This window comes from Tetrao urogallus, assembly GCF_951394365.1.
Source record: "Tetrao urogallus genome assembly, chromosome: 1".
Taxonomy (NCBI): Eukaryota; Metazoa; Chordata; class Aves; order Galliformes; family Phasianidae; genus Tetrao; species Tetrao urogallus.
This window is the reverse complement of record NC_136813.1, coordinates 88,114,723-88,186,811: the sequence shown is the minus strand read 5'-3', so window position 1 is coordinate 88,186,811 and position 72,089 is coordinate 88,114,723. Positions and strand designations below refer to the sequence as shown.

Sequence of the window (72,089 nt, the reverse complement as noted above, 5' to 3'; positions counted from 1 at the left end):
CTAGACTCGATGATCTGATTGAGTAGTTTGCTAAAATTCTCTGTTATTAGCAAAAATTTTTTATATTTGCTTAGGTTCTACATGATGATGATTTTGTATTTCAAAATGTGAAAAGCAAATAATTCAGAACTGCTTTGACTAGGGGTTGTTTATATGGTGGTTTTATTGTTCTCTTTTTCCATTACATAATCTCCATGATTCTTTTGATGGGGTTATAAAAACCTTTTATATCTCCTTGTTCTGTAGAAAGTTATAATTTTATTGTTCTGAGCATTGTTAATGGCATTTAAGGTGAACCTAAATGAATGCCATATGAGATCTGAGGAGAAAATAGTTCTATGTGTAGATTTGTGTGCATTTACATTTTGTTAGCCTGTTGGTTTGGTAAAATCCCACTGAATTTGTATAAACCTTGTTCTGAGTTTTAGTTTGGGAGATTTGAGAACTTTTCTGATGACCTTGATTTTCAGAAATGTTGAATGACAAGTTGAAAGTTTAAGTCAATCCTTGAAGTTCTGTCAGAAGGACTTGATAACGTTCACCTCTGCTTTTAATGTTGGAGAACTTCATTTTCTGTTGGAACTTCCTAGGCTTACATCTGTGGCTCTGCCTGAGACTTAGGGCTGAACTAAACATGCAAATCCAGTGGAATAGGGACATTTATTGAGATATCTTGGTTTTATTTACATTTTTTTTTCCCCTAATTTTTGCAGTGTTGTTTCCTGCTGGACTCCCCATGTCCCCACAACCCCACAGGATGATATGAGACTTGAAAGAAGACGATGCATACAGGTGAGCTTATTTTCAAGAGCTTTCATAAGGGAAAATCTTGGATGTTCTTGATCAATTTTTTTGTTTCCATTCCTTTCTCTACAACTCCAAAATTGTCATTCCAAACTTAGTAGAATATTTAAGAACCTGCAGAATTTTTAAAATATGTTTCTTTGCCCTATTAGACTTCTTGCAACTGGCCAAGAAAGAAAGTGGTTTCTGTGAATGGAAATATTGTGTTCAAAGTTTTATGAAACAAGGGTTTGCTCTTAAGAATATTGACTACTTGTACTGGTTTTAGTCTTTTCTTGCTTGCTATTACCCCATTTTAATGATTCCTGGTTACCAACAGATACATGTCACCTGATTAGTGATGTACTATTTCAATCTTCTGTTAGCTTTATTGTACAGAAATGTTATGGATCCATCTGAAAAAAGATCATACCAAACAAAAAACTTGGAGTTCATTGTGCCTAATCACATCCTCATGTTCAGCTACTATAAAATTTCTTAAGAAACAAGGATAAAATCTTTAAACATCTTCAACTCATTAGACATTCTTAGAATTTACGTTTTAGGAAGTTCTTGCATTTTTTTTCCAAACAAAATACCTTAAGTCCCCAGTGTACTTGTTGAGTAAATGGCTTATTTTTAGTGGTAGTATTTTGTTTGCTGTTTTGATGTGAAAAATCATGATAAGCAGAAGTAGAATGAAAGTTAGGTTTCACAAGAGAATTGGTGCAGTTTATACCCACGTACCCTTATTTAAGTCACAGAACTATGCATTGCTTATATTTGGGGGCCTGTGACAAATCTTTCATTTGCTGGCTCTGCTTTAAAACCTATGAATCCTTGAGGCTGGGAAAGGAGCTGGATACATTTACGTATGCGTGCAGATCATCTCTTGATTGACAGTTTTCAGTCGCATCAGCTGTTCATGCTTAAACAGCTTTACGGGGTATATTTACATGGAGTATGTTGGATTAAGGCCAAGATGCTGTAAGTGGATATTTCATTATGTGAAAACTAAGCATTTGTTCATTTCAGTTGAACGTGTGTAAGTTGTATGTTGATGGCTCAAGTAAAACTGGGCCTGAAGAATTACAAAGTGCAGTATGGCAAAGAAGAAAAGGAAGGAAAAATATTCTAAAGAGTTGATATTTCAGTTATTCTAAATACGTGTATGTATATAAAGAGGAATAGTATTTAAAATCTTAAAATTGAATCTTCATGTCCTTTAAAATTTGTGGAGCACTGTCAAGTAGACAGTCATAGCAACTGATTTGTTTCTAGGTCATTTGCTTATTGCTGTGTAGATAAAAATGTAGCCCAACTTAAAATTGAGACATTGCTTTGAAAGCTTAAAAGCATTCATGTCACAACAGAATGGAAATATGACAGCACAAAATAGTAACTTAAGTACCTGGTACTGTTTCAGAGAATTAAGTTAGGTATTTTTATATGTGCACTTTCAGTGTTGGCCATGATTTCTGATGATAGTGAGCTTGTAGAATTACAGTCTTGAAGAATGGGAATATATACGGGATTTTTAAATACAATGTTTTAATTAGTAACCCTATCTTTTAAAGCTCATACTCTTTGTTTAGAAGTCTCATGATAAATGCAGAATAAAAAACGGTAGTATCTTACCAAAACTTTTGGACTTCTGGTAAGTCACTGAAATTGGATGAGTAAGATTTGTTTGCAATTTTCTGTCTATTGGGAGAGCCAATATTTGTATGCTGAGGTTCTGAGAATAAACGTGATTTGCATGCCTTAAAATGAGAAAAATGTGCTGTAATTATTCTTCAATACAGTAACAGCAGGAGTCATATGACTCTGCTGATACCAGTCTCAAGTTCAAAGTAGCTGGTGAGAGCTCAGGCCAGAAATTGAAAGGTTTTGTGGTTACTGAGGATGATTCCTTTTACTTTCTTAATGCAACTTGGCTTCCGAGAGTGACTGATCTGGGGTTTCATAGATGCTTGATAATTTCTAAGCTACCTTTGGCTAAAGAATGGGAGCCTGTATAGGGTGAAAAACGAAAACAAATCTTTGGTTCATTGAGTATCACTTTATCTTTCTGTGAAGTGATGTGAAATTTGGGATTGTGTTTGTGTAGTTACAAGAGGGATTGATCTTGTTTGGAAGTGTGTGTTTTGCAATTGATTGCTACATCTTGTCCTGCACCTGCTAAGCAGAGTAGGACACTGTGGTTGTTTTTACTGTTGTTGCTGTTGTTGCTCCCCTCTCTTTTTGGGGGTGGGTTGAGGTGGAGGATGATTGGATTTAAAACAAGTAACATTCTGGCTTGGGCTTTGTTTTTTTCTTGTTGGTTGTGATGTGGTAGTATGTAAGTAGGAATAATTAACTGTCTGATCCTTAAGTTTCTGAAGAGCCTTTTTCTTGACCTTTGCAAGAAGACTCACATTTCAGTTGAGTGCGTACGGGACCAGTGTAGATCTGCTGAACTAGAAGTAAGTGTTCAGAAGGATCCTGCCCTTTGTCCTTCATGTCACGTGCTGAGTAACTGGTAGCAGTTAGTGTTGGGGAAATATTGTTCTTGAAAGTAGAAGGGAAAGAAAAATAGTTCTGAGAACCAAGCAAGTGATCAAAAACGTGAAAATGCTATATTTGAGTTTGAAAAAAACATTGGGAATGATCACGTTGTTCTTCACAAAAATATTGTTCATGTTTGGAAAAGGAAAAAAGCCCATTGGTGTGTACTACTCAATAACAGTAGTACTGGAACAGTGTGAATAGTAAATACGTATATTGTTGCTTTTTTTTCCCCCTGGTTGCATTGCTTATTAAGCTGTAAGAAATGCAGAGTAAGGACTTTTGGGAAGTTCTTAGGTTGGGTTGAGTCTTGCAAGTAATTGGGTGTTAGTTTTATGTAAGAGTGGAATGAAAAGAGTTGGGCGTTGTCTCATATTCATAATGTTCTTACTACAGATTTTGTTGAATTTATAGCTGTTTTAAAGAATACTTTGTGTGACTGGAAAGACAAATGAGTAAAACAAAAAACAAAATGGCAAAAAGAACCCCCAAACCCTGTTGCTGTACAGTGAAAAGAAAGCCAGGTCCGCTGTCACTGCTCTGCATTTTGAAGTTCACCTGTTTTACATTACCTCAGAGACACTTTGGTAGATCTACTATAGTTTGTTCAGAGCTATTTGAACATTTACCAGGAAATTCCAGAAACTTATTAGGGCATCACCTTTTTATCACGTACTTGTATTTTGCTAAATTTTGTAGAAATAATGGATGCATTATCTGTGCTTCCACATAGGTAACTGCATACCTGGAATCTTTTTTGTGAGATGTGGTATTGGCATAAAACCAGAACTGGATTAAAAAGGGGCAAATGCTTGGCCCATGATATAATTCTGTACTGAAGTGCAGTATGAGCTGGTTCTGTGCTTCCATTCCAGTTGGACTGATTCTGTCAGTAGTTTTGTCACATGTTTAACTGTATCCTTACAGGGATTTTTTCTTGGCTGTTCAGGTCTTGACTGTGCAGATTTTCTTTTCATCCTTCAAAAGGAAGATGCCAAGAAAATAATGTAAGAGACAGGGATGCTTATTAGCAGTATTAATTTTAAATACAGATAGTGCTTTGCATGAATTGGAATGCTTTTAGGGTTAACCACTATTTTTACATAGGTAACTCCCCCAGCAGGAGTTGTCTGTGCTGTCTTTCTGGCTGTGTTTTCTGCCAGCAATTGTGAGAAAGCAGTCAGAGGTGAGCTGAACAGTACTGCTTACTGAAAAGCAACCAGCTATCATACGGAAAGTGGAAGTTCTGCTTTTCACAGGTGGAGTCATTGACCTCAATGAATGATAACCTTGAAGTCAAGAGACTAGATTAATGCTCCACTTTCTCTACCTGAGATGAGAAATGTGAAAACATAGACAGCTAAAGTTAGACTCCTGCATCCATATTTAAAAAGAAGTTGCCTATTTAAAAAATAAGTAAGTTTTTCCCCTCCTCCAAAAGTACTTAGTACCTGTGATATTAAAGATTTAGTTTTTCAGCTTCACTCCCTGCTGGAGAGGAAAGAAATTATAAAAAAAAAAAAGTCTGTTTACCTGTTTCTGGGTTTTGTCATGGAAGTTTGGCCTCCTAGAAAATGCTACTTGACTTGTTGAGGAGTAGACCAAAGCATCTAAAATAGGAAATCATTAGAGGCCTCAGTTTTTATTTAATTTGCTTCTTCCTAAGAGAGAACAGCTTTGATAAGTTTAAATTCCTCCAGAAAGTTGTGTTAGTAGTTGCACGGTTTTCCATCTCTGGAACTTGAATGTGCATTTTGTAGCAGAATTAATTGAAATGCTTTGTTGGGCAGAAGGTTAGGTGTGGTGTTGATGTGAATGTGTCGTAGGGCCGTGGAGGTCTTGGATGGCAGCAGCCAGCAGCAGCTGACTTCCTTAGGGCTGCAGGGAGAGGGAGGCTTGCAGAATTCCAGCTGCTGTGGCTGACCCTCCCTGTCCTGTCTTGGTGGAGCTGAGATGGCAGCTTGGTGGGCCATCAGGAGATAGGAGAGTCAGGGCAAGTCTGCACTTCCAAAAGCATTACACTTTTGTGCATAATGCTTCAAATAAAAGTCTGTTGTTTCAATATATTAGAAAATAATTAATGCTCATTTTGTATCCTGATTTGTGGTGAACTTTTTGAAGAAAAAAAAAAACAAAAAAACAGCTAAACAACAAAGCACATTTTTTTTGAGATAATGTTCAAGAAAAAAAATTAAGTACTGTTTTTCTAATGAGTAGTTGAGCTTCTGCAGCAATATTGTGAGGCTGAAGCTTGTTTCTGTTAGCTATTTCTAATAGCAAGACTCATTTAGACTTGAGCAAATATTTGATTTTGAACAAATGTTCAGATTAAGAAACATGATCTTAACCATTATAAAAATTGTTACACATTTAAGAAGTGTTAACCTTTTTCTGGAATTTTTGATTAGCCCACTGGGAATGTCCAAGTGAATACTATGAATTTAAAGTCTTTCTAGGGCCCTTAAAGTCATCAAATGGGCAGCTGGAGTGAAAAGGCACCTGCGGTGTTGGAGTGTTCAGTGTGTGAATGAAAAGCAGAAGTTCTCATGGGTAACACAGTAATGGGATGGCTAGGACTGCATTTAGTGCTGTAAATATTCACTGAGCATTGCGTATCATATTGGCTTTCTTGCTCAGGTGTGAGCATTTGTGTCCTGCACTTGGTGCTGTATAACAGACAGAGCTTTTCTGTCATGTTTTATATGCTTGGAGTAGCAAGCTTCTGTCATGGAGGGATGCTGTGCATGGCTTGGGTGACTTGTGAGTGACATCAGGAGTGGTGCACAGGCTCTGAGGTGATGTGTAGCCTTTTGCAGAAATAGCAGCAGTTTCTTTACAGAGGAAGCTTCTTTCCTTGAACGCTGCACAGGACAATACTTGTTCAGGAGCTTGCCCTTTACAGCTTTCTAGGAATCATGACTGAAGTCTTGTGTTCTTAACTACATCCTTGGGTTGAAACCTTTCATTGGTGCCTGGACGCAGCAGTGGGTTTATTTGGGTTTGCAGTTTGTGGAGACAGAATACCCTCAGTTCATCAGTTTCAACTGGCTGTAGCACTAGACAAGCCTGAATAGTAACTTAAATGTGCACTTCTTCTGCATCCTATTTTATAAATTATGCACTTGGTTGTCCTCTTTCTCTATCTCAGAATAGTTATGTTCTTTTGGGGGGTTAGGTTTGAAGGCAGAGTGAAAGAGGCCCTATGGTGGCCCTCTTAAGAGCCCATCCTTAGTAGTACTTGATAGTTATTTAATAGGGATTCTGTTGATGCTACTTCATCAAGTAGGATAAAAGAACTATGTAAACACTGGTCACAAGTATTCCTGAAATTGGACATTGTGATGTCTTAAAAAAACCTATTATTTCTCTGTTACTACTCAGTCTTCTGCTTCCTATTCAGTTCATCTTTTGATATATGGTTATTTGTACATTTATATTCACTGTTATTTCAGGGAGTGGTGACCACACGCATTCTGACAGCGTGATGCATAACTGTTATGTCAAGCTGGTATAATTTCAGCTTGGGAACCAAAATAGGGTACTCTAAGTCTTGATTATGGAAGTTTTTGTCTAGGTGTGCGTAGGGGAATAGGTATTCCTTTCACCAAATTTTAGGATGATGTCTACGTCTTAACATGAAATTAACTATCTAAGCTTGTCAACATGGATGATTCTGTAAGACAACTTAAGGACATACTTACTAGATATTTTATGTCACTAGATGCAATTCAAATGTAAGCGAAGTGGTCTAGTTAAAAACTTTCTGTACTAGGGAAAATAATAAAACTTGGAAAATAGCTTGAATCTGAGAATGTTTTTATTCTCACATTTTCATCTTGACGCTCTTATTTTTTTTATGTATTTGTTGATAAACTGTTACAAACAATGATTAAATAAGAAAGCAAGAAACAACCATTTGTTTTTATGAATGGTGGTGAGATATGAAATGTGTTGGTTTGACCTTTGCCAGTTATCGTGGCAATGGAGTTAGTGGATAATATGCAGCACAGTATATTGATCAGCTGTAGTGAAATTCTGTGGCCTTGTTTCTGATGTCCAGCACTCATTGATACTTGCATTTAATTTCCATTGACATTTTTGTGAGTTAAGTACTTAAATATCTCTGAAGATCCAGATTTCTTTTTGTAGTGCAGTCAGGGACAGTTCTCTACCATATTTGTTATAAAGATAGAATAGGTGACAGCAGCTCTTTTTCAGACATGGAAGACAGACTTGCTCTTGATTTCTACCTTGCCTGTCCCTAGCCATGACAGTTTATCAGTGCCTGTGTTAGTTCTTCCATTTTCTTTCTTTTTTTTTTTTTTTCCCCCCATCTTCCTGTCTTTAAAACTTTGCTTGTAGTACGAATAGCTACTAAGGGATCTCTGCAGGTTGTTAAAACATTTTTCTATATTCTTATGTTAGAAATATAGCAAATCTTAAAGCAGAAAAAAAAATTAGAAATTGAATTATATTTCATTGGCTTCTGAATCTGTCGTAGTTTGGTACGCAATCCAGTGCTATCACCTTGTCTTACAGAATACTTTCTAACATCTTAAAACTTCTGTACTTGTGTGTCTTGCCTATATGAGGTCAATACCTTGCACTTGTTTACACTGCCTCCTGAGTATAAGGAGGATCAAGGTATGTGCCTTCTAGGAATTACTGTAGAAGGGTCAGGTTTACAAAGATGGATGAAGTTGATTTAATTCTTACCTGGTTTGTGGACGAAAACAATGTTTTATTTGGTTATGCATGTAGTAAAGCATTTGTGTAGAGAAGAAGCATTATAACACTGTTATTATCGTCCTCAGTTCATTGCTTTTTCACCATTCCAGTGGAATAAATAACCATTTCTGATGATACTTTTAGATCTCCCTACAGGCAGCAGCAATTACAGAAGTACAATAAGTGGGCTGAATACAAACGTATTTTGATGGATTATGCTCTTCTGAATGCTAGCTCAGTGTAGGTAGATCCATTCATCTTTGCAAGGGACACTGACCATATCTAGATGGTGTGAATTGACACTGCAAGTTTTCATGTATTACTAAAAGTATAAATGCTTTAATCTGTCTTATATTAGCACAAGTTTTGACTATCTACTAATGTTTTAGAAATGATCAGATTTCTTTAAATGGATGAAATGTGAGAATGGTAAGAGAAGATCTTTACAAATCTATGGAATATTTGCTTACATATATTACATCAGTGCTCTTAATAAGCTAAACTAGGTAAGCATACTTGCTATCCTCTAGCAAAGAGGGTTGTGCTACCTTGGAATGCAAAGCTAAGTTTGCCATTTGAAATATTTCACTTAGTAAAGTTTATCACAACACCTGTGGAAAAGCAACTGATCTCCATCATACTTTCATTTATAATTTTATTTTAGGTGATGTTTCTTATTTTTATCTTAAGTTGCTTTTTTAAAGTGAGCAATATGATAACTCCTTCAAGGTTATAAAAAAAAAAAAAAAAAGCATTACTTCTGTAATTTATTTACTCTTGTTTCTTGAAAGTAAGTTATACATTTCTAAACTTTTCTGTTGTAAACTTAAGTAATTGTTATACAGTGCTGAGTAATTCTTGGAGTCTTATCTGAGTAAAATGATATTTCTGTACCATATAGAGTGTTTACTCTCAGAAAATGTTGTACAAAATCTAGTCTTTCTTTTAAGCTGAATGTTCACATCTCTGAAGTTTTCTCTAAGATGTAGTTGTTAAAAATTGCCACGTTTAGATGTCAACAGAGAACTCTGATTCTGCTGTTAAGATAATTCTGGCAAATAACTGAAAAGGTACAAGGTAGTCTTAGGTAGTCGAGTTGACTAGTTTGTGAAGTATGCACGTAGTGTGAACGTATATATTCTGTGGTTGGCGATCCTCATTATCTACTAATTGTTCTTGCCCTTTGATCTCACTATGCAGTTGTTTGATAAGAGCATTAGCTTCCTTTGAAGCAAGAGCCCTGCAAAGAATCAGATTGATTTGGCCAAAGTCTTCAAGCAAACAGGGTAGTTTTAAATGATAGCTTCTGACATGTCTTCCTTCCTCCATTGCACCCTGATGTGTTTTTTTTTTTAACTTAAAGAAAAAAAAAGTATAAAAAACATTCACACTTGAACCTTTTCTGAATTTTCTTTTTTTTTTCTCCCCCCCTGCCATTTTCACTATTTGGAACAAGATTTTCTCAGAACAGCAAGTCACAGTATCTGTAAAGTACGCCAAAAGAGGTGCAAGAGCAGATGTAGTCAGAAGAGATTTGAGAATAACATTTTACAGACAAAAATGCCCACTTCTGTGTTAGTAAATTGAATGTTCCCCGTCACTGAAGCTGATCACATGGAACAGCACACATCTGTGTGAGTTAACCATCCCAGCCTGTAAAACTGGGTGGCTGCCTGAAAGCTGCATATTGGGATTAGTTCCTGGAACACGGTGACTACTGCATGTTCCCAAGAGCTTCTGGGCAAGAGTGCTTATTGGAATGGATTCTACGTGTGCAGAGCTCAGTCCTGTTCTTGGGCACCTTCCTTGACCCAGCTGAATGGACTAGTATAGATGTACACAGCTGTTAGTTCTGTATGAAACTATGAACTCCACTATTATCTTCTAGTTCTTAAAGAAGGATGGTAGAATGCCCTTTCCCTTTGGACTTCCTGTCTTGGAAGGATATTTCTTCGTCAAAACAAAAAAATGTTGTTGTTCTACATTTTGCTATGTATATATAGAATGTATATAAACATATATATATATGAATATAACCTGTTTTTTGTTTTGTTTCTTTTTTGACCTGGTGGTGCAGAAATACTCCTTTGCTTCATTCTCAGTTACAAAGCCCAAGAGAATTTTGTGTTGCTTTCCTGCAGGGTTTCTATTTTTTAATTTAATTTTATTTTTTATTATTGTGCTGTATTTGTTTTTGTTTTCCTCCATCTTCTGATAACTTTTATCTGCAAAGTTATTCTGTGGCTTAGGCTGAGTTTATGAACTTTATGGGTCTTCATGACTTTTCTTCTGAAAAAAAAAAAGAGGTTTCCCTCAGGAAAAGAAGCTATTTCACACTCAAATCAATTGGTGGATTCTGCAACTTTAGTTCAGAATGCTGTGTTCAGCTTTGTACTGCAACAAATATATTGGTAGCAAAAGGCTCCAGGCAGCAACTGTTTGTATCTTGAGAAAGGCAAAAATTAGTTGTTGTGTTTTGTTGTTTTTTTTTTGTTGTTTTTTTTCCTTCTTTATGTCTGGAGGCATGTGGAGCTCCAGGGGAAGGCAAGTAGTGAAACTTCATTCTTTTTTGGGAGAAATCCAGACGCTATCGGCTGCCATCCAACTGCAAAATCCTGACACTGTTCAGAAAAAATGCCACCAAAATGTAGCTAGCTGAATATTCCACTTTTTCAATAGAAGGCAGTTTCCTTAAATAGAATTTGGGAGCTAACTTTGTCTACAGCAAAGATTTGGGTTAAAAATTCTGCCAGATCTACAGTGACGTCTATATACTTGAAGTCTTTCACTCCAGCACCAGGTAATTGAGCTCAAGTCCATATTAAGAAAGCTCAGGAGTAATTGGTTTCCTGTAACTGTGTAATCGATAGCCTGTATAGCTTTAATAAAAACAAACAAACAAACTTATTTCTTCAGAAAGGATAGAGGACAGAATACAATTTTTGCTTTGCTTGTGATTTACATTCTGGTTATGTTTTAAGAGTTTTTAAATACAGTTTTGTTTTACTTTGAATCACGTTTTTTCCCCCCCCCCAAAGATTTACTGGCAATATATTTTAGCCATCAAAAATCCACCTTATCCTTGATAACAGATTACCAATAGCTTTGTCTTTCCAAGAAGCTGCAGTAAGCCATTAGGAAGATGGTTAATCTCCCTCTTATCTAAAGCTTTTGATCAATTTAGAGAAAAGTGAATCGGTGTCTTATAATCAAGTCTGTGTAGCAGGCTACTTAGACAAAGGGATTGGGTTTCCATTCAAGATTAGATTCATGATCACTTATCTAATGAATCAGCTGCATTTTCATCGAATGTCGGGTAATTAGACAGGTATTGCACCCTTTGAATTAATGGGACCTCTCATAGACCTTTCTTTCCTTATCAAAGTCCATTCAGAATTATAAACTATCTGCAAGAGTTGATCAGTTCTTCAAGAAGAAGAAACGCCATGGAGAATCATTGGAAGCATGGACATATATGCATATATTTGTATTCCTATTTAAGAACTTTTCAAAAGCTTTGTACAACTATGCATCTTTGATAACCAAATGATAAAGCTCCATACTATTTGAGTGGGAATTTTGGTCAGTGTTGAGAATGTCTAAAATTCTATTGCATCTGTGAAAATACGTTTGCTTGGTTTCTTAAAAATGACAGTAGCTCTTTTGTCCTTGATAAAGAAAGATAAAAGAATGTCCAGTGAGAGCTAAGTGAATAGGTGGGGGTGACTTTATTTGGTCTAAGATTTATTGCTGTATTTATCTATTTGTTATGTTTCTCCACAGTAGCATTTAATATAAAAGTTTCCTTGCTTTCTTAATTGGCATCCAGTAGCCCAGACACATTGGCTTATTTTATTATTATTTATACATGTCAAAGTTAGATATTTGAGCATTTTTCCTTTATGCCATCACTATAAGCTCATTTACATTTTTTGACTGTGGATTTCGGTAAATAAAAGAATTTTAGCTTCTTTTAGGAGCTAGAACTCTTTCAGAGTTCTTTTCTGTTCTCTCTTCAAAGACGATATTGGAAACTTTGTAATCTGAAGATAAAAATTGCTACACAGAGTAGAAAAAGCTGCAGGAGCCTATGGGGTCACATTCTTGTGTGGAGTGGTTCATCCCGTGACAGGAACATGTGCTGACTCCTTTTGGACGATGAGCACGGGCTAGGTCAATCTTTCATCAATCTTTCGTTCAAGAGGATGACTTTGGGATGTGCTTATGTAGGTAGCCAGTTTAGGTTGTATTGTTCTTTGTCTTTTCTGCAGTTGTGCAGCCCACAGTGAAATAATTACATCTAAGGAATGTTGTCTCTGTTCTAAGTCCTTCTAATACCGTCCACCCATCATCAGTCTCTGCCAAGCTCTACTTTTGTAGCATAAAGTTTAACTGTTGCTGACATCTTGAAACACAGGATTATTGGCTGTTCAGTTCAACCAGTACAGTCCCAGTCTGAAGAGTACAATGTTCCTTCTCTCAAATGATGGCAGAGGAAGTTTTGCCAGTTCTGTCCACTCTCTTTAGTTCCTAGACATTTTGTATAAGCAATCTCTGCTTATTCTTTTGTGGTGGAGAGGAAGAGAGAAAAAGGGCAACTTCTCTGTGATGTCTTCTGTTTGTACAAAATAGGAGTTCGTGCAGTTGTTAATAACTGTAGTGTTTCTGCAAAGTTTTATAGAAGTTTTCAAAAGCCTGACTGAGACTCACTGACATTTTGAAACAGTTTTGTCTGGCTATTATAGCGTGAACAACACCGTACTGCTTTCAACCCAGATGCTTTGGCAAATACCAGCTTCATGTATTGCTGCTGCTTGGCATAATGGTTGATGCTACAAAGCAGTAGCAGGTGGTTTGGATTTTTTTCTGCTCATTTTGCACCAACTTCTTCTTTTTTTTTTTTTTTTTTTTTTTTTTTTTTTTTTTTTTGCAGTGGCAATATTGCTGTGTTGTTTTTCTTTCTTTTTTCTGCTCAGGATTTTAAACTTTACATGCACTTGGCAAAAGTTTTGCTCAGTGGCAGTGTGCTGGTTGGGAATACTAAGTTACCTAGCTCACATTTTCCTTTGAAGATGTCTTATAGATGACAGATACTAGGTTTTAATTATATTTTCCCCGCAAAAATTAATCATTGTAGTAACAGAAACATATTACTTTGAAGATTGTTTTATAACTTGATTTCTGCTCCTGCTGTCAGTAACATTCCTTCTGCACCCCTTTTCAAGTATCTCGGCTCTTGTGAGGCCCCATCTGGAATACTGTGTCCAGGCCTGGGGCTCCCAGCATAAGAAGGATGTGGAGCTCTTGAAACAGGTCCAGAAGAGAGGCCACTAAGATGATCAGAAAGCTGGAGCACCTCTTCTATGAAGAAAGGGTGAGGGAACTTGTTTAGCTCAGAGAGGAGAAGGCTCCAGGGAGACCTCTTTGTGGCCTGCCAGTACTTGAAGGGAGCGTATAAACAGGAGGGGTACATCTGTTTATGCGCGTGGATAGTGATAGGACAAGGGGGAATGGTTTTGAACCAAGACAGAGGAGGTTTAGGTTAGATATCAGGAGGAAGTTTTTCACTCAGTGGGTGGTGACACACTAGAGCAGGCTGCCCAAGGAGGCTGTGGATGCCCCATCCCTGGAAGCATTCAAGGCCAGACTGGATGTGGCTCTGGGCAGCCTGGTCTGCTGGTTGGCGACCCTGCACACAGCAGGGGGGTTGAAACTACATGATCTTTTCAACCCAGGCTATTCTATGATCTTTCCCACAAAAGATTAATGTAACCATCAGTCTGAGCCTGCTTTTTCAGTTATGAGAAGATGGACACTTCAAACTGCTTCCCTCTTACCTGAACATCTACTTGCTGAAGGAGCTGTTCAGACGCACATCTCCAAGAGCATGTTTGCCAAGGTCCTCACGTATGGTAGCTGCCTGCCATCCAAGGAGCTGAATGTTTTGTCAGCAAACGGTTATATATGCCGGTTCATTCCGTAAAGCATGGTATGCATAGCTGAAGAGATAATGTGCCTTACTGCAGTACTTCTTGGATTAGAAAGTTTCCTGTTAGAAAGGAATTAGGAAGATAGTGGTTTATTTTGTTTTGCTTGGTTTTGTTTTTATTTTTTTAAGTAACAGATCTTGTTGTTTCTAAATCAGTTATAATTGTTTCATTCTCTTTTAGAGAATGACATTGAAACTTCAATTGATTTTTTTTTTCTTTTACCTGCAATGCCTAGACTCCAGGTGAAATGATACGTTAGGAGATCATGGCTTTCTGCATTACAGTACAGTTATCTGCTGCCTGTAAATGTAATGTGCAGTATGTACTCATGAAATGGAAGAGTACTATGACCAGACCACTGACACAGTTGTGTTTGAAACTCTGTGAGGATTAAAGCCTGCCGGGGTCAGAGCTCTGTTAGCATTTATGCTACAAATTGAACTTCTGATGATTTTTCCACAGAACATAGCCATTAACTGAACCCTGAAGAACTGCTTGTCTGTTTAGAGTTTAGTGTTTACGTACCGTTAACAATTTTACATAATCCCCTTCCTTAAAACACTCAAGACTCATTCCTTAGGTGAAATGTTTTTCTTCCTCTGCAACTCTGTGGAAGCAAAAAAAACCAAAACAAAACAACCACAAAAACACACCATAAAAACCAAACGCAAAATATTGTCTAACCTCTCAGTCAGATTTTCTTAGGTGTAGCTTAGATGTCCTTCAGGGAATGGTGGAATGACTTTTTAAATTTATTTTTATTTGCAACCATTTTTGCGCTCCCTTAAGGAAGAGGTCTTTTCTGGTGGCCAAAGTTTGCTTGTACTTTGCTATATTTTTGTTTCTTCCCATATTGATGCTGCCAGTGCATCTGGTGGGCTGTTCTCTTCCCTTGTTCTGAGAACTGGCATGTAAAACCATTCAGAGAGCAACAGAAAGAAAAGCTGAAGTGCTACGGCTTAAGCGGGGCAACAGGAGCAGAATGTCTTTGGTTTATGCATCTTCCATAATATCCCTAGAGGAGAAAGGTAGGGGAAGGAGGAGCCATGTCAGAGTAAGCATGATCTCTGTCCTCTGGTTAGAGATTTTGAAGTAAGATTTATAGATATATTTAGATGAAAATGTAGACAAAATTTAAAGTTTTATCAGTTTGCACAGCTTTGGTGTTTGGGTAGTGTTGTTGTCATTGGTGTGAAAAAGGGAAACATTTAACTTTTTTTTTTTTTTTTAATAACTGTGCACTGCTTAGTTTATACTAGATCATAGAATCATAGAACGGCTTGGGTTGGAAGGGACCTCGAGGATCATGAATCTCCAACTCCCCTGCCACAGGCAGGGCCACCAACCTCCCTATTTAACACTAGACCAGGCTGCCCAGGGCCCCATCCAACCTGGCCTTGAGCACCTCCTGGGACGGGGCATCCAGAACCTCTCTGGGCAGCCTGTGCCAGCACCTCACCACTCTCATAGTGAAGAACTTCCCCCGATATACAACTTAAATCTTCCCTCCCTCAACTTAAAACCATTTCCCCTTGTCCTGCAGATATCTACGCTTTCAAAGAGTTGGCTCTCCTCCTGTTTATAGGATCAGTAAAGTCTCTAAAGAAAAAGCGAGTTATGCTTGAATAATATTTTTCTTAGACTATAGTATTATCCTAAAGGAAGAGGAATAGAGGTTTGATAATTCTTTTTTTTTTCCTTTTTTTTTTTTTTTTTTCTTTTCAAACTTACGCTGGTTGGGAACAATGAATTTTCAGCAAGCCCCAAACACTTCAGGGTTGTGTTCTTGTTTGGATTAATGAAACTTGGCATCATTGTCTTTTGGTGGTTGCTAGCTGCAAGCATGTATTCAACCATGCTATTTTTTTTTCCCTCTTTGAAAGCTACTACTTCAAAATGAGGCAAATCAAAAGAAGTAATTACTTAAAAGTGTGTATACCAAATACAGAAGTTACAAAGGCAGGAAATTAGTCTTTAAAATAAGCATTTTGGAATTGTGAGGTCCCACTGCACTTATGAAAACTGAAGTTTTATTTCTGATTTTAGTTGTATTTTAGTTGTATTTTTCTGTAACCAGCTAGAAACGGAAGCATTAGATCTTTTTACTGGGAAATGATTTAAAATCTGAATCTAGCTTGTCAAGAAGTATGGACAGACTTGAGACATCTATTGTAAAATGCCATTCTCAGAATATCATTTATCAAGTTATTGAAAACACAGCAGAAAAATGATTTCATTACAATTCTAAAGCTTGTAAATATTTTATAAAAGAAAGTAGCGCTGGTGCTTCCAGTCTACTCTAGAGTAAGTTTAAAACAAAACAAAACCAAAACATTTTGAATTTTATTATTTTTATAAACTGTGGATTAATATGGACTGCATGCTTATGAATTTTTAAGTATTCATTTTTTAGAAAAAATACCAGAATTTCTGTTACTATGACATGATGTGAAAATAGTATGCCATCTCCAAAAGCAAAATAACTGCTTTGTTAGTGGCCAGAACTGGACGTAAACTTCTGTTTGGGTGAAATGAACTATTTTAAAATGATAGAGGAAATCAGCCATGACCTAGGGTACTTACAACAGTAGATTCCCCTTAATCAAACTGTGTTTATTTATTTTTTTCTTCGAATTGTCACTTAGTTTTCTATTGTTGTATATTAAGTCTGCAGAGTACTTTTGTTTGGCATAATTAATTATGTCAGTGCATTGACCAAATCCTGCAAGTGGGAGAAGGGGTCATAGCATAAATTCTGAAAATAGATGCTTGCCTATGTGCAAAATCATTTAAAGTAAAACTGACTGTAAAAATTAAATGTTTTTGCCTGTATCAAATGAAACCTACTCATTAAATATGATTATTTAACTGTGCTGTAGGGGTAGGAAGATTTTTCTTTTTTTTTTTTTTTTTTTTTTGTAAAAGATTATTTTGCATCATTTGGTGGTACTGTATTTATTCAAACTACAAAAGTATTTTCAGATCCTCCCCCTCTCTCCTGAAAGCTGTTTTCTTTGGTCAGGTATTGAATAATTTATATCATGTGAGCCTATTGCACATGATGTATTCATCTCTTGTTTAGCTCTTACATTAATGGTTTGGCATGCTAGCTGTACATTGATATGGTAGATGCTTTCCATTTTTTCTGTACCAACTGTTTAAATATATCTTGTGTCTCACTAACTACAAATGGGAAATGACTTGAATTATTCTATTTCCCTTGATGGTTTTTGTGAGTAGGAAAAGATTCTTTTTTTTTTAATATATATGTGTTTGTACTGTAGATTTAATGAGGGGTTTAAAAATTATTCACATAGTTACGCTAACTTTCCATTGTGCTCAGCTGGAAAAGCGCTCTGAATCTAAAATGTGAAGTTTAGACATTGGGCTTCATGTTAGCTATAGGCACTGTTTAGGTACAGCATTTTTGTGTTTTCTACCTCATGCACAGTTCTACAGCTTGCTGTGTTGCCACGCAGCAGGTAATTTACGTTCGGTCTTCAGTTTTGGACTCTCAACTGAAGATTGTAAGTAATGTTATTTGTCATCTTTTTGGAGGTGGGAAAAAAAGACACGGCACAAATACAGGGAACTCTTACTTAACTGCTGATAAAAGTATTACTTGGAGAGGGCAGTTGAGCAGACTAGCAGGATTAGTGCTGCGAGGTATTGGCCCAGGATGGATTGCTTGGAAAATCTTGTAAGCCGATGGTCAGATAACGCTCTTCTGCTTGCTGCTGCTGTGCAGTACAGGGTGTGCTGCTAGATGGGCATAAATCAAAAAGCACAAATTTAGTTCAAAAAGCTCCAACAAGATGCAGAACAGATTGAATTGATTTTTTGCATCTGTCGGTGGGGCTGGTGCACATACTAAGGCGATTTTATATATTTTGGTCATATAAGGAAATAGTAATTTTCCTACTGATAACGTGTTTGAAAAGAATTAAATTTTTGGGCTGAGGGAGCCAACAGAATTGTCAGGCTCAGTCTCTGGAATCTATGTTTTCAACACTGGGGAAAAAAAAAAAAAAATGTAGATTCTGTGGTTAATAGCTGCCAAATTTTGCACGTCTGAGCGACTGACAAAGAAATAGGGAGCCCTCCGCCCTTCGGTGGTGCCCTGGGTTGGTGGCTGGGCAGAATGGTGTCACTGTCCTTGGGTGGCTTTGAGAGAGGCTGGTGTGTGTAGCAGGCGGCAGAGCCGGGCTGTGCAGTTGCCTTCCCCCTCCGAGGCGGTGACCGCAGGATACGTGGGTCGGTCATTGCTCTGGACGCCTCATTTTGAGCGCGCTGAGCGGTGGCAGTTCTCTGACTGCATCTATCTGTGTGCGTGTGTGTGGAAAGGCAGCTGAGGGGTGCTGGTGGTCAGGGCGTGTGGTGGTTGGTCTGTGTGTATCTGCTGCTGTATGCAGACGCAGAACTGCAGGTATTCTCTCAGACTTCTCACAATTGTCTCTCCTATTCTCTTAGTTTTTGTAACTGGGGGAAGAAATGGGCTTGTTCTCCTTGTGCCACACATTTCCTACGTGCAGTCTTAACCTGGTGGTTCTGTTTAGTCAAATGAGCTGCAATTTATTTATTTAAGATCCGTCAGCGGGGTGAACAGTTAAAGGAGATTCTGTCTTTAGTCTTTTTCCTCCTAAAACACAAACAGAAAGGAAACAGCCCGCGCCAGCCGACGCAGCTTATCAGCCTTATCATTGTATCAGGGGATCTGACTGCACACCGAAAGGGAACTTCCCCCCTCTATTCCAGGTGTCACAGTGAAAAGTCCCCTGAAGCCTTTTTTAAGAGGGAATCTCGCACTCGGGAGCGCCCGAGCGCTGCCTGCGTGACCCCCCCGACCCCCCCCGGCCATGAGAGGCGCCCCCAGGCCGGGCCGCCGTGACGCCGCAAGTTCGAATCCCGCCCGCAGCGCTGAGCCCTAATCCCCGCGTATCGTGACTGCGCGGCCCTGCCCTTGCTGCGGGGTTGAAATGTAGAACATGCCTGTAATCCCCGCTAGACGCAGCAAATTTCGCTTTAAACTTGAAAGTGTTAACAACAACTTGAAAATGTGACAAAGCTCAATTTCGTGGCTTGTTTATTGCTTGTTTTCGGATTGGACAATAGCCGGCAGCTCTGCCCTGGCAACTGCGGGATGCGATTTGCATAGCCCCGCCTGATTGGCCAGCATGCCGGCCGCCTCTTCCAATCGGCTGGCGGCGCCGCCGTGGTAGGCTATGCTAATTGCCCGCTGTTGCTGGGGTTCCGGCGGTTTCTGCGCGCCGTTCTCTGCATTGTGCAACGGGCGGGAGCGGGTCTGAGGGCGGGAACGGGGCGTTCAGCGCTGTGTGTGTGTGTGTCCGTGTGTGTCCGTGTGTCCCGGTGTGCACCTGTGCGTGGGCACGTGCTGTGCAGTGGGCATGTACCAGCGCCGGCTAATGGAAAATAAATCTTCACCGCGAGTGCTGTGCGGATGGAAGAGTGCCGTCACTGCGCGTCCCCACTTCTTTCTCTCTCTTCAATTAAAGCGCCTGACATCGCGATAGCCGTGTCTGTGCAGGCAGCTGGCTCGGGGAGCGTCCGTCGGGCAGCTTAGCGCCGGCGCTCTCCGAAACGCTGTAACCCCCTGTTCCCGAGATACGCATCTGTGGATGGTGTGAATATAGAACCAGCTATTTCTGGAATACACACTTGCCTTTAAAAAACGGTGTGTTCACGTTATCTTTTTTTCTTTTCCTCGCTAAAAAGACCCCTCAGCTGTAACTGTGGAGTCTGGGTTTCTTTGGTCTCCATGTCATTCCTGCCTAAGAGCGTGAGGAAATCTAATTTTAAAGCATTTTGTTGTTGTTGAAGTCAGCTTTCCAAATCTGCCCTTCTCCCGTTTGACCCCGGGTTAGCTTGCCTTCAGTCCTGCTCTTCCCAGGGTGAACCCTCTCTCAGGGTTCCTCAGCCAGGCAAGCCGCAGCCTTTCTGCACACAGATGCTCACATCCCTCCTGCCAGCGCGTTACTGAATGGAGTAAATCTATCTGCATACATTCTGCATCCTTTTTTGTTGTTGTTGTTTTCTGTCTTCCCCTCACAGATATTAATACATATATGAGGCTTGGTACCACCTAGCACTTAGCAGTAATGGAGGAAGTTACTCTTGCTGGCATATTTGTGACATATCCCTGTTGTCAGCAGATCTGGTCGCCCTTGAGTTCAGCTGCAATGGGAATGTTGCCAGAAGTGGTACAACTTGACGACATTTTTTTTTCTTTGTGCCATGTATTTAATGGAAAACATCCCCACGCAAAAAATATTTGATTTTCATAAATTCTGATTAATTGGCTCTTAAACACCAAGAGAACATGCAGCGTTCTCGTGATGCAGTGCTTAGAGTTGGCTGAACAAGTGTGAGAGCATTGCTTTAGATGAGCAATAGTCTGCAGTCATTTCCAAGTCAACGTGCCATGAAGACCAAAGCTTGCTGTCAGAGTGACCTGTGATTAAATCCAGTTTTTATTTTGGTGGAGTTTTGTTTTAATTTTTCAGCTGTACTTGGTGATTCCTAATGCCTTTAAGAAGCTAAATATCCAAGATATAATGTAATTTGTGTGCACTTGGAGTTGGCTTTTGAGGGCTTATGGAATGTAAGTGTAGGGGTTCCTTTGTAGTGTGTTTAATGGAGTGACTTCATACAACCATGTTGTTTTAAACTTTGTCACCAAGTTACTGTGTTACTATGTCTTATGAGGTATTCTCCCTTTCACTTTTTTATTTACTGAATTTGTCAGTCGTGGTTTTTTTATTCATGTCTGCTTTTCACGGGTTGTGCTGGGAACTGATATATAGGTGTGGGCCTTTCACGTAATTAAGCCATTTTTCATTGTCTTTATGTCCATGTTATATAAATGATGGGATTGTCATTAAATTAAGAAACTTATAAACTGTACAGCTGCAGTTATAATTGTGTGAAATTTTAAACATAAGTTTGTGGACGGGAAAAAAGATGAGAAAATTAAGGTTGGCTCTTTTTCACCGACATCTGTCCTCTGAAAAATGGATATTTGCTGTTTTGAAGATTTTTAATAAATCTTCTTTCCCAGTTTTTAAGCAAATGTTAGTCTTTTTTATTAATAATTAATAAAATATTGATTGCTTAGGTATTCTGATTCGTGTATTTCATTTGGCAAAATTAAAATGCCATATTGGGCTGAATCATCAGCCCAGACTTCTTGAATTTGACCTGCGTTTCTCGAACTACACATTCATGATGAAGTGTTGGACAGAGTTGCAGTGTGGTAGGAAAATTTCTGGAGAACATATTTAAAAAAAAAAAAAAAAAAAAAAAAAAAAAAAAAAAAGCTTAAATACAAAATATGCCCATGTATATACAGGTATGCAATAGAGAATTTTTCTTCTCTAAATACTAGATTATCCTATCTTTGAGGATCACATGAAGGCATGCAGTCTAAAGGGAGCTTAAAAGTAATGAACCAGATCCCTAGTAATAGAATAAAGAAAATGGCTGGACTGAAGCCTCTCATTCATTTCCTCATGTCCATATCATTGCCACTTTGCAGGAAAGCAGACTGCTTTCCTGACCAGAGGGAATGGTTTCAAGCTACGGCAGGGGAGATTCAGGCTGGACATGAGGAAGTATTGCTTTTCAGAAAGGGTGGTCAGGCACTGGAATGGACTGCCCAGGGAGGTGGTGGAGTCACCAAGCCTGGGGGTGTTCAAGGAAAGGCTGGATGTTGTGCTGAGGGACATGGTTTAGTGGGAGCTATTGGGAATAGGTGAACGGTTGGACTGGATGAGCTTTTAGGTCTTTTCCAACCTTGGTGATTCTATGATTCTTTTTTTACTATTCAGCAGAAGCATCAGATGAAAATGGCAGGTCTGTAACGAGCAACAAGAAGATGTTGCTTAATGAGTAAGGGTTGCTCTGAGTAAGCTGCAGAGCCTTTTGCCAAGGGATGTTCTAGAGATGCTGAAATGCCAAAAAAAAAAATAATAAAAAAATATCATAAATCCATAGAGGAGAAGAATGAGTGAAGTATATTATGTTAATAACAAGGATTTGGCTTTATGTAACTCCTGAACTGGAGACTAGAAGAACATGCCTGGCACATACTGCTATATGCTTGCCCTGTTGCTGTCCTCCTGGGTGACTGCTGTTGACAACTGTCAGACAGGATAGTGATTCTGAATGGAACTGTGGTTTGATATGTGGAGGAATTCCATGTTAGTGCCCCAATGTTAGAAAGAACTGTGCTTCTTAGTCCAATATGAAACAAGTACCCCTTTTGCTCAGTTTTGTTTGTGAACAGAAATGAACATCTTTCAGACCTCTCTCACGTGGTTTACTTTTCCTGAATTCTTGAAACTTCCTATTAAGCTTCTCCTCTGTAGAGCTCTGTAAAGCAGATCTACCTATAGTGTGTGTTCCTGGTCTTTATAGAATTCTTTCTATTTATATAAAATCAGAAATTTAACGCCATGAAACCTTTTTGTCTTTAACCTGCCTCTCCTTGTTTTTTCTTTAGATAAAATAAATATCAGTCTCATAAGAATACTGCAGAAAGAAAATTATATGGGTACAAAACCAATGGCTGCTATGTAGAATATATTTGCAGATAGTAATAACTCTATTTGGGGGCACAGTCTTAGGCCAGGTTGGATGAAGCCGTGAGGATTTGGTGGGTGGCAGCCATGCCCATGGCAAGGGTTTGGGGCAGAGTTCCCTTCAAACTCAAGCTATTTTATAATTCCATGATATTATATTAAATACAATGAAAATAAGATTAGTGGTATGGCAACCTATTCAGTCAGCATTACGTGCATTCTCTCTTTTAAACTAAATAGGTAATTAGTGTAGCTAGATAGTATCACGATTGGTTTACATAGAGGTGCTGAGGAAGTATTCTGTTATTCCTCGCTTCTTCAATTTTCTTCAGTTGAGTGCATACCTAGGTGCAAGCTTCTGGGCTTTGTGGAGGCCTGCACATACAGGTTTCATTCTCACCGTGTACTTTTGGAGTGGCAGACTTTCTCAGATGTGTGCTTTTAGGCACAGTACTTCTCAAGAATAGACATTGCAGAGTTCTCGTGGAGCTTAGGATTTTGGGGGTTAGAGTTAGCATGCTAATGTTTCCTGTAAATTTTAGCTGAGAATTTTGGTGATCTTGGGCTCCTTCCATGAAAAAGTAATTTCACTTTCATATAATTTTCTTTGTTCTAAAATTCCCAACAGTTTACTCAGCGTAATGAAGCAGATTTATAGTGTTGCCGATGGATTAAATCCTAAGCTTCTCTGTCGTCTTCCATTTAAAGAATTTTATATTTGTGAGTTTTAGAAATTCACTTCTCTTCAGTTGTTGTGGGAGAATTATGGAGAGCATTGGGAATGTAGTCCTAGTTTGATGGTACCAGACTTCTGAGCTGGTTGGGTAGAGGTGTGTACCACAATCTCTCTCAGTCACAGGTCTTAGCCCCACAGCATTTCTAGAGCAGAGTAGAGTTGGTGTCCCGTGGAAGTAGAGGTGCAAAAGCAGTAGTGTTTGCATGTAATTCCTGCCCAAATCCACCTCCTACCTTAGGTCATCTAGTGCAGAGGGTAGCCAGGGCATACCTAATACTTTCACAATTAGTGAAGCTTCTCCTAGATTTTCTTTCTCATTTCTTCTGTCAAATATCCAGGCACGTGGCAGACGTGTCATGTCAAAGATCTGCAAACTGTTGGGAAAGATGTCCCCAGAAGTAATTTTTTTCCCTTCCTAAACGCTTTGTCTTCTCTGTAGCTTACTCCCTCCATTAGGAAAGAGTGCAAGCAAGAAAATTCTGTGACCTGGGTGCATTGCGAACAGGGTTCAATAATGTTCTTGCTTCTAAGTTTAGGACTTAATTTTGCTTTGAGCAAAGGTAGCATTTAGTATTTCTGTACAGGGAAGTTGACTGAATAGTTATTGTAGAATAGCTTCTGAAGGAGCCATTCTTAATAATATAATTCCTCCACAATAATATAGCTCCTCCAGAGGAAGGATATTTATAACGGAGTTGTTTGTTCTGCAGTTGCTGCTGCAGGTAATTTTCCTTTGTTCATTGGGTTCTCTCACAGCCTTCCTCATACCACAGCAAGCTGAGTTAAATCTGTGTACCCTCGAATCCTCATGTGGTCGTTTTAAATGTACTGCATGAGGACAATAGGCAAAACAGCATTTCAGCAAAGCAGTAGTTCACTTAGAGTTCAGGTTGGCATTTGCTTATTGCTTAAAAATGATTGATACAGGCTACAAAATCCCAAGTGCTTGACATTTATTGTGCTTCGGCAGACGTAGGTAGTCTGACTTTTCTTAAATGGGGGGGTTCACTGGAACAGGATGTTCTCAAGATCCAGGGATTTGTCTCTTGCTAATTGTCACTGCCTCTTTTAGGATAACCATTCAGAGGTGGTTGGCTGTTAAAGAAGCACACAGGTCAGTCTTCTCTCTTTTTCAGACCTGTTTCGAAGAGGTGCATTGAATGATAGCTGAGGTAGTAATGATTATTAGTAGAGAACTTTTCCATGCATGGATTTTAAAGAACAAGATTGAACAGAGTTCTGCAATGAAATTAATTTTGTACTCATCCTGTCCCCTGTTCCCCCCCCAAAAAAAAGTGTTGTGCAGTTTGTCAACTAACACAGTATTTTCTTTGAGGAAACTGATGGCTCTTTTGGCACTCAGAAAAAAATAATGGGGGGGAATGGGGGCCTTAACTTGTGATGGCACTGCAGAGATTGGAAATGAACAGATTTGAAGTGTGAACCAGCCGTGTGCAGTACTGAGAACTGCCACGTTTGGTCTGTGGTATAGACCCACAAGCTCTTGAACTCAGAATGTGGAAATGAGACTACTGATTGTGGTGAATGATACAGTTCACACTTTTATTCTCTCATGTTTTCTAGCATGTTTTCATTCAACTGTGAACTTATCACTGAGTTGGAATATCTCAGCACATTGCTAAATGACCCAAATAGTAGACAGTAGAGGTAGAATAGGGAAAGGGAGGATGAGGCAGAAGGTAGAGGAGGTAAAAGGACAGTCAGGATCTTTCTGGGGTAAATGCTGAAGAACAGAGAAGAGAGAGTGAAATAGGGTGAGTTTTGCAGACTCTTAAGAGATCCTCCTGAGCTTTTTCTTGGTCAGGCTGAACAGTCCCAGCTCTCTCAGCCTCTCCCTGTGGGAGAAATGCTCTGTTCTCTTCACCACATGTGCTGGAGTAAGGATGTAACTGCACCTGGGTTGGGGTGTCAGGATGTCTATAATTTGTTGATAAGCTGTTAGCTTAGTTGTTCAGACAGCCTCTCTGTATTTAACAGCACCTGTCAGAGGAGGGTACAGGTGCTCATGAAAGCCCATGGGAACAGTAATCGTTCGATAAAAATGAACTTATTCCTAGACCTAACAAATCTGAGTTTATATATGGATTGCTCTCTTGACCTTTTTGGTGAGGCTTATTTGGCATTTTACATCTTTGGAGGTTTAGTTCGAACATCTTTGGAGTCCAGAATGTAATTGTTTTCAACATTGAACGTAGCACTTCTTCCATTACATTTGACCATACTCCACATTTGGAAAAGGAACATGAAACACTGTGACTATGCATAGCTTTTTGTTACTGTATGAATTTGATATATAATATCCGGGCTTTTTTTAAAGACAGAAAGTATGCATGATACATTCTGTGTGTAGCCCAAGTAGTGACCATAGAAAAGGCTCCGTCATGACTTCCAGGTCTGTTAGATATTGGACAGTCTGTCTAGAGAATAGACCTTACAGTGACCCAACCGTAGGGAAGACTTTGGTTGAAGTTTTCATGTTTTTAGACACTAAAGTTAAAAGAACAACATATACAACTTTTTTAAAAAATTGATTTAAAAGTCAGTGCTTACTGAACTATGTGTACTACATAAATACTTGGTGTATTCTGTTTCAGAGACAGTGTTGCACCCTCGGGGTGGCACACAGAGCCTCTTGCAACTCTTAGCAGTCAATTGGCGGATGTTTGAGCATTGTTTTATTTTAAAAGGACAATACCAGTAATACAGCACACCACTTGGATGTGTTACACGTTTTTGAAGAGGAGGTAACATGGAAATGAGTTACATAGACGTCAAAATGATAAGAACAGATCTGTAGGTGAGATAGATGATTTAATTTCGAAACTATTGATATTTTTTTTTTTAATGTATAAAATGGTATCAGTTTTTCTCCTATTCTAATCAGTTGTAGTTCATGTATTTAATAATTACCCTCTCAAATGTTTTACTATTTTGAGTTACTAATTTATTTGATAATTGGAAAAGTCATTTGAAATGAACCATTTTGTACAAAGGAATTATTTTTCTTCCTCTGTAAATAAAGAAATATATTCTTGAACTTCTTCCCTTTCCAGTATGCTCAAGTACTTCTATGAAGAAATGAGATTTACCTTCTTCCATGTGACAGACCAGTCAATTCTGCAACATTTGTATTTTCAGATAGTTCTGAGTTATAAACCTCATTTGAGGTTATAATTTAAGTTTTTTTTCTATAATCACATTTATGCTATCTTTCCCCTTTTAACTTTTTTTTTTTTTTTCTGGTTATCATTACAGTTATTTGCTTGTACAATGGCTTTGCATTTTTTTGATGCTCACTTCTGTCACTTTTTACTTTCAGGAGACAGTAAATTTACAGCAGATAAAAAGTTACTCTCATTATTTACGTTTACCTTATGTTATGGGATATGGAACTTCAATATGAAGTAGAACGTTCAGAATAGCTTCACTTTGAAGAGCTGTTACATTCATAACTGTAGGTGATATGCACTGCAGGCTGAAATGATTCATCGAATCATAGAATGGCTTGGATTGGAAGGGACCTTGAGGATCATGAAGCTCCAACCCCCCTGCTACAGGCATGGCCACCAGCCTCCACATTTGATACTAGACCAGGCTGCCCAGGGCCCCATCCAACCTGGCCTTGAAATGAGGGATGCATTCTCTAGTTGGAACCTACTGTCACAACAAGTTCTGATCTAGTCTTGTCATAGGCAAACAAATTATCAACTATGTATTTTTTTTGCCATTCTCTGACCTAACACATTAGTTAAATCCCATTCTTAAGATGGTTCTACCCACTGCAAATCTGCAGTGTCTTCCTTTGAAGTATTTCATTACTTAGAGATCTTGGCATGCTTTTTTTACTTTCTTGTCACTTTGTTTCCTTCGCAAGTTGCATACTGAAGTGTAACCATTTCAGGATAGGGCTGGAAAGGAAAACTGATGATCGGATAGAACTTGTTCTTTACCTATTTGTATCCTGTAGTATGTGTATGATATGTGTGAGCCCCTTTGGAATCTAGTACCCTCACGATGTTACTAGGTTGGTTGATTTTGTAAATGTCTAGAGCTCCAGAAGTTTGGCCATCATAAGTTTTTTGAAACTCATCTGCACGCAGAGGCCCCTACTTCTTTGAGTGTCAAGTTAGCCTAACAACAGAGAGGTCAACATTCTGATTCTAGCCTTATTCTTCACTTCTTCCTAATGTTGCTAGCTGCTTCTTGGCTCATGATAGTATGTTGTGAGATTCTCTTGGGCTTTGTTGTCCTGTGGAAGGATTGCAAGTATCATGGAACAAAGTCTGAAATCTGATGAGGTCAGGTGTTTTCATCAAGGGTCATATCCTGAACATACTTGCTTTTTGCTGATAGTTAGGACTGGTTTCAGGAAGAGAAACCTGTGGACTTTCAGTGTCTCCATTTCAGTGACAGTTAGAAATTGTAAAGGTAGAAATTACTTGGCTACTTATCTTTTAGAGCCAGTAATTACAGTTCTTAAACTTTTGACCATCATATTGACAGGGACTATTAAAATGCCTCTCTCTTTGGCATAAGAACACACTGTACTAACTAGCCAATTTCTACTTGTCTACTTGTCTACCAGACTTCCAGTCATCAGACTGTAGACAAGCTCTCATGTTTTAGGTGTTGCTCTGTAGAACTGATTTACGTTTCTAACGAAGGATAGTGACTTACAAAATTGTTTGCAACAAGAAACTTTTTGATTGGGATATGCTGACATCATTGTTCTTGTACAGCTTATCACCAAGCAAATAGGTAACTGCTTGTTAGCCATTGAATGTCCGAAAAAGAAAAGTTAAATTGAATGAGTACATTGTCAGACTGTTTCTTTGAGAAACTTTCTTTGTGAATTTACAGTCCACTCACCCTTTCGTAAATCATGGAATTCTTCTTTCTGGGATGCTGCTTTTGAATTAACAGAGTTGATCCATCTGACTGTCTTCAGTTTGGAAGATGCAGAAAGCTAAAGCTGTGTCATCACGCTAGTGGAATCAGGAGGGGAAAGGATGTGCCTGCATGGAAAGCTTAAAGCTGATATAAAATTAGCATTCTTTTGAGGGATAACTATACTTTTCTTCCTCTCTCCTTTTAAAACAAAACAAAAAAAACACCAAAAAAGAAAACAAAAAGCTGTGTCCAGTGTGTTCTTCAGTGTATTCTCTGAATGATGTGATCTTTCGTGTGTGCCAGAAGATACTGTGGATTCAGAATATAAATTAGAACTCCATGCTGTTGGGTTTTTTGTTTTTGTTTTTTTTTTGTATGTACACATGAATTTTTTGCTTTTTGGGAGTATGTGCAAATGCAGATATTTTAAAATAAAATTTTAGTTATCTAGTTTGCTAGGTATCTAGTGTGCTATTGTGGAACTGGCCAGGGGTAAAAGAGAAAAATAAAACATTTACTTGCTGCAGCACCCTAGCTGGGGTGTCATGCAGGTATTGTAGAGGACAGTCACCTTAGTAAACCTGCTAGCTGTGTTTTTGATGCAGCCCAGGATACAATTGGCTTTCTTGGCTGCAGTCACACACTGCTGGGTCATGTTGAGCTTCTCATCAACCAACACCCCCCAAGTCCTTCTCCCCAGGGCTGCTTTAAATCCATTAATTTGCTCGCTTGTGTTTGTGCTTGGGATGATCCTAATTCAGGTGCAGGACCTTGCGTGTGGCCTTGTTGAACACTGTGAAGCTTGCATGAGAAAAATGATCTTAATTTAATACGATGTTTGATTTCATCCCATGTAGTTCTTTTACTTCCCTATTAGTTGCCAAGTCAATGACGTGCTATCATTTTCACTATTTTATTTTTTTCTTAACAAGTGGCAAACTGAACAGTCAGTTATTTTTAAGGAAGTCAAATTGATGTGAGATGTTCATCAACTTTTTTGTGCTGAATATATTTTCTTGCAGATTTTTTGATTGTAAATGCAGTGGAGGTTTCCCTTGCTGGTTAAGGAGTTTCCTTATCTCACATCTCGCTTCTAAATTTAATCCTTACCAATAATCATGCTTTAGATTTTAGATTGAATTTCCACTTGTATTCTTTCAGTGGCACTAGTGGTTTCAGTATGCCTGACTGCTTGTCTCGTCGTACTCTCTCTTATGTTGTGCCAGCACAACATCTATTTAGACAGCAAAAAGCAAAAGGATAGGTGTTCTGTGGAACATGCTAAACTTTCATTAACGAAGAAGATGAAATCACACTTGCATTTTGTCTTCTGCTGTTAGAGAGCAGTAAAAATACAAGATGACTATGAATCAAGTAAATGCCATCTGACATATCTGAAATAACAATTGAGAGATGTTGGATCCATCCCAGTTGGAGGCAGTTTCTATGCCTGTGGGATCTGGCATTTTTAAGTATGCTACGGAACATAATACTTTGGCCATGCAGTTTGCTTTTCTCCTGCAACTTGACACCAGGCATTTTGTTTGTCTCTTGCTTTACATTTGCTTCTTGCAGTCTGATTTCACCTTCCCAAAAGGCATTAATTGAAGTTGCTTACTTGCTAACTGTAGCTCCATGAAACTCAACAGTTGGATTCAGTAAGCTGAAATGAAGCACGGTGTGCATTGGAAGTTCAAAATGTAGGTTAGTGAGCAAACTATTCACAGGAAACCATAGCCACTGACCAAAGAAGATGAGCATGAAGCTGGGCACAAGTTGTTCCTTTGGTATCATCAGTTCAAAAAGTTGCTGTTAACAACCCTAAAAGACAGAACATGAATGCTTTCTTGTCTTTCTTGGGTATCCACACTCAAGTTTCATATGTTTGAAAATAACCCTTGTCAAATTCCAGTTGAGTTAGTACATACAGATGAAGATATTAGAAATGGGATGTTAAGGATAAATACGAATAAATGAATAACTTGTCACAACTGAAATGGAAAGAGGTAATTCAGCTAGATAATCTTAATATGAGAATGATTTCTGGGTTGATTGTGTACGAAAACTTACACATATTAAAATGGTGAAACTATTAGTTTGTTGTATGCTCTGTAGGCTTGGAGGTGGAGACTAACTCAGGTAAATATTTTAAAGCCATTAACTTTACATTAAAAACTCCCATTGCATTTCTAGGAGGAGAGACTTCAGCATGCAAACCTTCATCTGTTCGGCTTGCACCATCGTTTTCATTCCATGCTGCTGGCCTTCAGATGGCTGGACAGATGTCCCATTCGCATCAGCAGTACAGTGATCGTCGGCAGCAGAACATAAATGACCAACAGGTTTCTGCCTCATCGTACACTGACCGGATTCAGCAACCTCTAACAAACCAGGTAAGTGACAACAAGAAACTTTAGATGTAGACCTTCTTTCTCTAAGTACTTTATAGATGTATGAATTACAGGATCAAGGCCAAGGATGAATGGACAAATATGTTTCTGGAAGTTGTTTCCAGATATCTGGTGCATATTTATTGTGATTATTCTACTTATAACATTTTTGAGATGAGAGGGGAGTACAAGATCATTCAGGTCGAGTTGGAGAGAGTCTAATAGTTTTTTTTTTTTCTTTTTTTTCCCTCAATGCTGTTTGATGTTAGAATGTGATTGTTTTAATGATGAGTGTTTTGATGCAGTCGCTAGCTAATACAGTTGGAATGTACAGATTTGTGCAAAAAACATATTAGGAAAGGCAAACTACTTATCATTATTATTATGATTATTATTAGCTACTTAGTTAAAGTGAGCAGAGTTAGGGGTAATGTCTGTGACACTTTTGAGCTGTTATGGTCAGTATTTCTGGTTCTATCTTCCTGTGTAAAAGATGTCTGTTGCTTTTTTTAAAGAGGCGCTGCCCAGTGGTCACGACTTCAACACAAATGAGTCTCAAAGTGTTAAAATCCAGAAGTCTATAAATCATAGCTTCAAAATTTGATGCAGTCTAATGAGACTGTATTTCATTTAAAGAAGGTGGAGATTGAAGTCTTTTGCTGCCACTAGGTTTAGGTCTGTTCCTACCTGTCTTCAGTAGAAAATGTTCAGTACCACCAACAGATGTTCTGTTGGTATTGCTTTGTCAGAAGGAGTTTATGCAGAAAAAGATTAGAGAAAATGAGAATATTCAAAGTGCCAGGATATTTGATACTAAGATTTGGAGATTTGTATTGATGAGGGCTCTGTGAAGAGTGGTGAAATGAACGGAACTGGCAAGGAATGTTTTTATTTTCATGTAAGCCATCCAATAGGAAGAGTAGATCTGGCCATATAAAATAGCATTATCTTAAGAAATCTGCAAAAATATTTTATGAGACTTTTTTTAGGCTAAAGGCCAAAACCTCCACAATGAAGTTAGTGAACCAATCTGCCAATTAAGAAAATTTTTTCGTGTTCCTTAAACCTTTCCAGGGTACTTACCTAAGCATTCTAATCTGGCATCACATCTATGAGCTTTAGTACATGTTAGTGCTTAGTTGTTGTTTATTCAAAAAAGCAATCTGAAGGAACTTTAGGATGTATCACCATCTCTTGCTGTTTATGGTGGTAGTGGTTTTTAAATGGTAGGTGAATAATAGAAATCTGAAGAATAGCTTTCAGAGTAGGCAAGAGAGCTGTTGACCAAAGAACATAGTCTACCAAGAGGAGTATATGAAAGTAGGGAAATAGTTTTGGTTGGTTCTGAGAGGTTAACCCTATGAAGAAATGATCAGCTGGCTACTTCCTGATATGAACAATAAACCTGTCTTTGTAACATTAATATCATTTTAGAATTAGTGTTTTTTTCCAGTTGCATTCTCCTTTTTTTTTCTTCTGCACTGTAGCTTGAGATTTAATATTTTACTGTAACTACATAGCTAAAGTCTTCATAGTTCTTTCCTTAAGCAGCCCTGAGTCATTACTTGTTTATCCTCTGGCTGCATTTAGTTCTGTAGACTTAAACTGTGGGCCACTTTTTTGAAATCTTCTGCCTTCTTGTTTTTTATGATTCTTTCCTCTTTTGAGTTTTTGTACTTCTCCCACCAAAATTTCACATAATGAGTTCGGATTATCAGCTTCCAGGTTGGTATGAAGGTTCTCTGTTGGCCTACTGGGAAGTCTTAACTGTCTTTTTGCCTTTGCATGGTATCTCTGCTTAAGCACATCTGCGAAACCAAATTCAGCTAACATCTTTATGCTAGTGACTCAGATTATCTGCTCTGCACCTTGTCTCTGTGTGAGCAAAAATTTCATTCCTTCTTTCTGGTAGCACTTTTGTAGATGTCTAGCTGTCAGTTCTAGTTCATCATTATTAAAACCTGACTTTTATTCTTATATCTTTCTATACAAACCATGGCCTTCCATTGGTGAAGATTTTGTGCAGTCTTAAATTTCTCCCTTGCCGTGGACACCAGTATCTGCTTGCCTTTTGTACAGGATGAAATCTGCGTACTATCTAGGTTTCCATGTCTGCATGATACATACATCTTGCAGATTCTCTCTTTATGGCATTTCTACAGGAACCACTTTTTATTGATTGGTTTGAATGTACTGCAACTTGTTTCTCTCTGTCTTTGATAAAAGCAGTTCTGCCCTGTACGTGTCGGTTTGGAAAACCTCTCGCAGAGGTCACTGTCTGAACCATCTTCCTGTGGTTGTTCTGTTTCTCTTTTGGAATCCCACTCTCAGCCCTTAGTTCTTTTTGTTAAGTGTGTGCCTGTTACTAAAGCCTGTAACATCAAAATAACCTTTCAGTGATGGTGAGCTCTTTAGTAGCAAAGTTAGCATACACCTATGTTTTGAAGTACATCTGCTCAAGGAGATCATGGTTTTTAACTTGGGCAGCAAGTTAAGATTTTAAGATTTTGATTATTTTGGATTTTTAAGAATTTGACTTGCATGAAGAAAAATTATTCTGAGTTAACTAAGGAAGGGGCTGAATCTCTGTTGTAGAGGGCTAAATAGGTGAATCTAATCTCCATAAATGAAGGCAGAAGAAGGAAAAGCAGACCTTTGGCAGATGCAGGAAGTGTAATTGGTAAAGAGTACAACTTTTTAATATAGTGTCCTGCATCCACTTGGACAGAAAAGAAGTTAGGTTTCAGCTTCCCTTTCCCAGAACTTCCTAATGGAATAGAGGTCATGAGCACATCAGACACTTGGGTCTGTTTTGATGCTACCAGTTTCACCCATTGCAGCTCATTTGGTTACACTTGTCTGACAGTGATGGACAGCGAGCTGCCAGCTCTTTTGCTTCCAAGAGTGTGTCCAGACTACACCGGTGCCTCAGCCGTGTGGTAAGGAAAGCAGGGGTCTCCCAGACCCGATGCTGCTGCTGGCCGTGCTGGGGGCCGGGCAAAATTCTTTTCCGAGCTTCAGCCACCATCTGCTGGCCGGAGCGGGGCACTGCATGGCCGGGAACTGCTCACGCTGAGAACAGTGGTTTGCAAGGAATGCCTTCCCTCAGATCTTCTAAATATTCCATGCTTCGAATAAACTCCATTCTTACTAATTAAAAGTGTGTGAAATGATTTACAGGGCATCACAGTGAATCTTTAATTGAACAAATCGAGAATACAAGTGTTAAAAAGGGTGGGTAGTTGACTGCTACAATTACTGAACTTTCTACCTAGAGTGTGTTGCTCCTGTCCAGACAAAAATGACTGGATTGGAAATAAAACCTAGGGTGATGAAGTCTCAGTTTTTGTGATCGTGACATTTAATAGAGCAAGGAGATATTAAAAAAGATAATAAGTAGATAATAAATGACATTCTCTCTAGGCACAGTGAAACATGGCTTATTTTCTACCCAGCTAGAGCTGGAGCCAAACTAAAGCCGTTCACACACACAGCCCTGTAAAGTGACGACGCTTGGATCAACTTCCAGTGCAGTTCCAAAGTGGTGAGATGTTATTAAACCGAAGCATTGAGTCTGATTGGATCTCCCTGCTTCGGCAAAGCCTGAACAGACACTGTTTTCTTGTGTATTTCCACTTATTGGGGTGCACAGGGAGTGAAAAGCCCCCTCTTCCATCCGGGGGAAGAGAGATGCAGAGGGAAGAGAGGTGTTCTGCTCCCTCTGGGGACAAAGGGCTCTGCTCAAATTCACTGTGGCTCTCTCCTGCTGGGCACCCACTGGGATTTTGGTAGCTGCAGTGGGCAGAGCGGGAGCATGGAGGGCCTCACACCTCCCCTGGATGTGTGTGGGATGAGGGCTGCCGAGACACATCATTCTGGTTGCTTCCACATCCAACACTCCTAGCTGGTGGCTGCTGTCCAAGCTGAGCACTCCGCTGCCTCTTAAAGTCTGTAATGTGTTTCCCTCACATTAAGAAGGAAAAGACTTTCATGTTGTGTTGCTGTAAAAGTACCAGAAAAGCTAATGTTTTCTCTCGTCTAATATTTTGTGTTTAAAAAAAAGTGTCTGACCTCACTGAGGCAGTATTTGAAAGGGATAAGGAGGAAGAAAAAAGTCAAGAGGACCCCAACGCTTTAATTTAGCCAAACAGGCAGGATATCTTGTTTATTGTAAACAAAGGCTCAAATTCTGCTTCCTCGAGGGAAAGAGAGAGGCAAAAATGTCACCAGCTCTCCCCTTTACCCTGCCTGGGGTTGGGAGTGCTGTCACTGGGGTGCACAGCAGCTGAGGGAACTGGTGTTGATCAGTCTGGAAAAGAGGAGGCTCATCAATCTCTACAACCACCTGAGTGGAGGTTGTAGCGAAATGGGATGTGGCAGTTCTTCCAGGTAACAATAGGATAACAGGGAATGGCCTTACATTTACCAGGGGGAAGTTGGATATTAGGAAAAATTGCTTCTCAGAAGTAGTGGTGAGGCAGTAGCACAGAATCATAGAATGGCCAGGGTTGGAAGGGACCTCACGGATCATGAAGCTCCAAAGCTCCTCCCACAGGCAGGGCCACTAACCTCCACATTTAATATTAGATCAGGCTGCCCAGGGCCCCATCCAACCTGGCCTTGAACACCTCCAGGGATGGGGCATCCACAACCTCTCTGGGCAGCCTGTTTCAGCACCTCACCACTCTCTCTGTAAAGAACTTCCCCCAACATCCAACCTAAATCTTCCCTCCCTCAACTTAAAACTATTTCCCCTTGTCCTGCTATTAGCTACCCTTGTAAAGAGTTGATTCCCCTTCTGTTTATAGACTCCCTTTAAGTATACTGAAAGGCTGCAATGAGGTCACCCTGCAGCCTTCTTTTCTTCAGGCTGAACAAGCCCAGCTCCCTCAGCCTGTCTTCATACAGGAGCTGCTCTAGCCCTCCGGTCATCTTTGTGGCCCTCCTCTGGGCCCTCTCCGACAGTTCTGTCCTTCCGTGGAGTACTGTGACACAATACTCCAAATGGGGCCTCACAAGAGTGGAGTAGAGGGGAACAGTCACCTCCCTGTCCCTGTTAGGCACCCCTCTTTTGATGCAGCCCAGGATACCATTTGCTTTTCGAGCTGCAAGAGCACACTGCTGGCTCATGTTAAGCTTTTCATCCATCAGGACCCCTAGGTCCTTCTTTGCCGGGATGCTCTCAAGGACCGCTTCTTCCAGTCTGTATGGATGCCTGGGATTCCTCCAGCCCAAGTGTAAAACCCTGCACTTTGCTGTGTTGAACCTCATTAGGTTCATCCAGGCCCACCTTTCAAGCCCATTGAGGTCCCTCTGAATGGCATCCCTTCCTTCCACTGTGTCAACCGCACTACTCAGCTTGGTGTCGTCAGCAAACTTGCTGAGGGTGCACTCAATTCCGTCATCGATGTCATTGATAAAGATGTTGAAGAGCACCGGTCCCAAGACAGACCCCTGGGGAACGCTGCTCGTTACCGGCCTCCACCTGGACGTAGAGCCATTGATGACCACCCTCTGTCTGCGGTGTTTCAACCAGTTTCTTATCCATCGGGTGGTCCACCCATCAAATCCACATCCCTCCAATCTGGAGATAAGGATGTGGTGGGGGACCAGGGAGGTGGTGGAACACCTCCACCATCCCTGGAGGTGTTCAAAGGCCGTGTGGATGTAGCTCAGAGGGAGATGGGCAGCGGGTGTGGTGGGAATGGGTCAACTGTTGGACTAGGTGATCTTAGAGGTCTTTTCCAACCTTAACGATTTTATGGTTCCATGAAATAAATGTCAGGCTGCTGCTAGGTGCATGAGGATACTGCTTGTTCAGTTGCTTAAACTAGCTCTTCTAGTGTTTAGAACAGCAGCACTTTGTGTAAACAATGTCATTTTGATGAATAGCAAAAATGTTCTCCCTTATGTTGATTTTTTTTTGTTGATATTTTTTTTTAGTCTATCTGTTTTTTTTCTGAGGACTGACTCCTTTTTTTTTTTTTTTTTTTTTTTTTTTTTTTGAGGAGTATTATCTTGTAAGGAAGCAAGACCTTGAATGTTAATTTGTTGTTTTTATTCCTCCTCTGTCCTGCCTGTGTTTTGATTTGTAATAGCTTGCAGACCATATTCTGGTATTTTATGAATCATACACAGTCATGCAATTCAGAGGTTAGGAAACTTTGATGGCGATTTATATTAAAATTATATAATTTTTTTTTCTAAGTTATGTTACCCCTAAGATGTTTACATTATCTTTTCTTGCACCTATTGCCTAATGGTTATGGTGGCCAAAACTTACTCATCTCACCACTGGCAAGGAGCAAATAATAGGAAGATACTTCCGAACCAGGCTGCTTTGGTTTTCCATTTATTTACAAGGTTTTAAATTAAAGTTAGGAAGTTCCAGTTCTGTCCCCCCTCTTACACTCCTTGACCTCCCTCCCTCTCCCTCCTCCCCCTTCCCCTCCCCAGTAGTCAGGCTTAAGGCTCTTGTTTCCCCAAAACTGCTGAATGGTAGGGGTTTACTCTCAGTGATTCACTGAGTGTTGTGCCTGCCTGCAGGATGGGGTTGTGTGGTCTTACCTCTCTGACAAGTGCCAGAGCCCACTTTGGGAAATCAAGGAGAGGATGTGGCCTGGAGCGAATAGGAAAGCTGAGATCTCTGAGACCTTTCTCCTTGAACAGAAACAAGCAGTAATATTTCTCTGTTCTGTCTCAACTGACTTTATCTCGAGAGTTCAGTGTAACCTGATGTTAATATAAGAGCTTAGAAGTTTTCACGTCTTCAAACGAACATTTCTTTTGTGCTGTGCTAACATTTATCTTTATGGATATTCTGACTGCTCAAAACTTTTTTCCGTGAAATAAAAAAGATTACAAAATTGATTCACTTGATAAAGAAGTTGAGGTGAGATTCCTAGGCAGAATTTGGTAACAGATTCTAACAGTTGAGTTTTCATGAAGCACCTGGAATTTAAAGGTCAGGCTGATGGCTGAACATCTTACTCTCTGTATATATCTAAGATCACTTTTCACCTGCACATTTCTAGGTTTTGCTGACCAGATTGTTGAGCAGAGATTTTATTGATTACAGTGATATAATTAGGAAATTAATGTGTTGTAGCACGTAGTAGCAAATTCTTAATTATTTCAGCTACCCAATCATTAACCTAATTAATGATGACCAGACTTTGGAGACGTAGTGATTGTGAGCATGGATTTCATTTCCCTTGCTTTCCTTCTGTCTCAGATATTTTTGGGAGAATATGTTTATGCTTTGGCAACAAGAACTTTGGTGTGTTTCTTTCTCTTTCAATTTCTTTTATTCTTTCAGCACCCTCTGTTTTATTCTTTCAAAAATGATTGGGCTGAATCAGGCAGGTTAAAGTGTTGAAAGAGATGCTTGTTTGCCTGCTGCTTTTTAAAATTAGTTTAACTTATAGCTTAACTTATATCTGCTGCTTACTATTACTTTTACACAGTAACCTGAATGAAAATCTGGGGAAGGAAGCCAGAAAAGGGTGGCAGTACCCACAGATATGAGTCAGTGACTGAAAAATTGTGTCCCTATCTGTGGATAATTCTAGCTCTGTTTACGGTCACGGTATCTCTGGTTCTGTAGCATGTGTGTGTTTTTTTTTTTCTTAAGTCATTTTGCTGATATTCTGAAGTTTGCTCTATACTACAGGGAGAAGTGTTACTATGGCTTGTGATTATATCAATTTTTGTTCACTCTCTGAGCAGGACTAGGGGAGTGATCCCACCCTTGTACTCAGCACTGGTGAGGCCTCACCTCGAGTACTGTGTTCAGTTTTGGGATTGTCAGTACAGAAAGGACACTGAGATGCTGGAGGAGGTCCGAAGAAGAGCAACAAGGCTTGTGAAGGGCTTGGAGAATATGTCCCAGAGGAGAGACTGAAGGAACTGGGGCTGTTTAGTCTGGGGAAGAGGGGGCTGAGGGGAGACTGTATTGCTCTCTTCCACTATCTGAAAGGTGATTGTAGTGAGAGCAGGGTTGGTCTCATCTCACTGGTGACAGGTGGCAGGACGAGGGGAAATGGCCTCAAGTTGCTCTAGGGGAGGTTTAGGTTGGGTGTCAGGAAAAACTTATTTAAACTTATTTACAGAAAGTGTTGTAAAGCACTGGAATAGGCTCCCCAAGGGCTGGTTGAGTCACCATTCCTGAATGTGTTTAAAAGCCATTTGGATGTGGTGCTCAGGGACATGATTTAGCAGAGGGCTGTTAGGGTAGTATGGTTAGGTCGTGGTTGGACTCTATGATCTGTAAGGTCTTTTCCAACCTGAGCAATTCTATGATTCTGGAGACAACGTCTTTTATGTGGCTGCCTGCCACAGGAGATTAGCACTGACTTTCTATCTTATATTATTGTGATGCAAGAAGAGTTTTAAATAGCTAGTGTTACAGGTGGTTAGAACAGTCTGTTCAATTCTTTAATATGTAGGCCATAACTTTTAACAAGAATTCCTATTGTAATCTTTACAGTATAAGATCTTCATTATTTTTTTTGTTCGTAAAATGAATCTTTTTTGATAGGTAACAGCAGTCCCTCTCTTTTTTTCCCTCTCTTGAATGTGGATAGAAGCAGATCTATTTTTTTTTGTTTCAGTATCTGCATCAAAGCATTCAATTAACAGAATATAGGTACCTGCTCATAATTTCTCTTCGTCAAAATAACATACATTTTAAAGGAAACGGTGCCATCTGTTTTTGGATAATAAAGCCTATGCCCAAAGAGAGGGAAATTTTATATCGAGAATGCTGGTGATCTGTTCTTTCATTCATAAGCAAGCCTCAAACACTATGCTAGTTTAAAATAATATGAGTTAGCAGTCACAGTTTCTTTAAAGCATGATTTGTCTTAAATGTGGTAAATATACACAATTGGATTCTTGGCTACCTATTTTTTTGGTGTGTGTTTATTTGATTCTTCCTCGTTTATACTACTTACAAGTTGCTTCTCAGGAGTTAATCAAAAGAAAATGAAATTTCAGTTCCTTACTTGCAATTTAATTTTCATCACGCTGTCATCCCAGGTAGCTGTGCTGATGCTATGAAGGCATCAGTGTAGACCAGTCAAAATGTGATGGGCCTGTACTGACACACAAATTGTAATGAAAATAGTTTCTTGTCTCTTAATCTTGAAATACCTTTTGATTTAATCTTTGGGATGATTTGAGGTTGCAATGTTGCTGTCTGGCCACCAGATAGAGACTGGTGTTTGCAAAATTGGGTAGTTGTTTTTTTGTTTTCTGTTATTGAAAGTTCTTCAAAGCCAAGGGGGAAATTGGTATTACCCTAATGATAAAAAAAAATAAAAATGTTGCTATGTAAGTTGGGTAAAGACCGCTTTGTTTCATAGTCTTCATTATCAGAAAGGAAGGGAGCATGAGACTGAAGAAGAATCTTAGAAGAAGGGAATGTTATATGTTTTTCAATATAGCGAGGAAGGGAAAAAAGGTCAAATCCCTCTCCTCTCCCACTTCAAACTTTCTTAAGAAAAGAAATTAGATTTCTAAATTAGAAAATAAACATGAACGTTTATCTTACAAATTCCTTTTCCAAATTGGAGCAATCTAATATCTAAAATCTGAATAAATCTAATATCTAAAGTCTGAATAGTTAACCTGAACTATTGAGTTCTTCTGCACATAAGCTATCTCCTCAAAACATAACCTGGAGTAACAGAGGCTGGTCGTATCAGCCTAGATCAGATAGAAGTCTCTGCAAATATTTGTGTGCCAGACTCTTCTACTGGCAAATCTACCCGTATTTCCATGTTCCAATCATCTCTTTAAATAAAATTCAGAAATTAAAGGGGACTCTTGCATGTGAAAAGCCTCTAACAGTGTTGGTTGTGATTAGGACTGGATACTGTTTAGGTTTCTAGCATTGCAGCATAAGTACCAAAAATGATCATTTTTAGGTGTGATCTGTATAACGATTAAAATTTGTTTGGCAGATGAGAGGAAGAAACAAAAATATTGTGGAAACATCAAATTATTTGTTTAGAAAATTTTATAACACCTTCCTGATATTTACGAAATGGTCATGTGCTTGTAGTAAAAAAGAATTAAGGGGGAATTAATTTAATAAGCCTGCTGAAAGGAAATTGGTGGTAGAGGGCGTATCCAAAAGTGAATGATTAGTGTAAACATCTAGAGCATGACTTGGGTTAAAATTCCCTGGAGGAAGTTTTAAGTTTATTACACTGTCTCTGAGAAACAGTCTCTAATCTGAAAGGCTTAAAGTCAGCAGTCTCACATGTGTGTAGAAATGTTATGTGGACATATTCTGAGAGGTGTGCACCAGAGCTTTGAATTGCAGTTGAAGCTCCACAGAGTGCAGCAGTTGGGAGTCTTGGCCTTATGCAGATGCAAGGTGCTTACTGACAGCTTCTTGGCTTTTTTTGTACTCTCTCTTCAGCTCATTCACAAACTCTCTCAGTCTCTTGCTCTCTGTCTCTTTTGTTCTCTTTTGTTCTCATGAGTTATTTCTGTGGCTGCCTGTCTACAGGAGAGCATGAGCTAACCTTTCCAGTGTGGTTGTTTTGGGTGCCTGGTTTCAGATCCAATTTCAGATATCCAAAAATTTCAGATACCCAAACTCTCTTTAATGCTTCTGTTGCTAAGAACTTTTTGAGGTTAATTAAATTGATTAAATTAAAAATATAAACATAATTTTGTTTGGTCATCGTAGGGGGGTGGAGGAGGAAGAGCTATTTGTACAGCCACAGTCCTAAGTATTAAGTAATACTGTAAAAGAAAGAGAAGTGATTATGCTTTTCCAGTTCCTTTATTAGCTCAGCAATAGTTACATATTAACCAGTTTCATTATTTTTGTTGATGGCTTGTGCTCTTTGCATAGCTCTGCAGGGGGGTGACTATGAGTTCAGCTATAATGGGAGGCAGCAGATGAGATTAAGCAAGTGGAAGTGAAGAGGGTTATGAGCCTGAGTGTATTTGCTGGGGTGAGATGAGATGATGTGGGATGAGAATTGTACAGCTGAGGTGTGGTGGCTCTCTTAGCATTAAGAAAGTGAAAGGAACTTTAACACATTAAACAAGCTTTTCCCTGCATGGTTGAACTTGCTGTGGGGTTTGTTGTCAATGAGAAGAGAGGGAATGGGGAAAGGCAAGCTTTGGGACCAGTTGCACCGGCTAAAACTCCTCAGTCTCCCAGCTCCCCATCCAACACACTGTGTGAGACAGAGAAGTTGATAGTTTGCCTTGTGGTCCATTTGCGCTGTTAGGTAAGTATATGCTGAACAGTTAGTCAGCTTTAGCCAAATGACATGGTTTGTGACTTAAGTTTTTTTCTGTTTTATCTGGTGGCAGTAATCACCTCTAGCTTCACACTTGAATCTTTTCAGGAACTTTGTTCAAACAAATCCTGAGGAGCAATGGCAGTTGAGTGGTAGATCCGGAATCTGTATGGGGCATGTCTGCAAGGAAAAAAGAGGCACATGAATAAGTGTGTCACACAGAAGTCTTACGGCTTTACGACACTAATACCAAAAAATACCCTGCTGTTGAACATGTTGATGTTTGAGAAGTAATCAGTGTTAGGAAACACAACTGAGCAGTGTACTCGTCTTTTCTGGGATGTTTTTAAACTTCAAAAGTTGGTATGGTTTTCATGGGCACACTTGAGATTTCTTTGGGTTTATATATTTATTTAAACTTGTTATTGCAAAGCACAGTAGGCCTGAGTTTCTTGATTTGGAATGTAATGTAGTTTCAATGTGGCAAATTGTCGCAGTTCTTCAACAGTTACTAACTTCCATTTGTGATTTTAATGCAGCTAAACATCAAATAAAGTTCATATATCAGCCATGAAGGTAGAGCAGTAACATCAGCTTGAATCTGTGTAATCAAATAAGCTGTATTTTTAACTAAAGGAAAGATTGTAGGGATTAAGCCAGTTAGGTATACTGAGAAGGGATATGTGTTTGGATATTTATTGATTGATTCATTGATCAGGAAATTAAACAGTAACTGGACTAAATGTTATTTTCTTTGATTTCTGTATCTATTTTTGTGCGTGTGTCATCAAGAATATGTTACATTGAAGTAGCTCACTTCTGTGAGGAAAATCTTGGTTTGGTGGAGGAATTCTATATAATTGAAGTCCTGCTTTTTCTATTATATCTAATATTGTCACATTACAGAGGCGGATGCCCCAAACTTTCCGTGATCCAGCTACTGCTCCTTTGAGGAAACTCTCCGTAGATTTGATTAAAACATACAAGCATATTAATGAGGTAATGGGTCCAGCTATCTTTGTAATGTGTGTTGATAGGAAGTTTTTGTTCGAAATAAGTTATTAAGTGTATTTTCTGTGAATCATACCATGTTCTCTATTGGCATTATTTTGGATTTGTCTTGCAGAATAAAGTTCTTTGTCTGTAAATCTTTTTATTAAATCTGAAGTGCCTGCAAAGAACAGAAGTATATTAATGCCCTGTTGTATCGTGTCCCAAAAGAATAATTTGTTCCCATATGTGGAGTAGAGTAAAAAGAGAGAATCCAGTCTTTTTTCCCCCTTGTGTAACATTGCTTTTTAATTTCTTTCTCTGCCAGTGAAGGTTTATTTGAAAATGGCTGAAAATTTTTGAAATAGAGTTGGTCTAAATAACTGTGTATTTTCAAAGCTAATTAAGTATTGGGATACTTTCGTTTCTAAGCCTGATTCCTTGCAAGTTCTGAAAACACGCCTAAAAGATGTTAAATTCTTAGAAAAAAGTTAGAAATTCATCTCAAGAAAATATTGTTATTTAATTTTCCTTCTGATTATTCATTGAACATTTAAGACTTGTGAAGAGATGAGAAAAATGATGGTTCCTCTCTGCAGGTCTCATTTTAAGTCTTTGATGTCATGGTCCTCATTGCAGTCCAGCCAATAAGATTTTTTTTATCCTGGATATGACTTTCTATTGTTTTATAAAGAAACTCTGTTTTTCTGATGTTTCATAAAAAAGTAAAGAGTGGCACAAACTTTTTTTAGCTCATCTTGAAACCTTTATGAATGTATCTAGAGAATCGTATTTTTCTTTCAGCATACCAAGTCATATTTCAAAAATCACAGGGTAAGGTACATGGTGATTACAATGAAAGCTATTTCCATGAACAGATGCTCTAAAAGGTCTCTCTTAAGCAATATACTTTTTGTTACTTACTTTAGGTTTACTATGCAAAAAAAAAACGGCGGCATCAACAGGGCCAAGGAGATGATTCCAGTCACAAAAAGGAGCGAAAAGTTTACAATGATGGCTATGATGATGACAACTATGACTATATTGTAAAAAATGGGGAGAAGTGGATGGATCGTTATGAAATTGACTCTTTAATAGGCAAAGGATCCTTTGGACAGGTAATAAATACATCTATCAACTGTACAACCTCTAATTCATGTGAAAGACTATATACATATCATTTGATGTAGTATACCTGTCCATTTTGAAATTCAGCTCTTAATTATATTTTTGGCTGAATGTTGAATACTTGGGTTGAGAAGTTATTCTTATTTTTTCGGCTTTTGTCTTTCAGGTTGTAAAAGCTTATGATCGAGTGGAACAGGAATGGGTGGCTATCAAAATAATAAAAAACAAGAAAGCTTTCTTAAACCAAGCCCAGATTGAAGTGCGACTGCTTGAGCTTATGAACAAACATGACACTGAGATGAAGTACTATATAGGTATTCAAATAGTTTTTCTTAATATTTATTTAATCAAACTGTGAATATTTTATATCTTGCCATATAGCACACAATGCTGCAACTAATATTTTTGATGCTAACAAAATGAAAAAAAAAAAAAATGCAGGTTTTAATAGTGGCATTCACTTTGTATAATCAAGATGTCATTTTGCAGTAGGACCGCATTCAGAAGAAAAATACATGAAATGCTTTGGGATAACCAACTTGCTATTTATTCTGTAACATTCAGACCTTCTGTAGAACTTTTTAAGGATATGGACACTAAAACAAGTTCCCACAGACTAGCTTTTTTACAGAAGCTGTAGTACTTTGCATGTTTCCTACTACTTTTAGTATGTTTCAAGTTATCTGGGAAACTTCGTGGATGAAAGGATGTGTGTTTAACACAAAACATGCTATACAGTAGTTTTATGTCTACCTTGATAATTATTTCTTTATTTTTGCATGTTGAAAAGCTTAAAATCTTGTTTAATAGAGATAAAATTTTTAAACGTTTAGACTTGCCCATTGAGATCTCAGAAAGTATTTCCGAGGCTTATACTTCTGACTGTTACTGTAGATTGGCGTGCTGTTCCCTGAGGTTGTTATTAACATGCTACTTGAACTTCTTAGTAAGAATGAAATTAAGTCAGTTCAAGTAAAAAGTTTATTAAATCCTGTCCTCTGGAGTGAAGTATTTGGCAAAAATATGATGGAAAGAAAGCATATTGTAATGCGAGATGGAGAACTGTGAGAAAGAATAATTAAAGACGATGAAACTGTTTTTAAATATCCTTTATCTTTGTAGATGCTGAAATACTAATGTCTGTACTAATATTGCTATTAGTATTGCTTTCTGTAGTTCAGAAAGAAATTTTTGAAATAATGTTAGTACACGCATATTAAATTATTATCTGACGACTATTCGGTTACATTTTGGTAATTTATAGACTATTATCTTCATAATGCATTATATAAATACATTATATAAATATATTTATGTATTTTAAATGTTTTCAAGGTATTTCAAATTTATTAGGAACATGCTTACACAAAAGAAAATCTATACTTCATACCCTCCTACCTTGAAGAGATGCTTCAAGAGCAAGAAAGCAAGGACCAGTTTCAGATTAACAAGAGCAAATAAAAACAATGTAGCCACCACTAAATGAGCTCTTGAAATTTTAATTTTTTAGAATGTCTGTAATACCACATGAGATTGACCAAAACTTCACGTAATCTCACTGTGTGGTTTAACAAAATATGGTTTAATATAGAGCGTTATTTAAAGAAAGAAAAATAAGTTAAAAAAGGAAAAAAAAAAAAAAAAAGTTCCGATAGTTTTGAACATACAGCTTTTGCTTAGGCAAGCACAACTGATTTCAGTAGTTTTAGGTTTGGATCAATTTGGTTTCTGAATCTGTTAAGGTATATTTGAGTGGTTCCCTTTTTTCTTTACCATGGTATTTAATAAACATGACAGCATTAATAAAAGTTAAGTAACTGACACCAAATAGATCATGCTTTGAATGCTTACCATGTATTACATGTGTTGTGAAAACTGAGATCTCTTGGTGCTTCGCTGTACAATATTTGTAAATACAGGAACAAAAAGTTTCAAACCTGTTTTTTTCAACAAGACTTACTGAAGCATTCAACATATTTTTTTAATAGAAAGATGTCTGTAGGACATAGAGATTTTTCACCCTTGCATAGACTCCCAGCTGCTTGACCCAGTGGTTGAGTGAGGCCGAAAGCACTTGCAAATACTATAATGTATGAGGTGGTATAAAATGTAGATTTTAGAAGGAACGTGATGAAATTAGAAAACAGGACTGCAGATGTACGTTTTTAGCCCAGTTTTTAATGACACAAGGTGAAACTGCTGATGTCTCCTCTAATAGCTTGTTTCCTTCAAATCTAATGCAACTATAGGAATGCTTTGAGGTATTTAAGTTCTGTGGTGCCAGAGTAGAGGAGAAACATTCAAATGTAATGTCTCCATTGCAGGAAAAGTCTGGCAGTTATCCTGGCTATTTGAGTCGTATAGCAGTTGCATGTAGTACAGATGGGCAAGTAACATGGTGGCAATTACATATTAGTTGGAGCAGGTGGTATTTCTTGCCAATTTGGCAGGTCCAGTAAGCTTAGGTTGGGTAGGTGAGGGTTAGAATTAGGTGAAAGAAGGCCACAAGAACCTAGACAAATGCTGTTACCTTTAAGGTACGAGGTTACTGGAAATATATTAGGGGTGAGAAAGTACAAAAGATCTAGGTAACGCAGTATTGCAAGAATTAGCACTGGGATCTGATTAATGTTCATAAATACCTGAAGGGAGGTGAGAGGTGAATGGATGAGACCAGGCACTTCTCAGCAATGTGTAGTGAAAGGACAAAACCCTGTGGCTTAAAACTTGAACACAGGAAGTTCTGTACTAACATGCAGAGTAACTTCTTTATGGTATGGATGATAAGAGCATTGAAATAGGCTGCCCAGAGAGGTTGTGAAGTGTCCTTCTAAGGAGATATTCAGGACCGTCTGGATGCCTACCTTGTGTCACCTATTATAGGGTACCTCCTTTAGCAGGGGATTAGATGCAATGATCTCTTGAAGTCCCTTACAACCCCTATAATTCTGTGATTCTGTGGGATAGAAGCAGATGCTATTGTTACAAGTAAATCATAATAGACAAGTGAAAAACTGACATAAAATAATAAAATAAAATTCTTTAGGACACCAAGTAATGACCTTAACTGCAAGTCTGAATTCTGATTGTACTAACATTGGTTCAAGATTTTACTGTGACAAAGAGAAGACTGTATTGCTACTTATCCAAGTGCTCAAATATTTTTTTCATATTTCAATGTTCTTATGGCAACCAACCTGAATGCTTAAAAACCTGGTAAACTCCACTTCCCTCTAAACAAATGATTTTTTTGTGTATTTCATGAAACAAATTGATTAGATTCAGATTGGGTTTGTTGCTTTCATAATTGGAGATTATGCCTGGTTGAGTTTAATGATTTTGATTAATTATGCTAATAAAATTAATCTATTGAAGTCATGAGTTACAAATTGCAGTAATCTTACGGTATGCTTTAAATTATTCTGTTGTTTTTTTGTGGGTTTTTTTTTTTAATCTCTCTTCTGTTTTATAAAATCGTTTTTTGTTAATATAGCTGTACTCAGTTATACCTGTGGACACTTGAGTAGTGTGAATGAAAACCAACCAAACCTAGGCATAGCAGAAACATATTATTTCCAACATGTAATTAAATAACTGTATATCAGGAAACAAATTTAACAATTTTTTTCTTTTTTTTAAAGTGCATTTGAAGCGCCACTTCATGTTCCGAAACCACCTATGCTTAGTCTTCGAAATGCTGTCCTACAATCTGTATGATTTGTTGCGGAACACCAACTTCAGAGGTGTCTCATTGAATCTGACAAGAAAATTTGCGCAGCAAATGTGCACTGCACTGCTTTTTCTGGCGACTCCTGAACTTAGTATCATTCACTGTGACCTAAAACCTGAGAATATCCTGCTCTGTAACCCCAAACGAAGCGCCATCAAGATTGTTGATTTTGGCAGTTCTTGTCAACTTGGGCAGAGGGTACGTATTGGTAAAAATTCTAATTGCGCTACTGTTGGGTACACGCAATAAACGTAATATTTGTAAGTCATAATACTCGATAGCTAATTTAAATTTTAGTAATGATGACTTAAGTAGTAATTAATTATTGAATAGGGTGTTGGACGTTGGCAGGCCTTAGGAGAATTATAGAATCATAGAATCGCAAGGTTGGAAATGACCTGCAAGGTCATCTATTCCAACCACCCTCCCATTACCAGTGCTACCACAAGCACTAAACCACATCTCGTAGCTCCTCATCCAGACACCTCTTGAACACTGCCAGGGATGGCAACTCCACCACCTCCCTGGGCAGCCATTCCAGGGTCTGATCACTCTCTGAGAAGAGCTTTAGATAGCCATTGTAATGCCATAGTAGATAAACACTCCGTCTTTTTTTTTTTTTCTCCTTGGTTATATTTTTATAATGCATAATGCATCAGCACTTGATTGTAGAAATCTGCAGTGCTTTCTGCTCTTAAGTATGCTTTTTTATTATCTTCTTATTCCATAGTGGTGGTATAAATATGAGTAAAGACACATGCAGAGCTTTTCTAGGGCAAAGGGGCACATTGCTTTCTTTAGATTTGGATAAACCTATAATATTAATCATATTAAAAAAAAAAATTGTATTTGTGTCCTGTTGTTCTTTGATACTGAGCTATTAAAAATCTTTCCTGTATAGTTCCAGTATAGAATTTTCTGTCTTGTGAAATGAGCGGGATAGTAGAGGATGTAGGGAAGCAGCTTTTTTTTTCATGTGGAATCACCTGGTAATTTTGTCTAATGTCATTACATCAAAACTGTGGCTTTTTATTTATTTATTTATTTTTCTTTTAAACCATAAGTTTTGTCAGAAATGCTATGTAATTCTCATGTGGCTCATAGAATAGTTTTTTTCTTGATGTTACCAGACCAAAATTTTGTTGCATAATTAACTGTGATTGCATGAGATTACCATCGTCAATGGTAAAGCGTAAAATGTCATCATGAGTGAATCTGCACTTTTTTTTTGTAAGCAAGAGTTAGTATTTTCTTAAGAATTAACATTTTAATATTTTTGTAAATTTACAGTGTAGCTTTAGTATCACTGAAAGCTTGTCTTTGCTTTCCCTACTGTGAAAGTGTGATCTGTGGTAATTCCATTTTGTAATACAGAATCATAATAGCACTCTTTGAATGCTGTGTATTATTTTAAATGGTTTTATTTCAGATATACCAATATATCCAGAGTCGTTTCTATCGATCACCAGAGGTGCTACTGGGAATGCCTTATGATCTTGCAATTGATATGTGGTCCCTTGGGTGTATTTTAGTTGAGATGCACACTGGAGAGCCTCTTTTCAGTGGGGCAAATGAGGTATGCGGCTGTTATACAGTACACGTGATTTGATTTTGTTGTTGTTGTTGTTCATTCTCACTGTGATATTAATCTGTTTTATTTTCATACATAAACTAGGAATACTAATAATTATAAAATCAGAAAACATCAATGACAGCAGTGCCTTTTGTTAGAACTCTAACTCACCTGGTAATAATGTTCTGTTTCTGGGTACTCTCCCCTTCCCTGTTCCTTATTAGCTCATTTGGTTAGTTAATGTGGGATTTTTCTTAAACTTGCAATTAATTCACAATTTCACGTCTATGGGTAGTTAACATTTGCTTTCCATGTGATTATGTAGAGTATTGGACTCTTACTGCATTGCTCAGCTGTATGTCTCATATTATTCATGAATATTTTTCGTGTGGAACAGGTGGATCAAATGAATAAAATAGTGGAAGTTTTGGGGATACCGCCTGCCCATATCCTTGACCAAGCACCAAAAGCAAGAAAGTTCTTTGAGAAGTTGCCAGATGGCACTTGGAACTTGAAGAAGACCAAAGATGGAAAAAGGGTAAGTCACATAATCAGGATGAAAATGCAGAATGTCCCTAAATAAAAATAATAATAATAAAAAAGAAATGGTGATATGTTACTTCGTTTTACATTATCTTACCAAAAACATAGATTTATTGTTTATTATCATTGTTCTGTGTCATAAGACAGGGTGATTAAGTGACAATTCACATAGTACTGAATAGTTTCTTACTTTGATTTGACTGACTTATTGTATGACAAAATTAAACTATGAATGGAAGCGGCTTAATATATGTGACTTGGTTTTCCCACAGGAATACAAACCACCTGCAACTCGTAAACTTCACAATATACTAGGAGTTGAAACAGGAGGACCAGGTGGACGTCGTGCTGGGGAATCGGGTCACACTGTAGCTGACTACTTGAAGTTCAAAGACCTCATCTTAAGGATGCTTGATTATGACCCTAAGACACGAATTCAACCTTATTATGCCCTACAGCATAGTTTCTTTAAGAAAACAGCAGACGAAGGTACCAACACAAGCAACAGTGTGTCTACGAGTCCTGCCATGGAGCAGTCACAGTCTTCAGGAACCACCTCTAGTACATCTTCAAGCTCAGGTGAGGTTTTCCTCATTAATGGAAAAGAAAATTGTATTTCTGAATGATGTCAAAGAAGATTTTGATATGGGCTTGTTCAGCCTGGAGCAAAGAAGGCTGCGGGGTAACCTCATTGCAGCCTTTCAGTATACCTAAAGGGAGTCTATAAACAGAAGGGGAGTCAACTCTTTACAAGGGTAGATAACAGCAGGACAAGAGGAAATAGTTTTAAGTTGAGGGAGGGAAGATTTAGTTTTGATGTCATGGGGAAGTTCTTTACAGAGAGAGTGGTGAGGAGCTGGCACAGGCTGCCCAGAGAGGTTGTGGATGACCCATCCCTGGAGGTGTCCAAGGCCAGGTTGGATGGGGCCCTGGGCAGCCTGATCTAATATTAAATGCGGAGGTTGGTGGCCCTGCCTGTGGGAGGGGCATTGGAGCTTCATGATCCTTGAGGTCCCTTCCAACCCTGGCCATTCTGTGATTCTGTGAGACTTTCTCAGAGAAATGTTGTATCACTGTTGTAATTCAGAAAAATTTATGTCAGTCATAGTCATCAAAAGCATTTATTTATTATCTAGAACAGGAAACTGCTTTAATAAAAAAAAATTAAGTAGATTTACACAACTGTGAGTGATTATCATACGTCCTGTATTTTTTATTTTGAATCAATTTAAATCTTTATGCTGTCATTGTTTACAGCTTACTGTAAATTTTCTCTCTTGTGTTGCTATGATTTTTATAGGTGGATCTTCTGGAACAAGCAACAGTGGAAGGGCACGGTCAGACCCCACACACCAGCATCGACATAGTGGTGGACACTTCACTGCTGCTGTTCAAGCTATGGACTGTGAAACACACAGCCCGCAGGTATGCTGAAGTATAGCTTTTGTCTATTTGATAAATATATTTTTTTCTGAGAGAATTAAATCCCTGAAACTAATTTTATTAGGTTTACATGGCAAGGAGTCATGTCATTAGTGAAGGAGGGAGGCAGAGGTGTCCTCTGAGAAAAATTCGGCGCTGACCCAAGTTAGATAAGAGCAGGCTCCTTCTGGCTCAAAAAGGGACCTGCTACTGGCCAGAACTAAGCCAACAAGTGACACTGTGGTTGCACGGCTGTGATAGCAGATTCAAGAAAAGGGAAAAAAGACTGTACAGCAGCAGCTGGGAGAAAGGAATGAGTAAGCGTGGAAAGAAACAGCTCTGCTGATGCCAAGGTCTGAGTAGAGGAGGGCAAGATATGCACCAAGTGTGGATCAGAAGTTCTGCTGCAGCTCCTGGAGTAGCCAGTTGAAACCAGAAAAGATCATACATTCTTCGTTGCAGCTGAAAGTTTCTTTTTCTCCCAAGTAGGCAGTTTAATTCATTCAACAAATTGATGTGTTTCTAGATCTGGCTTACTTTAGTTTGGCAGTAAGGTCATGTATGTGTTGGACGTACTTCTGTTGCTTGTATGAAAAAAAAGTTCAGAATGCAAACATAGCTTTCTTAAGTTATATTTAGAAATGTGTATTAGAAGTGATTCATCATTTTACTGTTTGTTTTTTCTGTTAACATAGGTTCGACAACAGTTTCCTCCTCCAATTGGTTGGACAGCCACTGAAGCTCCTACACAGGTCACTGTTGAAAACCATCCAGTTCAAGAAACCACCTTCCATGTAACCCCTCAACAACAGAATGCATTACATCATCATCACGGAAATAGCTCTCACCACCACCATCATCACCACCACCACCACCATCATCATGGACAGCAAGCCTTGGGTAGCCGGACCAGGCCAAGGGTCTACAATTCTCCAACAAACAGCTCCTCCACCCAGGATTCTATGGAGGTGGGCCACAGTCACCACTCCATGACATCCCTGTCTTCCTCAACTACTTCTTCCTCTACATCTTCCTCCTCTACTGGTAACCAAGGCAATCAGGCCTATCAGAACCGCCCCGTGGCTGCTAACACCTTGGACTTTGGACAAAACGGAGCTATGGACATGAATTTAACAGTCTACTCTAATCCGCGCCAAGAAACTGGCATAGCTGGACATCCAACGTACCAGTTTTCTGCTAATACAGGTCCTGCTCATTACATGACTGAAGGACACCTTGCAATGAGGCAAGGGATTGATAGAGAAGAGTCTCCCATGACAGGAGTTTGTGTTCAGCAAAGTCCTGTGGCTAGCTCGTGACTAAACTGAAACTAAGTTTGTTTCTTGTGTGTTTTTATAGAAGTGGTGTTTTTCCAAAAACAAAGTGCAAAGCTGCTTGAATCAGAAGGAGATAAACTCACTGAACCGCTACAGGAGGGCAAAGCTGACTATTTTTTTAGACTTGAAAAGATTGCAAAGGGACAATGAAGTTTTTTTTTGGTTTGTTTTGTTTTTTTTAAGAGCCATGTCCGGACCCACCTTAACAGATAGCATAGTAGTGTTCACCTTTTGCTTCCCCCATCTTAACTTGCCACAACCTAGTCATAGTTTGCTTTCTTCTTGGGGGGGTGGGAGGGAGGAGAGAAAGAGGTTTTTTTCTTTTTCTTTTTTTCTTTTTTTTTTTTTTTTTTTTTTTCAGTCTCATTCAACAGGAATTATTGTTCAGATGTTAGCTGTAGTTGCAAACTAGTTTATTTTTAACAGCATTGCACATGATTTACAAAAAGGCCCTTTGAAATTTTTGGGTGGGAGAGGAGTGAGTAATATATATTTTTTTTTTTAGTTCCCCAAACAAACACGGGCACAGAAATGCAGTACTGTAAGAAAGAGGGACCTTCAGATTACACAAATATATACTCTTCAGTTGTAAAAAGGGACGGTTGTAATGGAGTTTGTAAGGCACATTAAGCATGATCAGTGGCGGTGATCAGAACTCTCCTTATCTGAATCTACTGAGGATCAAAGCAGCAATTGTAATGGGATTGTGTGTGTCTCATATTTTGGAGACCACAGTGAGTTAGTGTTGAAATATGACTGGTTTCATAACTAAGGTGCACTGAGAAGCAATCAACGGGTCGGTCCTGGCCAGTCGTGGGGAGGTCTAAGTGGTGGTCTTTGGGATAACCTTTGGCCTTATGGATTTGGACTCTTAAGTTAGAAGAGCCTACCATTTCAGATGCAATCACTTTTGGACATGCTTTTGCAGACGGTCCTTAATGCTGAAAACACAGAGAATGGGTAATTCAAGAGGCCTTTCTTTTAAAATAGACTTTTGTGACCCACTTATTGTAAGGTATTGCAAGGTCACTTTGCGTGTGTCATAAAGTTGACTTCCTTATTGGTTGAAGGTCACAGGAGTAGTGGTTTGCGTTTGATGGAAATAGCTACAACTGTGTCCCTTCCCGCTTTTTACTTTTTTCTTTTGCTTTTTCTTGGCACGTGGTTTCTCCACCATTACTTCTGCACAAAGACGTCTTCTGTTCATCCTGAACATTTTTAAAAATGCAGAATTTTATGTGACTGCTTTTTTGCCTCACAATTATGCTGTGAATTTTACAAAAATTTATTTTCTTTTTTGATAATTTATTGTACCAAAGCTGTTTTTATAGCACATAGATGTCTGTAACCAATAATGTAGCAGTTCTGCACTTTGACACAAGGTGTAACTAGACCATTTTTAAATGTCAGTTGAGAATTATGGCTGTACTATTGCTTAAACAAAACTGGAACTGTTGTTGAATTCATAGCCAATACATTTACAGCAATCTGTGTACTGAACATAATAGAGCGACATCTACTTCAAGACTATAACATCTGTTACGTTATAAATGTGTTCAGGCTTCTGAAGGTAAAAGGGACACTAGATCCAGAAGCTATGAAGCCAGCAGTTTGATTCTTGTATTCCTTATTAACATAATTGTAAACTTGAAGGCAAGACCTTGATTGCGTGAACAGGTCCAAAATAATAGTCTGAGTAAAGCAAAACACTCACATGAGACCTGAGGTTAGCAGGCTGTATTTAACAGGTGCCTAATTTTTGGGTAATGCTGCCTTAATATAACACAGTCAACTTGGCAGTTGCAAAATTTATGGGCCCGGTCAGAGATTTATTTATATTAGAAGTAAAAGCTCGGTGAAAAAACATCTGAAAGAATAAGAGTGATTCAGTGATTGCCCATCCCAGATTAACACTGTTTGCCCACTGAATATTACAGAAGCAGTGATCTACCTCTGCCAGCAAGCCCTTTTAAAAGTCAATTCAGCAGAAATTCTAGAGTTCATACTGGTCAATTCCACGTGGCTAAGTCATTTTTTTTTTCAGACTTGAAAGGTGGACTTTTTTCTACTTACAGTGGCAGCAGAGCAGCTGAATACCATGTACATGAGAATGAATACTTGGGATTACCATTTTTTTTTTTGTAAATCACGACTTTTTTAACAAGTGATCCATATTTCTTTTCTATTGATATGTGGATGAAAGTGGGTTGTTTTTTTCCTGATTTCTTTCTTTTCTTCTTAAACTCAGTGAGTCAGAGAAGTTTACAGGAATTGGAAGGCTGTCACCTTAAAAACAGGATGCTGAGTTCAGCAATATAAAAAGGAATCCAGTACTTACTGCTGTCTAGGAATATAAGGGTAATATGAAATCTGGGTATTTTTGTGTGCACGGGTTGCCACACCTTAGCAAGCGCCAAAAAATGAAGCAATTAAAAAAAACCAACAACACCTACATAAAGAAGAAACCACAAAATCCAGTGCTTCTGCATACTGTGTTATGTTACAGTCCAGTTTTGTGTGCTTTACTACACAGTTTGGTTACAGGACTTCTGTGCATTGTAAACATAAACAGCATGGAAAAGGTTAAATACCTGTGTTCAGATTGTAAGATCTAGTCCGGACTTGCTGTGTATATTGTAACGTTAAATGAAAAAGACAAGCCCTTTGTATTATAGTCATGCAGTCTTATGTATGATAAACAGTTGAATAATTTGTCCTCAGACTCTTTACTGTGCTTTTTGAAAAAAACAAAAAAACAAAAAAAAAAAACAAAAAAAAAAAAAAAAAAAGGAAAAAAAAAAAGAGTAATTTAAGAAAAAAAAAATGTAAACATAGTAAATCTTCCTATGCAATTAACCTACTCCAAGCCATGGTATGGTAGGTATGATTATACTATAATATGTAAATATCAGATACATTGAAACAGACTTAAAAATATGAAAGTAAAAGTTGGAGGCATAATGGATAATTTTGAGTTTTTAATTGAAACAGCAAGGTATACAAATCAATGATGTATGAACACAGCTCTGCTTGATTCTGTTTGACTGTATTTGTAGTTTGAGTTGTTTATATTATCATCTGTTAGTTTGAATGTTCTTATATGCACTGCAGCTTTCTACCTAATACAAAACTAGCTGATTTTAAGGCCAGAAGTGACCATGGTAATGAAATATTCTGACTGGCATGCCATTATCCCTAGGATTCAATCTACTTATTTCTGCATCATGGAGCCTGTATCTTCTGGGTGCAGTAGAACATACTTTAAAAAGCAAAACAAAAAAACACCAGTTTTCATGTAGGTTCTGCAAGTGTGAGGATTTCTCCATGTCTCTCGAGCAATTCAGCTAGTTCATTTTCCATACTCTCTTAGTCCTCCTTCGGTTTTGGAACTGTTTAGTTACAGCTGCTGGCCACCACATAGCTAGCTGCCTATTAGAACAACTAATAACTACTCTAGTTTTAAACTCTTACACTTTATTCACATAAAAAAAATATGTTAACTTTAATAACCTATGTAGATGAAATCTCTAACTGTAAAGCTTTTACGGCTCTTCTGAAAATTCAGATGTTTTAAAATCCATTCTAAAGTGTGGACATGAGAACTGCATACAGCATTCTGGTAGTAATTTCGGTATTGCTGTGTGCGTGTAGTATGTGCAGGTACATTCTTGAACCTTTCAGTTTATATCTTTGCTTGTTTGTTTATACCTCCAAGGATTGCATTTTTAAATCTTTCAGTCTCAGTTATTTGCATTAAAAGATTGTAAATTTAGTTGATTATCCATCATGGTTCCTAAGTCCTTTTCAGAACTGCTGCTCTTCCAGGATGTAGTCTTCCATCCTGTAAGTATAAAGATGTCTGAATGGGACTGGTTTACGGAAGGGTTGGATTCACCTATAGATGTGGCTTGTATTCATTGTTTATCATTCTGCCATCGTTTTTATTAAACCATCAATAAGCTTATATTTTATTCTTGAAAAATCTTAAATGCCTTTGAAGATAATTCTTGTCAAAACCAATTAGGAGCATCCCTTTTTATAATGAGGAAATAATCTAAATCCATAACTTTTTGACACAGGGTGTTTTAACGCATTCTGTGCTGATTTATAGATCAAGTATATTTCAATAAGATTGTTGTATGGAATTTCTGACTAGTACGAAAGCATCTTTCCGGTCAAAATAGCACGAGTAACTGACTAGAAAGTAGAGTTATTGCTGAGCACTGATCTCATGAGGATAGTTTGTATGTGATGCAGCATGACTGTGGCAAGTGATACATTTTTATTTAGAAGAGTGGGTATTAGAATTTTGCTACGTCCTATGCCTGTCAAGCAAAGAAAGATGCCTTGCCAAATTGTAGTTTCCTGTTGTATGTCCCTGGATTTTCTTTTTCTGCATTCTGTAGGAGTAACTTCTTGTTGAAAGGTTTGAAATCAGGATTTATTTCTCCGCCTCACAGTGGTAGCTTAAATATTTGTTTCCTGTGGATTAAGATGCCTTGTTTCTATTTCAACAGTTCTCCATATTAGCCTTATCAAATATAGATGCGACCTGCCTAGACCTGAGAGGATATGCAGTTTCTGTTGTTTATCATATTTTATGCTCGATGTTACAGAGCATTACAGAGTTCAATCACAAAACAGTCACTGTGACAGTCCTTGATACAAGAATGTAATATATTTCATGAGCCAGACAAAAGTGGTCATTAAAATTGTGCACTTGAGGCTCCTCAGCTGAAGGGAAGAATTTAATCACATCAATCAGTGTTCAGAGATAATAGAGTGAAATTGAGTCTTTGGCAGGGATTTGATTTAGTAGAGGATAGGGGTTGGAATTGAAGGTTGTTCTCTGGAAGGGAATCTAAACAAGATGAATAACACCACAGGGAAGAATGAGAAATGCCCTTAGCTAAAGCGGAATGGTGGGGACACGAAGTGAGACCGAGATTATATCCTATATGGTCCTGGTCCGAGGAGAGCCTACGATGGAACCTAAATGAAGAACTTCATGGCCACGTTGAGTGAAGATTAACACTTCTACTTTGAATGGATAATACATTTTTCACAAGAAGATGGATTCCTGTAATTAAAGTGAGAAAAGTCCAGAATGTAGGTATGCATTTATTTCAAGGTAGATTTAAAGCCAAACTATAATTAAGTTGCAATTTTGCAAGGGAGCAGAAATGTAAGACGAGATGAGTTTGTTGCAATTAAGAAAGCCTAAATTGAAGAAGGAGATTTTAGTTTTTGACGGCAGAGCAAATGACAATACATTGGACTGAACAGATCAGCAGAAGCAGCAGTCATGGAAAAAAGTGGATTGTCAACATGTAGGCATTTAGCGATATTTTCATCTATTCATTAGCTAAGGCTGAGACATATACATTTAAAATGGGCTGAAAGCAGAGCTGAGTGAGACCTTACAAGAAGCAGACCATGCTAGAATTTAAAGAGTTCTAGAACTGTAGGAGAAAAGCAGTTAAGCAGTGTATGTTGTTGAGTGACTCTGTATTAAATCTTGAAGGGTGAGAGTGGAAGTGAGAGCCCCCAAAGACATCCTTAAGAAAAAAATTAAAATGTTGCCTTGGAGTAAAAAGGGCACAGGATCTCTTAATATTCATTTTTATGTCCTAAAGGTGTTTGTAAGCTGGATTCACAGTGATTCTTATTCCGAAAGCAGGACGTCTTCTGTTTCATGATGAGCAATTTTTCCTCAGTGAGGAACAGGGCAAAGCATCACAACTGAATAGTGATAAACAGTGTCACAGTGCAAAGCTGCAAACCTCAGATGTGAAAATAGCATGCACAGAATAGGGCCCCAGTGTTTTTGGTTTAATAAAAGGTTTTGGGTTTTTTTTTTTGGGGGGGGTGGGGGGTTGGGGGGGATGGAGGGGGTGGAAACTAGGGCTAGTAATACTGCTGATAAGACAAATACCATTATTGTAAAAATGTCTTAAGTCTTTTCAGGAAGAGTGTATTGAACAATCTGGCATTCTAAAGAACCCCAAAGAGCAGATGTGTCCCAAAACAAGTTGGTCTGAATCTCAGTAGAGCCAGTGAAATAAAACTCACACATACATCATACTTTCTGGATGACAGAATGTAATGTGGCTTTAGGTAAAAAAGGCAATGCAATTAAACTTCTGTAGTACACTGGAATCTCCTTCTATCTTTCTTGTATATCTTCACAAGAGGCGCTTCTCATCTCTGGTAAGTCATTGTCCAGCTCTGAGTCTAAGTATGTCACAGGAACAGCTTTGACAGGAATTCCTGCTTCTCACTGGTGCAAACTCCAGTGTGGGATGCAGTTGTCGTGACATCTTGGCATATGTTTCAGTTGTAAGGGCATTATATTTTTTTAGAGCACGGCCTCTTAGATGTCAAGCTTAATTTAAAACTGCTCAGTTAACGGAAAGCAAAAATGTTGTTTTGCGTGCAAACTGGCAAACCTTGTGGAGCTGTCGTGTGTACTTCAGGCAGTGCTGCAGCCTCTCAGAAATGGACTGGTCTCCAGTATGAATGCTTTTTGTAACACATACTGTGCTTTCTTCAGCACATCAGCCATTTGGATTCTTTGTTGCTACATTCACCTTCTGGAGTCCATGGTGAAAAGTTGCTGGAAAGGTACTGGTTTGCCAATGTAACAAGAGATGAATAGGTTTATTCCTCCTGGAAAACAAAACAATCTGAGTCTAAATGATTGCTTCATTTTATTTTGTTAAAGGTGTTGAAAGTTGCAGTGTTTTTGTCAGACACACTTGTTGTCTTAACACATCTGCATCATGTTTTCCCTTTAATTTTTCTGCACAGTGTCAGCCAGTTCTTACTACCCTAGGAAGATGTATGGAAGTAACACAATTCTGAAGACATGGCTTGGTAGCTTTCTTTTTGGATATTGCGTAAGAAGTTCTGGCTTTGCTAATGCTGAGCTGACTTTCTGTAGTGCATATGAAAAGAAAATTGGCTTCAAGGAAATCCACAGAGTAGTCTCTACAAAGTTAACGAAAGGGTGAGGAAAGTTTAATGTGAGCTGTTGACCACCATAAGATAACAGATTGGATAGTGATGGGAAAATGAGGAATGACAGAATGGAGTGAGTTTGTCCTAAAGCAACGAATTGCAAATGTCAAGCAGAAAACCTCCCCACCCAGATTCTTTCTGAGGATCTCTCACCAGTAGAAATGTTTTCTTCCACACCACCTCCTGCTGTGTTTCTGTGCCTCTTTTGTGGACGCTTTCCTGCCACCCTGTGGATTATTCAGCACAATGTGCTTCCCAGTATAAAATGCCAACAGTTGATAGATGAAGTTAATCTTTTTGAGACTGCAAGGATGATGATAAAGAGTGTTTTACAGGCGGGAAGAAAGCCTAATCCTGAATGGAGATACCCTGAACTGTTCTACGTTTTCACTGCAACAAACTCTTTCATATTATGCACCCAAAGAAAATATTATTCAGAGCCCTTACAGTCAACAAAAAAAGCAGAAGGAATGTGGTGTTCAAAAGCTTCACTCCCACCTCTTGTCTTTCCCAATTCAGGGCCAGCACATATCAATACCTTTGGGATTCTTTCTTGCTTTGCCTTGCCAGAGCACTGAGGTGTTTTTATTGTCACCTGAATTGGTCTCCAGGCTGTATAAAATGCTGGCCTTTCTTAACAAAGTAACTTCAACACTGTTGGGTTTTTTTGTTTTGTTTTGTTTTGTTTTCTTTCACTAATTTAGCATTTGTCCCAAGGAAATTGCTATCCATGAATTTGTTCTGTACTGGAATAACATACTTGCTCTGTGTAGGCAGTCTCAAAATTAAGAAAATCAGTACATTGAGATAATATTTTTCTATGTGTTTGTGAAGAGACCTCTGTAAGCAAAAGAAATGCAAAAAGCAGAAATATGAGAGCTGCAATCAATTGTGCAAATTGAAGTCACTTTAAAATAGCAGCGCTAGCAAGGTTTGTGTCCTGATCAAACCTCACTGACCTCAGCAAACAGATCCAGAAATTTCTCTGGGGTCTGAGCTTTGAATATCAGAGACGTCACATGCAGAGCTTGTTTATGGGGAATGTTAGAATTTTTGGTCAGAGATATTTCAGATTAGTAAGCATACTGATTTTGACTAAAATCATTTTAAAATCTCTCATTTTATTTTCAGTAGAAACTGTATTCAATTTCCCTTTTCAGAAACAGAAACACTGTATGGCCTTTGCTCCCTCTCTTTCTTCCCCCAGCTCAGTTTCTCTTCTTTCTCCCCCTAACTTCCATCTCCTCATTCCCATCCCATTTGTGCCCTTCTCACTTTTTTGTTTTTCCTTTTTCCCACCTTTTAATTTTTATCCTGATTTTACCCCTACTTTTTTTCTGTCTTTCCCCTGCTGCTCCTCTTACTTTTCCTGTATTTCTGGTTGTTGGTTGTTTTTTTTTGGTGGATTTCTTTTGGTTCTATTATTTCCCTATTTTTACTGCCTTTTCCACTTCAATTTCCTGCTGTGCATTCCCTACTTGCTTTGCTCCACCTGTCCCATTTGTTCTAAATGCTTTCAGGCCTCTGCTCCCTGCCTCACCATTCCCTCCGTCTCCTTACTTTTTTCTCCCTTGACTTCCTCTCAAGTTTTTCAGGCTTCCCTTCTTTTCTTTTTGGTGCTCTCCATTCTCTTTCCCACTTTAGCTTTCCATTCTTTTAGGTTTCCATTCTTTTCTCAGCCTTTCAGGTTGTGGGGTTTTTTTTTCCTCTTCATTATTTTTCACTGTTTTTGGCCTGTTTTCACTGCCTATCTTTTCTGCTTCTGTTTTTCTTTCTCTCTCCCACTTCCTTTTCTCCCTTTACTTTCACTGATTTTGTCTGCTTTCCTCTTCTTTGTAATGCTTTTTACATCCTTTCCCCCATTCAGTGCTTCCTGTGTCTTTCTCCTCCTTTCCCCTTTTTATTTTCAATGCTTTTCAGGTGTTTGCTTTGCTTTCAGATTCCAATTTCAATGCTTTTCAGGCTTCTCCCTTCCCATTTCCATCTTTGCTTCAAATGTCTTTCAGGTCTATTCCCTTCTATTTCTTCAGTATTTAACTCTTTCATTTTCCTCATTTTTTCTTTGGTATCAATTTTTTCATTGTCATTTTATTTTCGTGTATTTTCTGTTCTTTTTACATCTGCTCACATCTTGCATTTTTTTCATTCTTTTGATGCCTTTCATGTTCTTACTAATTTCTTGCACTGTTTCTTGCCACTTTACGCTATTTTAATGTCTGTAGTTTCTTTACACATTTGCACTTTTCCTTTTGTTTCCATTTTGTTCTCTCTTCCTTTCTTGCTTTTTTTTTTTTAAATCTTTATTCTTTCCCTATTTTTGCATCTCTCCTTGCTAAACATTCAAGCAAAGAGTTTGTTTCAGTACACAGAGAATAAAATATACACATTAAGTGCTGAGGCACAAAGAAAGTGCTGATAATCATAAATCATTTGAGTTGGGAGGAACTCTTAAAGGCCATCTGGTCCAGCTCCCCTGCAATGCGCAGGGACACCCAAAGCTACACCAGGTACTCAGAGTCCCATCCAGCCTGACCTTGATTGTCTCCAGAGACACCGCCTCTCTGGACAACCTATGCCAGAGCCTCATTACCCTAACTGTAAAGACTTTTTCCTTATATCCAAGCTGAATCTCTCCTCTTTTATTTTGAAACCATGTTCCCTTGTCCTGTCACAGCAGACCCTGCTAAAGACTCTGTCCCCTTCTTACAGCCCCCTTTTAGACATTGACAGGCTGCTGTCAGGTCTCCTAAGAGCCTTCTCCTCTAATCATGAGGACTACTTTTTTCTCACTTCGATATCTCAAAGCTATTGTCATGTTTTTTCTCTTCTATTAAATCCATTCCAATCTGTTGACTATACTGAGGAGTTGACTCTGAAGATGCACAATGCAAATTGTAGTTAGGTGGTACAAGATAGTGGACATGTTTGTACTTACCGATTTGGAGACTGAGGAACTTGGGGAGTAAAGGTCTTACATGGTGTCTGGATGTGGAGCTGTGAGATACGGTTTAGTAGCTTGTGGTGGCAGTGTTAATCAGGAGACAGTTGGACAAGAAGATCTTATAGGTCGTTTCCAACCTTGTGATTCTATGATTCTATGATTCTATATCACTAGTGAATGAATGTTTCTTCCTCAAATAAAACATTCAGCTGAGATTTGAGAGATGTGGAATTCCCCTTACCACAGTGAGTTCAAAGAGGTATTCTGCCATACCACATCTTTCATCTGATTTCAGAATAGGTGTAAGAAAAGAAACAAGAGGCACTTTGAACTCCAGGCTTTAAAATTACCTTATTGATTGCAAGGAATTTGAGATTAATTTGGACCGGCAGAGGATGCAAAGAAGAGAGTAAGTGTGGCCTAGTGCAATGGCAGGGAAAGCAAAGGCATTTGAACTCAAGTTGGGAGCTATTACTGGGTATAGGTCACTGTGTAGGGAGGGAAAATTCCACGTATTCTCTACGTGAGCACTTTTTATGTCTGTGTCACAGGCAAAATGGTGAAGATGCCCTGTGTAGTTCAGGTGTCTCCTGCAAATTTATCTCTAGGGAATCTGACGGCATGTAACCAATTTACATTGGGGTGGGGATTCATTTCATGAAACTCAAATGGAAGAAGAATGTCTAGGAAGTGTGGAAAAGGGATCTATTCACTTGGGAGAAATATAGGGATCTTGTCAGGGCATGCAGAGATGCCAAAATGAAAGCTAAGGCCAACTTAGAATTAAATCTGGTAAGGGAGGTCAAGGACAATAAAGGCTTTTTTAAGTATCTCAATAGCAAAAAGGAAGACTACAGAAAATCTGGGTCTGCTGCTGAGTGGAGTGGGTACCCTGGGAATGGATGACGCTGAATAGGCAGAGATTCTGAACACACTCTTTGCTTTAAACTTTACTGCTAAGACTGCCCCTAGGGGATCACAATCCCTGAAGATGAGAGTCTGGAGACTTCCCTTGATCAAGGAAGATCTAGTTAGAGACCTTCTAGTCAAATTGGACTCACAAAAATCCAAGGGCTCTGGTTGGATGTAGCCACAAATGCTGAGAGAGCTGGCAGAAGTGACTGCCCACTCTTTGGGGCACCCACTCATCTTTGAAACATCTTTGAGAATGGGAGAGATGCCTAAGGAAAGGAGGAATACCGATGTCACTAGTCTTCAAAAAGGACAGCAAGGAGGAGCAGGGGAACACCAGCCAGTTTCACCTCTGTCTCTGAGAAGGGGATAGAACAGCTTATTCTGGATATCATCTCCAAGCAATTGGAAGAGAAGAAGGTTGTCAGGAGTACTCAAGCTCTGTCAAATGAAAAATTATGCTCAGTAAATCTGGTAGCTTACTATGATGTCATCACAGGCTGGGTAGAAGGAGAGTAGAGAATGTTGTCTACCTTGACTTAAGCAAGATGTTTGACACTGTTCTCCTAAAACATTCTTGTAGGTAAGTTTAGGAAGTGTTGGATAGATGAGTGGACAGTGAACTGATTGAGAACAGACTGACTAGCAGAGTCCAGTTGAAGGCCTATAGCTAGCAGTGTTCCCTAGATGTTGGTGCTGGATCTGGTCTTATTCAGCCTTTTCACCAGTGACCTAAATGGTGGGATAGAGTCCACCCTTGGCAAGTTTGCTGATGATGTGAGGTGACTGATAGACCAGAAAGCTGTGCTGCATTCAGTGGGACCTGGACAAGGTGGGGAGATGCGTGGAGAGGAATTTGATGAGGTTCACCAAGAGCAAGTGTTGAGTCCTATAGCTGGGGAGGAGTAACTGCATGCATCAGTACAGATTATGGGCTGACCTGCTGGAAAGGAGCTCTGGAGAGAAGGACCTGAGTGTCTTGGTGGGCAACAGGTTGGCCATGAGCAAGCAGTATGCCCTCGTGACTGAGGTGACTGGTGGTGTCCTGGGGATACCAAAAAAGAGCATGGCCAGCAGGTTGAGGGAGGTGATCCTCCCCATCTGCCCTGCCCTGGTGAGGCCACTTCTGGAACACTGTGTCCAGTTCTGGATTCTTCAGTTCAGGAAAGAGAGGGACCGACTGTAAAGGGTCCAGATGAGATGATGAGGGGCCTGGAGAACCTCCCACACAAGGAAAGGCTGAGATCTGGGACTATTCAGTCTGGAGATAGAAGTCTGAGAGGGGATCTTGTCAATGTCTGTGAATATCTGATGTGTGGGAATCAAGTGTATGGAGTCAGGTTCTTTTCAGTATTACCCAATGATAAAATAAGGGGCAATGGGCCCCAACAGACTAGAACATGAGGAAAAACTTCCTTAATGTGAGGGTTACAGAGCACTGGAACAAGCTGACCAGAGATGTTTTTGAGTCTACTTCTCTAGAGAAATTTAAGACCCTTCTGGATGTTTTCCTGTGTGACCTACTGTAGAGAACCTGATTTTGCAGGGAGTTGGACTCGATGATCTCCAGAGATCCCTTCTGACCCTTACAATTCTATGATTCTATGAGGGGCATACAATATTTATAATACATCTAATGTCATGTTCTCAGAACTGTAAATTCTGTTAGGAGAATATAAATACAAAGATATTAACCCAAGAATTCTAGGTATGTTTTACTGCAAACTTCAAAACCTAGCTGCAGTGAACAGCCATAACATATTTTTTGCTTCTATTATTATTTTTTTGAGGAATCAAAGAGTCAATATAAACATGGTATAGGCCTTAAATGGTATTAGTTATAGTTTCAGAGCAAGCACTTGAATGCGCTATTGGTAGTAGAGTAAGCCACACAAGAACTTACAACAAAGGGAAAATATATAACATGGGATGCAGCAATCAAAGTGGCAAAGACTTTAAAAGGAGAGTAATGATACATGAAAAAAACATCAGTGGTAAAATTTAGGGGGGAATGATTCTGTGAGGCTCTGTTTCCACCTTAATTCCTGAGACTTGTCAATTTTTTTTTGTCCTTCAGAAAGAATGGGAAGCAAGGAATAAAGAGAAAGGGGCAGGAATGTTCTGTTTTTCCAGTTGTCTTTATTTCAGCTAAAGAAAGGTAAGGAGTAAGGAAGGCTTCTCAGTAATGCTTACGTGTTTAAAATAGAAGATGTTCAATCTGTGGGTGCCTGGAAACCATGAACTACTTTAAGGTTTATAAAGTTGACCAAGGGAAGGTAGTTATCAGGATAGCATATTGTATGTATAAGTGAGATACAGAAATCTCAGAATTTTATGGCCTATAGCCAGTGAAGAGAAGTCACCGCGGCATTCTTAACCTTGAAGACCTGAGGCAGCCTATGAATCTGAGAGATTTAAAGTGGAGCCTGTCCTGTCGCTGCCCACACCTTTCCTCTCTGTGAAGCAGCACAGAATTTCATTCTTTGTCTCCTCTTGAAGTGCTTGAGGGTTTTGGTCCTGCCTGTGTGACAAGTCTTCATCCCTGAGGATGCTGAGATATATTCCTTGATAACCTGGGTGTTAGTGCTATCACTGAGCCCGTGTCCATAAAATTCGATTTCCAAGAGCACCTTTGGAAAGAAGATTGATTGCTCAGATGCTCGAGAAGAGCAAAAACCTAAGTTGCCTCAACTCATTTGGAGCAACCTTTCTGCTCTGATCTAACAAGTCCAAGTTGAAAGGGTTCTCTTACATTTACACAGTCCTAATTATGCAGATGATTTTGTATTTGCTGTGTGTCTCATCAAAGCCTTTTGGCTTCTGTGGGAATTCCATTTTATTTTTCTCTCTCACCTTTCTCTGCCCTAAAAAAATGAGCACAGCTAGTCATTGCTTCATTGTTTTTCCTGAAAACGAATCTGCCTGATCATTTTTTATTTTCCTTTTGATGTTTTTAATAATAAATGGTTTTAGTAGCTTTTCTTTGTAAAAGTGAAGGACTTGTGGTGCCACAGTTCTTTGCTCTTTATACTTCTTTATACTTCGTGGAAGTGAGCTGTAAAACCAGAGTAGCCTGCAGTGAGATGATATGATTTTAGACATTAATCTCTGGAGATTTTGCTCTCTTCCAAGTGCCAGTTGCATGGGCCCGGGATATAGCAAGCATAACACTCTCTCTTCTGACAAGATTTTGCTTGTGGTTCTGGCCACTGGAAATTAAGAAAATAATCAGTTTGCTCGATCTATGCCAGCTCATCATGAATTTCACTTGATAAAAGAAATGATGTGGTGATTTTTATGCCTTGCTATTCATTACCTCTTTCAGAAAGTAGAGCATGGGCAATTTAGTTTCAGTAAGAGCTTTTCCTGGTTCTAATATATGTTTTTTTGGCTCTAGAATTTTGGCTACATGGATAGAAATGGATGCAAAGCATATGTTTGAAGAAAATGCTTTTCTTAAAGCAGAAAACACTGGGAATTTAGTCTTCCTAATTGGAGATGAGTCGTAATTGCTGATTTGCTAAATGTAGTAGTTGTAGATAATTGGAATGAATCACTAGAAGTAGGAACTTACAATGGAGATAACTTACGTAGCCTTATCTCCATCAAGCACCATCTATTTTACTGTAAAATGAAATAACTTTTATGGCATTTTGTGTTTTGTTTTGTGGCTTTTTTTCTTTTTTTCTGGACATATATTAAAAGTAATTTCAGAATGATACTAAAATATTTTTTTAAACAGAAGTTATTGAGTTAGACAAACTCCAATATGTTTTTTTTCCCTAAGTACAAATTGGTAATATAATTGTAGCTTATAACTGTGTGTTCACTTGGCACGTACATCTTTATTAAAGCAAGCTGGCTTTTTATCCTTATTGGCTCTTTTAATCTTACCCCATGTGCCATCTAGAGGCAGTTTTGGTGAAGCAGCCTTGAATATCTTGGGTTAATATAATTTATAATTTCCATGAGCAGAAATAGTAATTTGATTCTCAACTTACTGTTAAAAACAATCTGTACAATGAACAACATGGTTGAGTAACAAAAAAATAGTGTATATTTTACTTTAGCCATCGTCTGAAACGTATGCCCTCATTTAGCTGCTTATAATCACTGCTGTTCCTCATGGATTAAGGGTGGTAACAAATGTGATAACACAGCGAAGAAAATATAATAAAAAGTATCATGATCACTCCAGAAAAACTGTTCTACACAGATCAGATTTCAGCATTCACATGTTCTTCCTCATGAATGATAGAGCTGGAAGTCTTTCTCCTTGTCTGTCCACCATTTTGCTCCTTCTCCACAAAGGATTGCTTTTCTCAAGATTTTCTGATTTTAGCAAAAATGAATAAATAAATAAAATAATTAAAAAAAAAAAACTGAAAAAACACAAAAACCCAAGAAATGAGAGAACACAGTCTACTTACCCCAGTGCTCTACTTACATTTTAAATTTGTTTAAATGTTGTTTACATTTGTTTAAATGAAAAGCAATATAACATCGTTCTTGACAAGAGAAATGTCTTTTGCTCTATTTCATCATCTGTAAAGCAAAGGGAACTGAATGATTCCTGCTGTCTGTGTAGCTGTGACTGTGTAAAAGAGAGACCCAAAACCATCTGCTTACATGGTTTCCTCTGTTAAGGAGACACTCAGTGGGAGCCTGGGGCAGGGAAGGAAAGCATGATGCTATTTCAGAGGATGGAAGTTACAGCAAAGCGAATGAAAACAATATCTGAGGTGACACACAGAAGGTCCTGGATTAGCATCTGTGTGCTTACTAGACATCTGGAAACAAGGTGAGGAAAACAATGGCAAATCCCATAGAGGATGCATGGTGGTAAACTTGGGCAAAGTTCATGTGAAATGGGCAAAGTTCTGTGAGGAACCTGAGAAGCATCTCACCAAGCTGGGGAGGCCACCCAGTGGCGTTTGGCTATCTGTAGCACAGCACAATTATCCAGTGGGAAGGAATTAGAGAGGAGTGTGAAGAAAGGGTGGAAAACTCTCATGGAGGGAGGCTGAAAAGGCTCGGGCTGCTTATTTAACAAGGAGCAAAAAACATAAAATATACCTTTGTATGAAAGGACTTAATGGAAACTTTTGTTCACCTGTTGATTCATATAGTTAAATAATGGTGAAATTCATATGGTGAAATTACTTTGCTGAAAAATTGAAATTGAGTTGCAGTTGAAAATGATGAAGTCAAGGCTTTTCTATCCTTCACAGTTCTAAGTTCATATAACTCCTTCCCCTAACTTTAATTGAAACTGAGGACCGAAGAGAAAGTGTTAGATAACATAAGGACAGTGGTTAATTAAAATGAATAATGGATAATTACGAGGAAAATGAACCCTCAACCTTACAGGCACTCATCCAACCTAATCCTTGAAAGTTAGGAGAAAACTTCCTTGCTATTTCTTGTTACAAAGAGCTGCCTGTTTTGCTTCCTGCTGTAGCTGCTCTCTTTGAAAGTTTGGTGCCTGCTATAGTTAGGGACAAGACTACGAGGATCCTTTCTGTGACCATGTACGGGCTTTCTCAAAGCCTGCCTGTCCTGCAACCTTCTCCTTCATCACTGAATCCGCATTTGGCTTCCCTTGTATTACATAAAAAGCTTCTTGTACCCTTTTTTTGAATGTGGGCCAAACTCTCACAGCTGTGAGTTCAAGAAGGCATGTTTCAAAATCCGAATGAGAGAGGAGGATTTAGAAGGGGTAATCGGAGAACCAGGAAAAAGCAGATCTAAGCACGCACATTTCTACTGATTTGATTTTCCTTTTGTTTGGAAAAAAAAAAAAAAAGAAAACCAAAACATGAAAATGCGGCAAACTCTTCATAACCATCTGAAACAGGTTTCAGTCTAACTTGGTAGAGCCTTGTACCTGAAAAGAGGTACTTTAATTGGAATTAAAGTAGGCTCTGAAAGTATGTTTGTCCGTGCCTAATTATAGCTGCTGTTCTGCATGTGTTTGATTTTGCAGCACGGATGGAGCAGCTATTTCACTTGGCTGTGTGTGTGTTGGCCTGCAACCTGCCCCCTCATTCACTGCATTCTGACACTATGTTTAGAAGCACCAACTATCCAAATTGTAATGTGCCTCATGTGTTGCATTTTGACTAGAAAAGTAGAAGCCAATTAAAACCAATGCAACAGCAATGTTTTTTTTTTTTAATGTCGTTTTAAGATGTTCTAAAAATCTAGTTTGGCGCAGTATGCTGAAGGTACATTTACTAAGCAAATCTGTATTTTATCCATTACATTTCTCTTGCATTTGATGCCATCTCTCTTCAAGTATTAGCTTAGAAGAAAGACAGAATATTTCTCAAATGTGGTTTTGTAGAAAAGGGAATTAAATGTCTTCAGCTCAGTGGCCTTTTCATTCTCCCCATAAAACTGGCCAGAGCAACACGTGGCTCTGGTCATGGCAGGGGAAAGTAAAGTGATGTGCATGCAGCTCCCTTCCCATGTGCACTTATGGCACTGCCAACCTCTGGTTATTCTTTGTGCATTGTGACATTGTCTTGCATTCTTTCATTTACAATTCTTCACTTTTTTATCTGAACGCAATCACTTATAGGCACAAATTGACATTGCAAAGAAGGTGAAATTTTGTACTTTTTCTTATGAAAGGATATTACTGAAAGGATATTCTGATATTCAGTAAGGAATTTTAAAAGCCTTTTACTGGAATGCATTGAAGGTAGAATTTGTGCTGTATTTCTAGGGGCAGAAAGATAAAAGTTAAAACTCAGTCTGAGATGTTTCAGGAGAACATAATTCAAGAAAGGGAGATGTACACAGTTGGATAAAATGCAGAGGCTGCAACTGTCAACACAGAAATAACTGAAAGTCAATTTGAGTTAAGAGACATGAGGGATGGACAGCTATTAATAATAATGAGACACTGAAAAAATCCCACAGCAGCCAATGGAAGAAATCTGAGAACATAATGCTATTAGAAGGATTTGTAAAAATAGTAAGATATGTTTGCAGGGGCGATTTCTCAGTCATGTTGTGAAGTAATGGAACATAAAATGTAAGTTTCTGGAGTTGAAACATCAGAGATCCATAAGCAGTCAGAATTGTGGAACTAACCAAAACCCATACCAGAGAAAAAGTCTTACAGAAATAGCTGAACTGCTGTATCAGATGACTGCAGCAAAATTACATGTGATCCAGCACGGAACACTTGTACATATCACTCAAGAGTGGAACGTGAGAGGAAGAAAGCAGAGCGAATACAGCTCAAAGGAAGCAAAAAATCAGTGCTAATAAATAAACAAACAAACAAATAAAAATATCCTTTGAAATCCATCTGCATTTCTAGTGCGTTTACAATTTGCAATGAGTAGGAACCATTTTTTCCCAGTCATTGAGTTTGGACAAGAAATAGAAAAAAAAGTAAAGCAGCGCAGGCTCAGTGGAAAAGATAAGAGTCTTAAGTGAGGTTGGCTTAACTGAGTGTTAAGGGCCACAAAAAATGGTCCAAGAGAAGGAATACTTTCCCTCTGAGGACAGGCTGAAAGAGCTGTAGCTGTTTGGCTTAGAGAAGAGAAGGCTCTGTGGAGACCTTATTGTGGCCTGTCATGAGGGATAGAGGAAAGATGGGGACAGGCTCTTCAGCAGGGTCTGTTGTGATAGGACAAGGGGAAATGGCTTCAAACTAGAATAGGGGAGATTTAGACTGGGTGTAAGGATGCTGTTGGCTTCTGGTCATCACATAAGACCTTCCCTCACTGGAATGAGTTTTGTCTCCCCTAGCTCATCTCTTGGACAGTAATGCTGCATGCAGACACTACGTTGCGTACCTTGAACTTAGGCTGAGATGCTTACATGGTAACTCATGTGCCCTAGTTAATACTGTTCAGCGAGGAGTAAATAAAACTGCTTTACAGCCCACCATGTTAAACGGCATTCAACCATAGTTCATTTACAAAATCAGATGGTTTTAAGATGATCCTGCAATGTGCTGAGTAGCTCCAGTAGCACCCATAGACTCTAATTTGGGAAAGGTATTTGTACACACCCACGACCTTAGGTGCCTCTGTTCCTTTGCCTAAAGACAAAATTTCCTAAACTGATGGCACAATGCCTTCAAATCTTATTTAAAATAATAATAATTAAAAAAAAAATCCCAAAACAATGTAAATGTTGATTAAAAGGTTACTGTCTTGTTTTTCTTCTAGTGCATTTCAGCAAAACATGAACAGCATAACTGCTGCAAGTTATGCTAGTAAATAATGCATGTTGTTTGGAAGTTGCATTCTTGTGATTATTTTGTATTGCATCAACGTTTTATTCAGTTTTGTACAATGTATTAATTTTCTCTGAAGACTTAGATTACTTTTTTTTTGCTACTATTGTTCTTTCTACTGAAGTTATCTAAAGTGTGGTGTACAGGGAGTAACAATCTACTGACATATTGTGAAACTTTATCTGAATATTCTTTTTAATACCAGCAGGAGACTGAATCATAGATAAAGCTGTTTCTGCTATTCTTTGTTTCCATAACAAGATCATAGAAACTGATTTTCAGTT

General features: G+C 38.6%; 1 protein-coding gene across 2 annotated transcripts; it reads left to right on the top strand.

Moving 5' to 3' along the window:
• Positions 1-30,490: 30,490 nt before the first annotated feature.
• DYRK1A (dual specificity tyrosine phosphorylation regulated kinase 1A) lies at positions 30,491-52,654 on the top strand (the record flags this gene model as incomplete). Of its 2 annotated transcripts, none has more annotated exons than XM_079542217.1 (10): positions 30,491-30,685; positions 42,856-42,948; positions 43,869-44,057; positions 44,234-44,381; positions 47,709-47,995; positions 49,227-49,373; positions 49,768-49,908; positions 50,186-50,492; positions 51,214-51,338; positions 52,031-52,654. In XM_079542217.1, exons 1-10 carry the CDS (start codon positions 30,563-30,565, stop codon positions 52,652-52,654), a joined length of 2,184 nt encoding a protein of 727 aa, XP_079398343.1. In that variant the 5' UTR covers positions 30,491-30,562. The 2 variants fall into 2 exon arrangements, with proteins under 2 accessions (XP_079398343.1, XP_079398342.1); XM_079542216.1 differs by having other exon boundaries at positions 42,829-42,948.
• Positions 52,655-72,089: the final 19,435 nt, after the last annotated feature.